Below are 59,540 nucleotides of genomic sequence, written 5' to 3' on the forward strand. Positions count from 1 at the left end.
TAACATTACTTAATAGCCAGAAATTGGAAACAACCCAATGGTCAAAAACAGTAGAATGACATCCAGTAAATGGGAATCTAAGAAAGACAAAGTGAATTTCCAGGATAACATCTATGTAGCAAGCCTAAAGATCAATCAATCCTTACAGGAGTAGAAGGGTAGATGGCAAGAAGAAATATGTCTCCAAATAAAAAACAAAATAAAAACTAAAACTAAAAGATTACCTGATTCCTTTGACCTTGTGGAGTAGGGTTTTATATCTCCGGAGGGGTCTGATGATTAATTACTAATAGGTACAAGAAAACCAATCAAACAAAATAACCAAAGTAATTATTAACTCTAGATAAAACAAAATGTCATATTTGAAAAGAAGTATAACAAGAGTATACAATTGACCCTTGAACAATGCAGGGGTTAAGGGCACCAAATCCCCCACACAGTCAACAGTCCAAGTAGAACTTTTGACCCCCCAAGACTTAACTACTAACAGTCTCCTGTTGATTGGAAGCCTTACTGATAATAGAAACAGTTTGATTAACACATATTTTGTGTATGTATTACATACTGTATTCTTACAGTAAAGTAAGCTAGAGAAAAGAAATGTTATTAAGAAAATCATAAGGAAGGGCGCCTGGGTGGCTCAGTTGGTTAAGCGACTGCCTTCGGCTGAGGTCATGATCCTGGAGTCCCCGGATCCAGTCCCGCATCGGGCTCCCTGCTCGGCAGGGAGTCTGCTTCTCCCTCTGGCCCTACCCCCTCTCATGTGCTCTCTCTCTCTCATTCTCTCTGTCTCAAATAAATAAATAAAATCTTTAAAAAAAAAAAAAGAAAAAAAAGAAAATCATAAGGAAAATACAATTACAGTACTGTATGTATATTTATCGAAAACAATCCATGCAAGAGTGGACCTGTGCAGTTCAAACCCATGTTGTTCGAGGGTCAACTGTATTATATGTCTCAGCTATGAACAACTTTAAATAATCATAATAATGTTAACACTGAATTATGATTTACCAAAAACTGTAATTAAATGGGCTAAGGGGAAGTATATGCAAGACTTTGCTCTGTGAATGAGTCCCATTAGAAATACTACTATCTTTTACTTGTGGTTTGCCAGTCTGCCATGACTTGAGTAATTAATAACAGATACAGTTTGTGAGCTGGAGCTATTTTCTACAATAGACGTGTTTGTGACATCAGGAAATTCTCCAAAACATATTTTACAAGCAATTGGAGCTAATACATGCCTTAACACAGGATGGGTAAAGGCAGATTCTTTAGTAAAAGATTATAAGAACCCTTATCTCATACTGAATGTCAGGGAGGTATAAAAAGAGGTCCCCTGGAGCTAATGATAAAGAACAAAACATAGTCAAATTTACTCTTACTTAGAAACTTGCCTTCGAGATGATCACTCAGGTAATAAGTTTTATTTAGCTCCTAGGGTCTTAAGTATTCTCCAGCTTTTTTTTATTAGTAAAATTAGAAAAGCAATCTATAGCAAAGCACATAAATTAACAGAAATTTTAGGTCAAAAAAAGGGTTTTCTGTGTGTTCAATATGCCTTGCCCACTTTTCCCTTTTAATTGGGAGTGGACAGTACGAATGGTTGTATTCTACATTTCTCCTCTCAGACACTCTCGAACTCGTGTGTGTTTGCTGGAGGTGGTAGCTATAAGAGAACTCAATGCTCACCTTCAATAAAATTCAATAGATAATCTCTCTTTTGCTTCTGTGTAAAGCTGAATAGAAAAGGAGAAGGATTTGGAGAATTAGGCAAATAATCCTTTGGTCTGAGTTTCAAATTTAGGAAAAAAACAAATAACTTTTTTAAAAAAGATTTTATCTGAGAGAGAGTGAGAGCACAAGCAGGGGGAGGGGCAGAAGGCGAGGGAGGGGATCTCAAGCCGACTCCTGGCTGAGCACAGAGCTCAACGTGGGGCTTGATCTCATAACCCTGAGATCATGACCTGAGCAGAAATCAAGAGTGGGATGCCCAACCATCTGAGCCACCCAGGCGCCCCCCCAAATAACTTTTTAAAATTGTAGGGTAGGGGCCAAGGGCAAGCCATCTCAAAGTGTGCCATCTGGCATACTGATTATTTTAATTAAAAGTTACTTAAGGGGCGCCTGGGTGGCTCAGTCGTTAAGTGTCTGCCTTCGGCTCAGGTCATGATCCCGGGGTCCTGGGATCGAGTCCCACATCGGGCTCCCTGCTCAGCGGGGAGCCTGCTTCTCCCTCTCTCTCTGTTCCTCCCCCTGCTTGAGCTCTCTCTCACGCGCTCTCTCTCAAATAAATAACATCTTAAAAAAAAAAAGTTACTTAAGAAATAGCCAGTGCAAGAATACTCTGACACTCCCCACCAACTTTGTCTCCAGAAAGCAGGAAATAAATCTTCCATGTGAAAGGTACACCCTCCCTGTACCAGGAGGTAAACAGACATCCTTATCACCAGAGAGAGAATTCAGAGCCAAGAAGGCTGTATAAACAAACCTTATACTTTTACTAATCTACTACCCCAGCCCAAATTCTGTTTGGAATTCCTTACTGATTGAAGCTCCTAAACATAAGTTTTCTTTGGCCTGTCAATTCCTCACAGATGTATTATCTCTTTGTCTAAAAAGTATAAAAACTGCCTGCCCTGGTCATTTCTTTAGGTCTCAATTTCATTATTGGGCCTCTGTGCATCCATAATTAAACTTTGGTTTTTTTTCCTCCTGTTAATCTTCCTCATGGCAATTTAATTCTTAGACCAGCTAGACAGTCTTGAGGATAGAGGAAAAATTTTCCTCTCCAACAGTAGCAGAAAGACTAACTTTTTAAAAAAGATTTTATTTATTTATTTGAGAGAGACAGCACTAGTGGGGACAGACATAGAGGGAGAGGGAGAAGCAGACTCCCCGCTGAGCAGGGAGCCCAATGCGGGGCTCCATTCCAAGACCCTGAGATCATGACCTGAGCTGAAGGCACATGCTTAACTGACTGATGGCGCGAGCCAAGCTACTCATGCTGTTTGACAAAGTCCAAGTATGGGGGACGATCCTGAAAACAGGAGACTCCACGGCTGGCTCCTGCTATTCTCTTTCATTTTGTTTATGGCAATCTTTATAATTGTGGGAATATTTCTGGGGTTTCATGATAAAGTGACTACTCATCTTAGTTACACCTATCTAAGCAATCATAATGAAACTAATTCCACGAAGAATTAGTTTCTATGGAACAAAATAACAAGACGGTCACGCTCTGTCTAGCACCTTTCTCTTTGCGTACTGTTTTTTAGTTTTAGCGAAAGCCAATAAGCGGAAATCAATAAAGGTCATGTTAATCATTACAAAGGAAAAATGAAAGAAGGCTATGGCTGTAATCCAGAAAATGATCTCAGATTTGGAAAAACAAAAATATCCTAACATATAAAGTTCCTCCGAGGCTGTCAGGAGGAGATGCTTGCAACCTGATCCTGTGTCTGTGTCTGTGTCTCCTCATTCGCCGACGCCATCCTTTCCTACGAGAGACCCACCCCGGCTGGAGCTGGACTCCGGCAGACTGAGTCACCCAGGCGCCCCAGAAAGACTTACTTTATTTCTTCTGTTTAATTTTTTTTTAAGTAATCTCTGCACCCAATGAGGGGCTTGAACTCACAATCCTAAGATCAAGAGCCACATGTTCTTGAGCTAGCCAGGCACCCCAGAAAAACTAATTTTATTTTATTTATTTATTTATTTTTAAAGATTTTATTTTATTTATTTGACAGAGACACAACGAGAGAGGGAACACAAGCAGGGGGCAGTGAGAGAGGGAGAAGCAGTCTTCCTGCCGAGCAGGGAGCCATGCGGGGCTCGATCCCAGGACCCTGGGATCATGACCTAAGCCGAAGGCAGACACTTAACGACTGAGCCACCCAGGTGCCCCAAAACTAATTTTAAAGTATTCATCTAGGGGGTGCCTGGGTGGCTCAGTCAGTTAAGCATCCTACTCTTGATTTCAGCTCAGGTCACAATCACAGGGTTACGAGATCAAGCCCTGTGTTGGGCTCTGCACTGGGCATAGAGCCTGCTTCAGCTTCTCTCTCTCCCTCTGACCCTCCTCTTTCTCCTCCTCTAAAAAAATAAAGTATTCATCCTAACATCATCAAGATAAAGCTTTTCTATTTTGAATACTCTGTTCTTTGCTGATGCCTCTAAATGATTTTACTTTTTTTTTTTTTTAAAAGATCTTATTTATTTATTTGACAGAGAGAGCGAGAGAGCACAAGCAGGGGGAGCCGTAGAAGGAGAGGGAGAAGCAGGCTTCCCGCTGAGCAAGGAGCCTGATGCAGGGCTCGATCCCAGGACCCTGGGATCATGACCTGAGCCGAAGGCAGGCGCTTAACCATCTGAGCCACCCAGGCACCCCTAAGTGATTTCACTTTTAAACTCAACATTATTCATTACATACTCATATGATTATCTGAACAACCAAAGTTTAAAGTATTTGAAGCAACCAAAAGGCAAAAGATCTCTAATGTCCATAAAGACAAAATGTGGGGGCACCTGGGTGGCTCAGTTGTTTAAGAATCCGACTCTTGATTTTGGGGCTCAGGTCATGATCTCAGGGTGGTGAGATTGAGCCCCGCATTCAGGTCCTCGTTCAGCAGGGAGTCTGTTTGGAATCCCCCCCTCCTCACTGCTCACGCACATGCTCTCTCTCTGTCTCTCAAATAAATAAATAAATAAATCTTTAAAAAAAAGACAAAATGTGAACTATGAGACCTTTTAACATTGGAAGCTCTTTTTTTTCCCCCCCTTTGGGACACTGCCCTACTAGAAATTAGGAAAGTATTAATTTTGAACCATTTTCCCCCTTAGGCTTAGTTGTGACTGCTTAGTAGTTGTTTACCATAAATAAATGAGAAACATTTCTGATCTTAATATTTTTGGGTTTTTTTGTATATTCTTTGATTTTTCTTTTTACTTTGGGTTTTTTTTATAGCTCCAAATCCTCCCAACCTGAATTTCTCTACATTCTGTTATTTATCTAATTGTCTTCCTTTACTTCTATACCTATAGAATGTGTTACAGTACTTGTTTAATATTTGACGTGAAATCTCTTCATGTTTTTGTAACATAACATAAACATCTTTTCCTTTAATTTTTAAAATATTTTAATTCCAGTATAATTAACATATAGTATTATATTGTATTATAGGTGTACAATACAGTGTCAACAATTCTATACATTACTCAGTGCTCATCATGGTAAGTGTACTTTTAATCCCCTTTACCTATTTCACCCATGCCCCCACCCACCTTCCCTCTGGTACCCAACAGTTCTCTATATTTAAGAGTCTGTCTGGGGGCACCTAGGTGGCTCAGTCATTAAGCGTCTGCCTTCGGCTCAGGTCATGATCTCAGGGTCCTGGGATCGAGCCCCACATCGGGCTCCCTGCTCCATGGGAAGCCTGCTTCTCCCTCCCCCACTGTCCCTGCTTGTGTTCCCTCTTTCGCTGTGTCTCTCTCTGTCAAATAAATAAATAAAATCTTAAAAAAAAAAAAGTCTGTTTTTTTGTCTCTTTTTTCCTTTGTTTCTTTTTTAAATTTTTTTTTAAAGATTTTATTTATTTATTTGAGAGAGAGAGAATGAGAGACAGAGAGCATGAGAGGGAGGAGGGTCAGAGGGAGAAGCAGACCCCCCGCTGAGCAGGGAGCCCGATGCGGGACTCGATCCCGGGACTCCAGGATCATGACCTGAGCCGAAGGCAGTCGCTTAACCAACTGAGCCACCCAGGCGCCCCCTTTGTTTTGTTTCTTAAATACCACATATGAGTGAAATCTTATGGTATTTGTCTTCCTCTGACTGACTTATTTTGCTTTGCATTATACCCTCTAGATCCAACCATGTTGTTGCAAATGACAAAATTCCATTCTTTTTTATGGCTGAGTAATATTCCATTAATAAACATCATCATTTATTCATTTATTTAGAGAGTGTGCAAACGGGGGGCCGGAGGGGCAGAGGGAGAGGGAGAGGGTCCCAAGCAGGCTCCATGCTCAGTGTAGAGCCCTACTCAGGGCTTGATCTCACAACCCTGAGATCATGACCTGAGCTGAAACCAAGAGTCAGACGCTTAACTAACTGAGCCACCCAGGTGCCCTGAAAGTGAATGAATTCTTTACGTCATATCCTCTATTACTTCTTGTTTTATGTCATCAGCAGACATAGTGAATGGCTGCTTAACATCTTTTGTTATAATCCTTAGCTGATGGTAAGGTACTTCAAATAATTATACTTTGTAAGCCTCCTTTTTATGTTGGAGTCCAAAGTCCCCAAAAGGGGCACCTGAGGGGCGTCTGGGTGGCTCAGTCGTTAAGCGTCTGCCTTCAGCTCAGGTCATGATCCCGGGGTCCTGGGATCGAGCCCCGCATCGGGCTCCCTAATCAGCGGGGAGCCTGCTTCTCCCTCTCCCACTCCCCCTGCTTCTGTTCCTGCTCTCGCTGTGTGTCTCTCTCTCTGTCAAATAAATAAATAAACTCTTTTTAAAAAATACCTTTAACTTGGCTAATATATAAAATAAAATATCCTTTCCTTTACAGATAACATTAAAATCAGCAAGTACTTGTGTGGAATAATTTTCTGTACTTTACAAATTATCCAACTCCTTTCCTAATTGTCTGTTTGGGATCTGGGTAATTTCAGAGCTGGTCTGGGTCAAGAATTAATTACAAACAACAGTGAACACAAGAATGTTTAAATGAAGGTCATTTTGATCTTGAAACAGTGTTAGTCTTACAGTTCCCATTATGCTGGGTGAAGTTGAACACCAAGCAGTCCCACATGATTCCCACAAGTTTTATTTGTGAAAGGAGTTAATATAAAAGGGGCAATACAACTTATAAAAAATGGCCTGCTCAATGAAGGCCAGGGAAGAATTTCAGTAGAATTTCAGAAGAAAAACAGTAAGGTTTTTCTGTGTGTATATAGACATTTTCTCTTCTGCTTTTCGGGGTGGGGGGACAACCCCAACCATGATATTGCTCAGCTTGGGAAGTGGAAAGAAGGATCTTGGACTATACAATGAAACAGTGACAGTCAATGATGTAAGGAACTTCGGGAGAGTTCTCTCCCTCTCTCTCTTTCTGTCTTTTATTCTCCCCTTTAATTGGTGAAAAGGGGCCATACCACACTCTCCCCCCTGGGTTTTGTTTGTTTTTTCTTTTGCTTTGGAATAAATAATATATTAACATGGTGCAATAACCAAAAGATTAAAAAGATACACAATGAAAAATATATGAAAAGATGGGCAACTTCATTAATCATCAGAGAAATGCCAAGTAAAACTACAGTGGGGGACTCCTGGATGGCTCAGTCTGTTAAGCGTTTGCCTTCAACTCAAGTCATGATGCCAGGGTCCTGGGATTGAGTCCCGCATCAGGCTCCTTGTTTAGCAGGGACTCTGCTTCTCTCTCTGCCTGTTGTTCGCCCTGCTTGTGAACTTGCTCTCTCTCTGGCAAATAAATAAATAAAATCTTAACAACAACAACAACAACAATGGGCTACCACTATATGCTTATCCAGTTTTGGCAAGGGTATGAAGCAACTGGGACTGACACACGGCTATTAAGAATGTAAAATGGTACAAACACATTGGAAGGCTATTTGGCAGTGTGCAAGCCAAGGGCAGGCTGAATCAGATGTGTCACTTTGACATAGTGACTATTTAGAATTAAAATTACTTAAGAAAGAGTCAGTGCGGGCGCCTGGGTGGCTCAGTTGGTTAAGCGACTGCCTTCGGCTCAGGTCATGATCCTGGAGTCCCGGGATCGAGTCCCGCATCGGGCTCCCTGCTCGGCAGGGAGTCTGCTTCTCCCTCTGACCCTCCTCCCTCTCATGCTCTCTGTCTCTCATTCTCTCTGTCTCAAATAAATAAAAAATCTTTAAAAAAAAAAAAAAAGAAAGAGTCAGTGCAAGGAACATTCTGACTTCCCTTTCTCTCCAGAAAGCAGGGAATAAATCTCCTATGTGAAAGGTACTCCCTGTACCAGAAGGCAAAGAGACATCCTTATCATCAGAAATAGAGACTTCATAGACAAGAAGGTTGTATAAACAATTCTTGTTACTTTTACAAGTTTACTGCCTCAACCCAAACTCTGTTTAGAATTCCTTACTAATCGAAGCTCCCAAACATAAGTTGTTTTTTTTTTTAAAGATTTTATTTATTCATTTGCGAGAGACACACAGAGAGAGAGACACAGAGAGAATGAGCAGGGGCGAGGAGGGAGAGGGAGAAGCAGACTCCCTGCTGAGCAGGGAGCCGATGTGGGGCTCAGTCCCAGGACTCTGGGATCATGATCTGAGCCAAAGGCTGCTTAACTGATTGAGCCACCCAGGCACCCCAAACATAAGTTTTTGCTGTCCTGTCAACACCTCACAGATTTGTTTGCCAAAAAAGTAAAAAAACTGTCTGTCTTGGTCATTTCTTTGGGTCTCAATTTTATTATTAGGCTTCTGTGCACATGTAAAAAACTCTGCCTTTTTTCTCCTATTACTCTGTCTTATGTCAATTTAATTCTTAGGCCAGCTAGAAGAATCTTAACAGGTCAAGTAAAAGTTTTCCTCTATTAAAATGGAACATATGCTTACTCTATGATCCAGCAATTCCAATGCTAGGTATGTATCCGATATAAATGCATACATATGATCACCAAATGATATGTACTGGAATATTCAGAGCAGCACCCCAAATAGTGAAATGGATACACTGTGGTAGATTCATGCAATTGAATATTATACAGCAACGAAAATGAACAATTCAAAGCTATACATGAGAATATAAATGAATCCCTTAGTCATAAATATTAAGAGAAAGAAGCCAGACATAAAGAATACACAGCATATAGTTTGGTTTACATAAACTTTTAAGCAGGGAAAATTAACCAATGGTGTTAGAAGTCAGGATGGTGGTATTCTTGGTAGAGGAAGTGACCTGGAAGGGAAACAAAGGGGGCATCTAGATGGCTGGCAATACTTTTTCTTGCTCTCAGTGCTAGTTACATGAGTGTGTTCACTCTGTGAAAATTTATCAAGTTGTACGTTTATTATTTGTGCACTTGTCTGTACATTATACCTTAATCAAAAGTTTAATTAAAAAGAAACTTTACATGGGGCGCCTGGGTGGCTCAGTTGGTTAAGCGTCTGCCTTCGGCTCAGGTCATGATCCCGGGGTCCTGGGATTGAGCCCCGCATCAGGCTCCTTGCTCAGTGGGGAGCCTGCTTCTCCCTCTCCCTCTGCCTGCCACTCCCCTTGCTTGTGCTCTCTCTCTCTGTCAAATAAATAAATAAAATCTTTTTTTAAAAAAATAAACTTTACAGTGTGTGGTAGACAATATAATGCCCCCCCAAAGTTGTCTACACCCTAATCCCTAGAAGATATGACTATGTTAAGTGTTTAAAAAAAAAACAACAAACCCTGATATGGAGTCACTTGCCCCCCCCCAACAAGAGCAAACCAAGATTTAATTCCAGTTTCAACATATCCCAGGAATGTGACCTTTTAACAGTCAAGGTGAAATTTCTTGATCAGCACTAGTGAGGTTATCTGCATGATAAACACCCTATCTTTCTTTTCCTCTCAGAAAGATGTCTTGGCCTCAAACAATCATTTCTTTCCTTTTGCTAATAACTTCCTTGCCCCACCCTCCTATCTATAAAAACCTTCCATTTTGTACAGCTCTTCTGAGCATTTCTCTATTTGCTAGAAGGGATACTGCCCAATTCAAGAATCCCTTAATAAAGCCAATTAGATCTTCAAATTTATTCGGCTGAATTTTGTTGTTTAACATAAATTATATGGCAAAGGGAATTAAGGTGGCTAATCACCTGACATTAACATAGGAAGGGTATTTTGTATTATCCAGAACAATATAGTCACAGGGGTCTTAAAAGTGGAAGGGGAGAGGCATCTGGGTGGCTCAGTCAGTTAAGCCTCTGATTCTTGACTCTTGGTTTCTGCTCAGGTCATGATCTCAGGGTCATGAGATCAAGCCCTGCGTGTGGGACTCTGCACTGGGCATGGATCCTGCTTAAGATTTTTTCTCTCCCTCTGTCCTTCCCTGCTCCCTCTCTACAAAAAAGTGGAAGGAGGAGGTAGAAGAGAGAATGAAAAAGAGGTAGATGAAGCAGGGTCAGAGAGAGATGCTATGTTGCTGGCTTTGAAGATGGAGGAAGGGGCCATGAGTGGAGGAATATGAGTAGCCTCAAAACTCTGAAAAGGACAAAAAACTACATTCTCTCCTGGAGCCTCCAGCAAGGAACTCAGTCTGCAGGTGCACCTGCCTGCACCTCAGTTTTAGTCCGGTGAGATCCGTGTTGGACTTTTAACCTACACAACTGTAAGATAATAAAGGTGTGTTATTTTAACCCACTAAATTTGTGGTAATTTATTACAGCAGCAAGAGGAAACTATTATAGATGGTGTGGAGAAAGATCAAGTGTTCAGTTTCGGATGTGTTCAGAGAATCTGAACGTGTTAGACATCTATGCAGAGCTATCAAATAGGCAGCTGCTTCGGAGTCTGGAATTCAGGGGAGAGGTATGGGCTGGCGGTACAAATCTTGGAGTTGTCAGTGAAGAGAGAAAAGTATGAGATTAACAAAGGAGTGAGTGTAGATAGAAAAGAGGTCTAAGGACTGAGCCCTGGAACACCCCACTGGGACAGCTGACATATAGCTGGTGGCTTAAAGCTAGCGAGCACTCTGGGGCACCTGGGGGCTCAGCCAGTTAGGCATCTGACTCTTGGTTTCGGCTCAGGTCGTGATCTCGGGGTTGTGAGATGGAGCCCTGCGTCAAGCTCCTTGCTCAGGGCAGAGTCTGCTTAAGACTCTCTCTCCCTCGCTCTCTGCCCCTCTCCCCCCTCAAATATATAAATAAATCTTAAAAAAAAAAAAAAAAGCTAGTGAGCACTCCAAAACAGAGGCAGACACCAAGATGTAAATGCAGAGGCAGATACTTAAGCTAGGCTTGTAAGAACAGCCAGGTACTGGAGACAGGAGTGAGTAACAGATCTCAAATACAAAGAACAGTTTTGGCAAGAGGAATCAGGCATATGCTTGGCAATAGAGGTTGAGAAAAATTTAAGGATAGAGTCTGGGTAATATATTCTAGATGTCAGCAAAGATGGGACCTTGGCTCTGAGCCAGCTTTCTGCCTTGGGCTTCTATTGCATCCTTAACTTGATTCCTGCCCCTTGTGGTGTCTGTGTATCTTTCCAACTTACCATTTGCCCTTCTTTCCCATTTCTCTTCCTTTTTCCTTAACTGCACATAATACAGAAATAATATATTCAATTGATTCTGACCTTTGCCCCCCACATTTTAACACCTCTGAAATCAGGATGAATCTTAAAATTGATGGTGTGTCATAGTTCAATGGGCAGCATTCTTTTCTTTCTTGGTATGTAAAATAATGGTGGTATTTTTTTTTTAAGATTTTTTTTTAAGGTTTTATTTATTTGTCAGGGAGAGGGAGAGAGGGAGCACACACAAGCAGGGGGAGTGGCAGGCAGAGGGAGAAGCAGGCTCCCCGCTGAGCAGGGAGCCTGATGAGGGACTCGATCCCAGGACCCTGGGATCATGACCTGAGCTGAAGGCAGATGTTTAACTGACTGAGGAGTCCCTGGTGGTCTTAGATTCAAATGGTACCTTTGACTCCATGAAATACAAATGCTCTATCATTTAGGGAAACACTTTTCAAATTTTGCATTTTTTTAAACTTGAGGGGTGAACTTGAAGGTTTAATTTACTTAAAATAAGTCACCCACTTTAAGTGTACAATTCAACGAGTTTACACAAATGTGTGCTGTTGTGCAACCACCACCACAACCATGATAAAGAGCATTTTCATCATTCCAAAATGTTTCCTGGAATCTCTCTGCAGTCAATCCCTTCCCCTACCCCTGTACCCTGGCAATCATTGATCTGCCTTCTATCACTAGTTTTACCTTTTCTAGAATTTATTTTTTTTTTTAGAATTTAATATAAATGAGATTGTACAGCATGTACTCTCTGTGTCTGGATTTTTTCACTCAGCATAATCATTCTGAAATTCATTCATGTTGATAGATGTATCAGTTCATTTTTATTGCTGAGTATTATTTCATTCTATGGATGTATCACATTTTGTTTATCCATTCGCCAGCTGAGACATCTGAATTGTTTCCAGTTTGGGGCTATTCTAAAAAATGAATAATTAGGGGCCCCTGGGTGGCTCAGTTGGTTAAGAGACTGCCTTCGGCTCAGGTCATGATCCTGGAGTCCAGGGATGGAGCCCCGCATTGGGCTCCCTGTTCAGCGGGGAGTCTGCTTCTCCCTCTGACCCTCCCCCTTCTCATGTTATCTCTCTATCTCATTCTCTCTCTCAAATAAATAAAATCTTAAAAAAAAAAAAAAGAATGATTAGCCTTTTTCAAAGCGGGAAAAAGGGTAAACCCATCTAAAGCAAGTTGGGTTATATTTTATTTTCTCCTCCCCGTGAGGCGTGAGTACGATAGAATCCTTTTACTTAAAAAAGGATAAGGAAAACAAATCTCATACATTTTGGTCATATTACTCCTTTAAATATCAGTGAATGGTGAGTGTTAATTAAGTATCTGTGAATCCTAATCAATGGAAGGAAAAGAAATTCCAAATTTTCTGAAAGTACATTTAGAGTCGATAATAGAAAATACAAATCTAAAAAGAATGAAAAAAAAAAAAACAGGTCTTTCCTCCAGCGAGGTAAACTTTGGATAACATCGGGTTACCTGAGGAAAACGAAGCCTGCAGAACCTAGCTTTTTTTTTTTTTTGCAAAACCTATCTTTTGATCTGAAAATCACCAAACTTTCTTTTTTTTTTTTTTTCATTTTACTTATTTATTTTTCAGAGAGAGAGAAAGCAAGTGAGCACAAGCAGGGGGAGCAGCAGGCTTCCCGTCGAGCAAGGAGCCCGATGGGGGACTAGGATCATGACCAGAGCTGAAGGCAGACGCTTAACTGAGCCACCCAAGCGTCCCAAACACTAAACTTCCAATGGTAAAGATTCCATTTACTTACAAATAGAGACACTGAGCTAAGGCTCCAAAAAGCCCGGCCAAAAGCGGCTAAATACTTTGTATGCCGGGATTTGTAGTCCGCGAAAGAGTCGTTCTAGCCAAGATGGCGGAGTTGTTAATGACGCGAGAAGAGCGGCCCCGAGGGAGTATGGGCCGCGAGGGGATTGGGCGGTGCGGGGATTCGATAGGCGGGAAGTTAAGACCAGGTGCTAAAATCTTTCCATCAAAGGAAGCCTGGCGCCCTGAAGTCTCGCGAGATCCTGGAGGGGCCCAATGGAACGTGGGGCCTGGCTTATCACTAGGGGCGTTTGTTGGGGGCGGAGCTCGACGGGAGTGGGCCGGGCGTCGTAGGTGCCCGGCGTAGCGGCGTTTAGGCCCGGCAGCCGCTGTGAGGAGCGAAGCGGTGGCCATGAAGGAGGAGAAGGAGCATAGGCCTAAAGAGAAGCGAGTAACCCTGTTGACTCCCCCGGGGGCCACAGGCAGCGGCGGTGGGGCTTCGGGGGACAGCACCAAAGGGGAAGATAAGCAGGATCGAAATAAGGAGAAGAAAGAGGCGCTGAGCAAGGTGCCTGGCCGGCTGTTGGCCCGGGAGAGGGCGGGACGGGTCCGCCACTCGCGAGGATGGTTGGGAATGGGGCTGCCCTCTTCCTCTCCCAGTCTGCGCTTCTGTTTCTTCACCTGAGTGAAAATCGCGTCACCTTCTCTTCGTCCATTCGTCCGAGATGGGGGGGGTGGGGAGAGCCCCTTTCGGCCAAGCCCCGGGGTGCGAGTGAGGGAAAAGGAGGGGATTCCCAGACGAGAAGGTTTAGGTCAGAGCTGTGAGATGATAGTGGGAGGGGGAGCGATAGTAAAGAGAATGAGGAATTAAAAGGTTAATTGGGGGGAATTACTAAATAGTGAAGGGGCCAGCAGGGGTGGGAGTAGTTTCTGATAAAGAGTATTAATGGAGGCGAGTTGAGCGAGAGTGGGGGGATTAATGGTCGGGGGGCCAGGTCAGTTTCATCCTATTTGGGGAGCAACGAGGGAACTTTTAGTATTCCGTGGAGTTTTGAATTCTTTACGCTGAATGAGGAAGGATTTTGTTTTAGGATGTGTCGTATGTGGTAGGGCGATAATAAGTCAAATGTTCGTGGCACCTAGAAAGACCAGGGTTAAACCCAGTCTACTAATTTCTTGCTAATATATCTATTGAAAAATGGGTACTAGAAAATGATGCGAAAACCAAGTGAACTGCGGGGCTTCCGTTTAACAGAACCTAAGATTTTCCTTGCTCCATGCAGTTCTCATTTCTAAGAGTTTATTAAAAAAATTATTATTTTGTTTGACTAATTCTGAGCATTAGAATAATATTCTCCTGGGTTTATATAAGTGAGCTCATCTTTTAAACACCATCTATTTTCAGAGACAGTGATTCTTTCCGGTATGACAGAAAATTGATTTGTTCTAATTTTATTTTCCTTATTCATTTCTTAAGGTGGTAATTCGGAGATTACCTCCCACTTTGACCAAGGAGCAGCTTCAGGAACATCTTCAGCCTATGCCGGAGCATGATTATTTTGAGTTTTTTTCTAATGATACTAGGTAAAATGAATAAATAAAAGAGGGCGGGGGTAAATGAAAAATTTTCTTCCATTCTTTTTATCCTACTGTTTTCCATTTGATTTTTGAACCTGTCTCTTTAATATATGCATACTTGTCATTCAGCCAGACACCTGCAAGCACATTTACATAATTGCTTTCCTCTCTGCAGTCTGTATCCTCATATGTATGCCAGAGCATACATCAACTTTAAAAACCAAGAGGACATTATTTTGTTCAGGGATCGCTTTGATGGTTATGTATTCCTTGACAATAAAGGTGAGTCCTTATAACTGAAGGGGAGTTTCTTTGTCATTTGTATGTTTAAGACAATGTGTGTATCACAGTGTTTTCTCAATGCCTTCGTAGCTTTTCTAAAATTCTGGGTGATAAAGAGTTTTACACATTTGCTGAGCTTACTGTAGTCTTATAAACAGGTGTGTGACTTTTCACAGCCCTTGGGTATTTTTATTAACCTGTTACTTCTGTAGTTTGATCAGCTGAATGAAATTGCCACTGTTTTCTCTTCCTGTGGCAAATTTTTTTGCCCTGGATTAGATGATCTGTTGTTTTGACTATTTACTAGTTGTAGCAGTAATACTGATAAATGACTCTTTGAACATGTATGACACATTTTAAATATTTACTTGTCATCTTGCTTCAAGGACCAACATTGATTTATTTATTTTAATGTAAATCCTTTAAGCCGGTAATTCCCAGTTGGAATACTGTTCAGCTTTCTAATTTGTATTTGTACTTAAAACATCGAACTTGATGATCCCCCATTTTGTATCCAGGAGTCTATAGAGAAGAAAAACTTCAGCATTAACTCTCTTTTTATTTATTATCTGCCCCTTGCAACATTTAGCCAGAGAATGTCCAAGCTGCCATTTACCACTTTTCTTTTGGCTTTGTGATCATAGGTAAATGACGTGTCTTTTTGTTGGGCTGTTTCTCAGTATTACTTCAAATTTGGTAAAAATGAAATCTTTGTCAGGGAATATGCCAGTAAAAGTTAAAGAATTGCCACCGGGTTTGACCAGCTTTTCTTAGTCTCCACCCCCCTCCCCCCACCAAAAGCAGTTACTTCTCCACTCCAACTTTATTCCAGTAGATAGCAATGTGTTCCTGGAAATCTGAGCTGTGTTTTAACTTTTTCTCATCTTTCTTATCCCTTATATTTAAACACGTGATGAATCTTGTCAATTTATTGTTTTTAAATATCTCGCTCATCTATTTATACTTTCACACTGTGTCCTTCCCTCCTAATGCTTAGACAACCATTGTCTCTAAACTTACAGAATTTTCCTTTTCTTTTTTCATTTTTGTATAACTCGCATATTGCCATGAAATTAATGTTTTTGAAAATAGTGATTTAAGATAGCAGTGGCAGGGGGAAAAAGTCCAAATTCCTTAGCCTGGTAGTCAGAGTCCTTCAGAGCCTCGCCTCACTTCTGGTTTTTTTGTTTTTGTTTTTTTCAGCCTCTCTTCCACAGTTCCTTCTGCTTCAGTCTGGTTTATCTATTCCTTCTCAAATAGATCAGTTAATAAGCTAATCTGATTCTGTATTCACTAGGATTTCCAAAATCATGTTTCCTCCCGGACCGCTTTGCGATGCCTTCTGGTCATTTCTGCTTATTCTATTCTGGCTTACGTCTACATGCCAATGATAGTATTTTATACCCTTTATGACATTATTCTATAGCAGGGATCTGGTGTATTTTCTTTTTCCAGCAGTCACTTGGTTTTTTGTATTGAGATATAACTCACATACCATAAAATTCAGTGGTTTTTAGTATATTCACAAAGTTGTACAACCATCACCACTATGTGATTCCAGAATGTTTTCATTATTCCAAAAAGACTCCTATAACCGTTAGCAATCATCTCCCCTTCTCCCTCTTCTGGACGAGTCATATAATATGCTTTTACTTAGCATGTTTTCAAGATTCATCTGTGTTATTGCATATATTATTACCTGATTCCTTTTTTCTGTTTACATTTTTAAATGTGGTAAAATACACATAAATAAAATTTACCATCTTAACCATTTTAAGTGTATAGTTCAGTAGTGTTGAGTACATTCACACTGTTGTGCAACCAATCTCTAGAACTTGTTTATCTTGCAAGACTGAAACTCTATACCCATTAAATTAAATTTACCCAGTAAATCCCCATATCCCCATTTCTCCCTCCTCCCAGCCCCTGGCAACTACCATTCTGTCTCTATGAACCATCATTCTGTATAAAGTTGACCATTCTAGGTACCTCATATGTATTTGACTTTCTGAGATTGGCTTATTTATTTAGCATGATGTCCTCAAGGTTGATCCATGTTGTAGGTGTGTCAGAAATTCCTTTTTAAGCCAGAGTAATACTCCATTGTATGTATATACACACACTCCATTTTGTTTATCCATTTATCTGTTGAGGGACATCTGAATTGCTTCCACCTTTTGGCTATTGTAAATAATGCTCCTATGAATGTGGGTGTACAAATATCTGTTCTTCAAGTCTCTGCTTTCACTTCTTTTGAATATATACCCAAAGATGGAATTGCTGGGTCATATGGTAATTCTATTTTTAATTTCTTGAGGAACCACCATATTGTTTTCCAAGCAGCTGCACTATTTTACATTCCTACCAGTAATGCACAAGGGTTCTGATTTCTCCATGTCCTTGCCAACACTTGTTATTCTCTGTTTTTTTTCCTTTAATAGCTACCATTCTAATGGGTGTGAGGTGATACCTCATTGTGGTTTTGATTTGCATTTCCCTAATGATTAGTGAGGTAATATTTTAATCTTTTCATATGCGTGTTGGCCATTTGTATATCATCTTTGTAGAAATGTCTATTCAAGTCCTTTGAACATTTTTTAATTGGGTTTTTTTGTTACTGAGTTGTAGGAGTTCTTTATATATTCTGTATATTGACCCTTAATCAGATAAATGATTTGAAAATATTTTCTTCCATTCTGTAGGTTGCCTTTTTACTCAGTTTTGTCCTTAGATGCACAGAAGTTCTTAATTTTGATGTAGTTCAGTTTATCTATTTTTCACCTTTAATGCCTGTGCTTTTGGTGTCTCCTGGTGTAAAAACAGCTTTATTGAGATATTCACATGCCATAAAATTCACCCTTTTAAAGTGGTTTTTAGTATATTCATAGAGTTGTGCAGCTATCACCACAATCTAATTTTAGAATACATTTAGCACTCCAAAGAAACCCCATATTCATTAGCTGTCATTCCCCACTCTCCCCCAACTGTGCCCCAGCTCTAGGCAATCACTGATCTTTGTATCTCTATAGATTTGCCTAGTCTAGAGATTTATGATGTATTTTTTAAATGAAAATGGATTTGTAGGTTTTTTCCCCCACAAATCAAAATATCACACTTTACAAGTTGAATTTAAATGAATATTTTACTTCCCTGCCATATCTTTTCATTATGTGAATTTGGGGCTCCTTTGGTAACACATTGATTTTAGTTGTGCCCATGTGATTTGTGCCCATGTGATTTATGCCCATTGAGAGGCCCTGTTCACATGACTCCCATCAAAGGAGGCTTAGAGAGTGGTGGGTTGACTCTGGTATCCACTTTTTGGCTTTTTTATGTTATAGCAAGTGTGGTATTTTTTCTAAACAGGTCAGGAATATCCTGCTATAGTAGAATTTGCACCTTTTCAAAAAGCTGCAAAAAAGAAGACTAAGAAAAGAGATACCAAAGTTGGGACTATCGATGATGGTACAGTATAGCTCTAGTTATGTAATGCTATTGCCATGGGTTTTTAAAAAATATTATCTTTGTGGGATTTAATTGGATTCCAATCTTCTAATAGGAAAACATACAGAATAAGGTTCACGAGAAATGTAATTCACTGATGAAAGCTTTGTTTAATTGTTAGAATGGAAGTGGGTTTCCTGTAGAATTCCCACTCTTCTGGCTACTGCCATTTCATTCCTCCAGCATCAAGCAATGTATTGTTGACTGTTGAGCAGTAAATTACCTTTGGTTTGTTGATTAGAAGACAATGGGGAAAAATGAGATGTATCAAAGTACAACTCCTTAAGGTCTCATACTATTTTATGATGATTTTTTTGGTTTCCATTTTTATAAAGAGGGGAGGTTTATCATTGAGAGCTGGGATGGAAAAATTTCTGTACTCAAGTAACTCAAGTAACAATATAAAGTAGCTGAAGTGGCCTATTTTTTTTTTAGGCTTTGAATATGCGGCTAACTGCACACATAGTAATTACATTGAACTGGAATAGAGGAACTGAAAAACTAGACTAATTGCCATGTAGGGTAAACTGGATCCAGATTTTGAGCTCTGTAATGTTATGTTGGATAAGACTTATCTAATATTTTATATGTGTTTGACATTTTGGAATCATCTAGTTTGATTTCCATTATTTATTATAGTGGGTATTTTGTAAAGAAAACATGGAAAAGATTCACCACACAGGTACTTACTGATTATATCAAAATTCAGATCTGGGAGACTAGATCAGTGACATGCTCCACAGTGCGTAGAAACTCCACAAGTACAAGCAATGGAATGACTCAGATGTGTTACCCTTTCTGATGTCAGATGCATCTAAAAAACAACTCCAGGAATTACCATAAGCTCCAGTGCAACATCTAGGACCTCAATTTATCTTTCTGGAACTCCTGATTTTCAGACGTTGGGTTTACTTAAAGCGAGGTATACCCATACAGGAATTGCTTACATGCTATCTATAATACTGTGAAGGTCCCATAACTATAACTTTCAGTTCTCACATAAGTGTGACTTTGGTTTAGTTAGAGCAGTGACTTTTAAGGCAAACTACTGAACATTCCTGTGGTGTCTGATTATCCCTGAGTCCGTGTTTTACCAGACTCCCTTAGTGCGTATAGGGAATAGGAGTTCTGAGAGTAAGGGACTGATAAAGCCCTAAATAGTCTAGTGGGTGTGTTTAGGTTTATTTTTAATCTTCCATGATGTAGAAAGTTTTTTTAAAGTCTATATTTTCTGTTTACTTAAACAATGATTTAGATCCAGAATATAGAAAATTTTTGGAAAGTTATGCTGCAGATAATGAGAAAATGACATCTACTCCAGAGACACTGCTAGAGGAAATAGAAGCAAAAAATAGAGAATTAATAGGTAAGTGGGCAACAGGAATTAAGGACAATGGCTTTTTCCTCAGAAGACTTGTCTGACTCCCACTTCTGGCACTTGCTAGCTGTGTGACCATGGGGAAGGCATTTACTTCTCTGAGACTCTGTTTCTTTTGCTGTAAAATGCATATAGTACCGCCCTCACAGGGTTATGTAAATGCATTGATAAGATGGGAAAAATTCTCTGTGACCTGTTTTAATGTCACATAAATATAAGTAGAAAAAGTCTAGTAAATGCATTGATAAGATGGGAAAAATTCTCTGTGACCTGTTTTAATGCCACATAAATATAAGTAGAAAAAGTCTAAAGACTCATGGGACCTTTAGATGTTGGTAAGCCTTTGAAGATCAACTGGTATTTTCTAGTAACAAGCAGCTCACATTCCTGAAAAAAATTTGAAAATATCAAAAGGTGAAATTAGTTACTGCAAAATTGAAAACTTCTTGAGAAAGTCTAGTTTGGATGTTCTAGTAGTAAATTGTCACTCTTCTAGTAATAAATGGTCACTCCTCTATCAGCTCTAAACATAAGCAAAGCCCCTGACCCAAGATTTCCACTCCTAGGAATTTATCCAAAGGAAGTATGCTTTCAAAAAGCTAACTATAAGGCGGGGTGCCTGGGTGGCTCAGTCAGTTAAGCATCCCGACTCTTGTTTTAGGCTCAGGTCATGATCCTCAGGGTCATGAGATCAAGCCCTGTGCCGGGCTCCACACTGAACATGGAGCCTGCTTAAGATTCTCTCCCCTCCCCCTACCCCTCCCCACTCTCGCTCTCTCTAAAAACAAAAAAAACCCACCCAAAACATTAAAAAAAAAACTAATTACAAGACTAGATAGCATTATTCAGGATATTGAGAATTACATATTCTAAAACTTTTTTAATATTTGTTCATTTATTTGAGAGTGTGAAAGAGAGCACGAGCGGGGGGCGGGGCGCGGAGGGAGGGAGGGAGAAGCAGACTCCTCAATGAGCAGGGGGCCCATGGGGTCCAATCTGAGGACCCTGAGATCATGACCTGAGCCAAAGGCAGACGCTTAACCAACTGAGCCACCCAGGTGCCCCTAAAATGGTTTTTATTAATAGATGCAGAGTATAAGCCCATCTCTGATGATTTCCTTAGAATAAATTCCCAGAAGTGGAATTGTAGGGTCAGAAAGATTAGATATTTTTAGCTCCTTCCTCCAATTTCTTCCCAGTTGAACAAATTTATATTCCCATCTATAAAACAAGAGAATGTCCTTTGCACTCAATTCTCACCAACACTGGGAATTACTCTTTTAAGAAATTGTTTTAATTTGAATTCACTTTTTAAAAAGTATTTTAAACCTTCAGAATTGAAGTAGAATATTGTGAAACTTCTTTCTGATAACGTACTTGTGAACTGTTTTAAGGGGTATACTTTTCCCACCTTGGGTGGTTGGCAGGGAATGTCAGAAAATGGAATCCTTTCTAGGGGTTGATAAGTATTATTAATAATCTGTTTACATTTATGTAGCTAAAAAGACAACCCCACTTTTGAGCTTCCTGAAAAACAAGCAGGTAAACCTTTTGTTTTTATAGTTCTCTCAGTACTTTTATTTCATTGGTTCATAGTCTCTAAACATACGAGCATTGGGATCCTAGAGGAGAAATAGCTGCTTTTTCCACCATTATTCTTTAAAGATTTACCTCACTCTCTGGCCCTCTCCTTCAGTCTGGGTGTTGGACCAAGGATTCACTCTGCAAACCCAGAGAGTCTTTAGCTTGTTCCAGAGACACTCCCTTGATTTTCTGAAAGCCTCTGGAAATATAGCAAGGCAACAGTGGGAGACTCTGATACTAGCAGGCCCTGGTCTTTATTCTCATATTCATAATGGGATGGGGAGGGGGTTAAAGAGATAGGATGCCACTTTTGTAGAAAGTAGGAAGGAAAGCCGATCCAATTTAGTGGGTTCCCACCATACCTTTGGGATTAAGTTTTTGGTGATGATTATCTTGTTTGAAGGCTTATGTTGATGTTTCTTTCCAGAGAATGAGAGAAGAAAAAAGAGAAGAAAGAAGGAGGCGAGAAATAGAAAGGAAAAGACAAAGAGAAGAAGAGAGGAGGAAATGGAAAGAAGAAGAAAAACGAAAAAGGAAAGATATAGAAAAGCTAAAGAAGATAGACAGAGTTCCAGAAAGGGACAAATTAAAGGATGAACCAAAGATTAAGGTATGAAAATCCCTTAAATAGGCTGCATGTTGCTAAAAATTGCATGTATCTACTTCTTTAAATATGCATGCATCTTGTGTTGGTGTAAATATAGTTTTTTGGTTTTGTTGTCTTTTTTGGGGGGGGGGTGAACCAATAGGAATCTTTACTATAATGCTAATAGTATTATTTTTTAAAATTCGAGATAATTTAAACAGGTTACATAACTTACATGATATTTCTTCAGTGAATATCTGTGTTATTTTTATCATTGGGATGTTCAATGTTTGGATTATTATTCTCTCAGTTCTTCATAAGTAAGGGCTTAGGGCTGGCTGGCATGAATTATGGGTTTTATGCAGCTTTTCCTTCATATTTGATACATGAAGTTGCCTCATCTGTTTGTTTTCCACTGTCTTCAGGTACACAGGTTTCTGTTACAAGCTGTGAATCAGAAAAATGTAAGGACCAAGTACATGATACAGAGCATCTAGTATCATGTCACACACACAGGTCTTAGTTAATAAGTCCTTTTGGTGGTGGTGGTAGTGATACCTGTAGAAAACTCCTTCAGACTGACTTGAGTCTCCTTAAAATCTGAGCCATTTTAAATTCCTACTTTAGAAGGAAGCCCAGATGACTTCCTGATGCTCTGCTGGGTGCCCAGAAGCTTCAACAATATACAGCTAGAGGATAACCGTGCCTAATAGCTCTTTCTCTTCCTGTGCCTCTCCTAATGGGCTGCCTTGTGGGAGTATTAGGGATAGATATCCTGTATCCCACGCTTCCCCTCTCACACGATTCTCCCCATTACCTTCTCTCATCTACCTGGGAATCTGTGAGTGGCAGATTCTGATTAACACACTGCAGGTAGGAAGAGGAAAACTTGTAGAAAAATCCCAGCCTTACTGCTTCCCTTCTGAGGGCATGGCTTAGGCAGCTTCTGCTCCCACAAACCTCCTGGGCAAGTACTAGCATGTAGTACTTCAGAGAAGGTCAGAAAAAATCTCACAGAAATGGTGGCAGGGTCTCCTTTTACCTCCTCAAAATTAAGCACTTTACGTGGCCAGGGTCTGTTCCCCCAAGGCTCTCCCGGGCTCATTATTGGCGATAAGGAGCTTGGTAGTGGGGTGGAGAGGTTCCCATCTTAATTCCTTCTAGTGATCTCTCTCTCTGCCATGCCACAAGTGACCTGACTGGCTATTCCTGTCAGCAAGGCAGAAGGTAGAGCCGGCCGTACTAGAAACATTCATTAATGTTCTTAATAGAGTAATGAACATCCTGGGTTCTAACAAAGATGTTCATTAGAAAAATAAGAACACTTCCAGTGAAACCTGCCTCACTTTACATTGGTGTCTCCTCAGTGTCCAGTTCGGACTTGCCATTTGCAGTGGCTATGTGCTGAAATACTTCATGCTTAAGTCTGGTGGTGCTTTGCCTTTTGCTTGGTGACTTGTGTGATGCCTTCACCCTGAGATGAAACTTTGTATGATGCCTTCACTCTGAGACTTGAAATTCTTCTATTTTGCCTAAGAATCTCTCTGAATATCCAACGCTTGGGGGTATTCTAGAGAGGTTTGTGGCAGTGGTGTGACAAACTATTTTGTTAGCAATTTGGACTTTATAAAGCACGTTTATTTTAGAATTCCATTCTGTCATATATATGTATCTCATATATATATGTATATATATTTATGTATGTGTATGTATATATATATACATATATATATGTATGTATGTATATATATAGTGACATTGAGCAGAGTTCCTACTCAGTAGAGATGGAACTTCACTGTTCTCTGAGGTATTTGGATTTTTAAATCAAATAATGAAAACTGTCATTGTACCATCATAAGTGTGTTATTCTCAGGCTCAAGGCAAAATTATTCTTGCAATGGATCTCTCTTTTGGTGACAAAGGTATTTGTCATTCCAAGTACTACAAGAAAATGGTCCAACAGTAATCTGCCTAGAATTTTAAATTTGTGGCCAATTTTCTCATCAAGTTATATCGATATGCTAGTTTGCTACAGAAGGCGTACTTGGAAGTGGGCACTGGTTCACTGAAAGGTTGACCCATCTAAAGCCAAAGGAGTCTTGATCCTCTTGCCACAAGTGATTAAACCACTTTGAGTGGATAACACTTTCACATTAATAGCATCCTTTTAGTCAATCACTGCTCTTGTGCACTAGTTATTCACCTGTAAGTTGAAGAGTACCTGCAGAGAGGCCTTCTATAGCAGTATATTGTTTTCGTTATAGAATCAGAAGAGAATGTCCCACCCTTCAAAATAATAAATTTGTTCTCTTTAAAGCTACTCAAGAAGCCAGAAAAAGGAGATGAAAAAGAATTAGATAAAAGAGAAAAAGCCAAAAAACTGGACAAAGAGAATCTGAATGATGAAAGAGCCAGTGGGCAGAGTTGTACACTGCCCAAGCGCTCTGATGGCGAACCTAAAGATGAAAAGCCTAAGAGGTCAGTAGTCCAGGGCTCTTTGGTACACTTGTTTTCAACATGTTTCTACATGCTAGTTTTACTGCCATGTCCTGGACTTGTGCCTGAATTATGAGGGGTAGGGGGATGAGGAGGAAAGGTTTCAAATACTCTAGCATCTTAATCTGGGTGAATGACTTCTGGTGTGCACTTTTTTTTTTTTTTTTAACTGGTTTTCAAAACACTAGTATTTTTTTACTCGGCTCCAAAAGTGCCACCTCACTGTAGTGGCCAAGTCCTAATCAGAGCACTCGTGCATGTGTGACTAGATGGGCTTTGAGGGTGCCAGCTCAGATCTGTTTCCCATGCAGGCCTGAAGAGGAGAGTGGCAGAGACTACAGGGAGCGGGAGCGGGACTATGAGCGAGACCAAGAGCGCATCCTGCGGGAGAGGGAGAGGCTGAAGCGGCAGGAAGAGGAGCGCCGCAGGCAGAAGGAGCGCTACGAGAAGGAGAAGGCTTTTAAAAGAAAGGAAGAAGAATTGAAAAAAGAGAAAGAAGCGGTTCGGGATAAAGGAAAGAAGACTGAAAGTACAGAATCAGTAGGCAGCTCAGAAAAAACTGAAAAGAAAGAGGAAGTGGTTAAGAGAGATCGCATAAGAAACAAGGTGCTGCTTTTCGTTATATCTATTTTCATGAGGATTTTTTTTTTCCTGAAAGTGTAAAGGAAAGGGCTAGCTCACTGTTTATGACAGACTTTGTAAAGGGGAAGTTGAACTGTCTGCAACTTTTTTTCAGTCTCAGTTGGGTCCTTTTATTAACATTGTAGAAATTTCAAACGGACACAAAAGTAGAACAGAGTTTTTAAAGATTTATTTATTTAAGAGAGAAAGTGAGCATGAGCAGGAGGGGCAAAGGGAGAGGGAGAGAGAATCTCAAGTAGACTCCACACTGAGTGCAGAACCTGATGCGGGGCTCGATCTCACAACCTGTAGATCAGGACCTGGGCCGAAATCAAGAGTCAGATGCTTAACCGACTGCGCCACCCAGGTGCCCCTGGATTATTTTTAAGCAAATCCTAGACATACCATCTTCTTTAAATACATCAATATTAGAGACATTCTTTTTTTTTTTTTTTTTAAAGATTTTATTTATTCATTTGAGGGCGCCTGGGTGGCTCAGTTGGTTAAGCGACTGCCTTTGGCTCAGGTCATGATCCTGGAGTCCTGGGATCGAGTCCCACATCGGGCTCCCTGCTTGGCGGGGGGTCTGCTTCTCCTTCTGACCCTCTTCCCTCTGGTGCTCTCTGTCTCTCATTCTCTCTCTCTCAAATAAATAAATAAAATCTTTTAAAAAAAAAAAAAAAGATTTATTCATTTGAGAGAGAGCACAAGCAGGGGGAGAGGCAGAGGGAGAGGGAGAAGCAGGCTCCCCGCAGAGCAGGGACCCTGATGTGGGACTCAATCCCAGGACCCTGAGACCATGACCTGAGGCAGAGGCAGATGCTTAACCATCTGAGCCACCCAGGCGCCCCAGATTCTTTTTCTTAATACAACCCCAATAGCATTTTCATACCCCCCCAAAAAACCCTAATAATAATTCCTTAATGTCCTACCTACTGTGTTGTTTTTCCCAATTGTCTCACTATTAACTTCTTTATAGGCTCTAAACATGGTCCACAAATTGTATTGTATCCTTAAGTCTCTTTTAATCTAAACAATCCCCCCTCCTTTTGTTATCCTGCCATTTATTTGCTACAGAAACCTGTAGTTTGTCCTGAGGAGCTATCGGCTCTAAATTGGTTGGGCTAATTATATCCCTGTGGTACCATTTAACATGTTTCTCTATCTTCTCTGTTTCCTTGAAAACTAGTAGTTATACCTAGGGCAGGGGTCAGATTTTTTCTGTAAAGGGCCAGATGGTAAATATTTTAGGCCTTGTGGGCCATATGGTCTCTATTAGAACCACTAAGCTCTCTAGGAAAGCAGGCATAAATATGTAAAAGAATGAGTATGGCTGTGGGCCAATCAGACGTTATTCATAAAAACAGGTGGCTCCTCACCTACAGGCCTGAATATATACAGGCTCAATTTTTGGCAAAAATACTTCATAGATTGGGGCACCTGGGTGGCTCAGTCAGTTGAGCGTCTGACTCTTGATTTCAGCTTGGGTCATGATCTCAGGGTCGTGGGTTTAGGCCCCACATCAGGCTCTGCGCTTAGTGGAGTCTGCTTCTCTCCCTGACCCTCTCCCTCTGCCCCTCCCCATGCACTGTCTCTCTCTCAAATAAATAAATAAATCTTAAAAAACAAAAAAAGAATACTTCATAGATAGAGGGGTGCCTGACTGGCTTAGTCAGTAGAGCATGTGACTCTTAATCTCAGGGTTGTGAGTTCAAGCCCCACGTTGGGTGTAGAGATTACTTAAAAATAAAATCTTAAGAAGAGAATACTTCAAAGATTGTGTTGTGTACTTCCTATTGCATTATATGAGGAAGCATGGGACATACGGGTGTCTTTCTAGTGTAATGTTCTGATCAATCAATAGCAATTGTATTGTGGTTATGGAACAGGATGTCCTTGTTTTTCGGATATACAAGCTGAAATATTTAGGGATGAAGGGTCATGATGTCTGCAACTTACATTTCTATAGATTTAAAATTTCTCAAGGTGATAAAGTTGAAAAAACCATTGATCAGTAGGTTCAGGTATTGTAAGCCTGATCCATCTACTATAAAAAATTTTTAGCCTGAAATTCAGTTTATATAGGAAAGGCAGGATAAACACTTGATCCTTTCCCTTTATGTACCAGCATTCAGAGTAATGAGTTGGTATCCCAGCCACTTCTAGGTAATCAGTGTTTTGTTTTGTCTGTAATAATTTGTGGATTTAGAAATATTTGGTGTATTCCAACTTGTTATTATCAGTTATTGTCCTTGTTGAGGTTTACATTGTCCCATCTTTGCACAGTGGAAGCCCCATCATCCATTTCTTTAAATACTATAATACTATGCAGGAATCTTCCCTGTTTCAACATTTTATCTTATAAAAATAGTGAAACATTTTGTTGGAATTATTCAGTTGAGAATAATGCTTTAAGGCTAACTTTCATACACCAGGGAGAAAGAGTAAGGAAGGCTCATGTAATTTTTTGTTGAATTCTAAAAAGGGCCTATATATCTAAGTTTTCCAGGATCATACTGTCATAAACCACATACGTTACTTGAACTGAGAGGTACGTGATGACTTTAATTTGAAGCTTATTTAGGAATCTGAGATCTAAAATGCCACCTAGAGAGTCTCAGGCTGGGGTGTTAAGTTGCCATACATGAATTAAGAAATAGTCATGTTTGTGGCAAGTTGCATGGGGTCTGAGCTCATAATTTCAGGGAGGTCGCCACTTAAGACTGCATTCTTTATTTACTTTTTTTTTTTTTTAAAGATTTTATTTATTCATTTGACAGAGAGAGAGAGAGCACAAGTAGGCAGAGTGGCAGGCAGAGGGAGAGGGAGAAGCAGGCTCTCCGCTGAGCGGGGAGCCGGATGCGGGGCTCATTCCCAGGACCCCAGGATCATGACCTGAGCCGAAGGCAGCCGCTTAACTGACTGAGCCACCCAGGCGCCCCTCTTTATTTACTATTTTACTCCTAAAATTTTCTTATGTGGCAGTGAATGTTAAAGTCAATTTAGTGATGGGGAAGAGAGGCAATGGCTGAGGTTTTGAAGTAAAGGAAATTCAAGCTAATTCAGTTCATCTTGAAATGGTTAAGAAAATTATTGAAAACGTACCGTAGGCTTAGAAAATAATACTTACAAAATGGTTGCTTTTATTTGGAGATAGGGGAAAGGAAGTGGGCAGTTAAGAGGCAAATTAACCATCAGCACTGTCAGGGACTGTGCCCTCACATTTTTGATCTCGTAGGAGTTGTTTTTGGTATATATCAATACACAACTTATGACTCTGAAGATCCCCTGTAAATGTTTAGTAGCAGTGTTGTAACATTAACATTTAATTTTATTTTAGGATCGCCCAGCAATGCAGCTTTACCAACCAGGAGCTCGAAGCCGAAATCGACTCTGTCCGCCTGATGACAGCACCAAGTCTGGAGATTCAGCAATAGAAAAAAAGCAGGAAAGTGGTATTAGCCATAGAAAAGAAGGAGGAGAGGAGTGATAAGTCCAAAAGGCCTTAGGTGTCCTGACTGTCTAGGCAGCCAAAGAGCATGTATTAAGCAATCCAGAAGTGCCTTCAGGGCAAAGGAGTAGAGAGAGAGAAAGGGGATCGCTGTGCTGGTGGGGTACACTGCAGAGGAGTATGTTTTTTTTCTTTGCGTCAAAGCAGGAACCTGATCGCAGGTTCAGGTTGGAAGTTCAATTTCATTTTTTATGCAGTTCCTACAAATTAATTTTAAAGTGTCAGACAAAGATGAGGGAGAGGACATGCATTGCAGTTTGCAGGCAGGAAAGGTCAGGTGAGGACTTAATTAGGTATGACACGAGGAGGGGAAAAAAAAAGACAGCTGGTTCTAAAAGCAAGGTTTTGTTAAATCCTGGATTGAATTTTCTTAATTTGAGTGGAACAGAGTCACTGTGAAGTCTTGTTCAGATCTAGTTACATTCATTGTTGATGATAACTGTTGACTTTGTGTAGTGTAGATGCAACAAGCATGTAATTGTAGTACAAGGACAGTGGAGGATATAACAAATTTTTGTCTGTACAAAAATTTAAATAGTCATGTCATGTCTATATCCTGTGTCCTAAAATTTTAGGATTTAGTTTTTTGTTGGCTTATGTGAGCTTAGCATAAAGAGTATTTTTAAACATCTCCTTTTGCCTTTAGCAGTTTTTTTATTAATAAGTAAAATTTAACCCTTGTTTGTTTCTTGACAATCCAGTCTTTGTTTTAATCTTAGGTCTCATGATCTGAGTGCATACCCTCTCCAGGAAGGAAACCGTATCAATATTTGTTCCTGTCAAATAGCAACTTTTAGTCCTGGCTTGTTTTGCATTGATGTCAATAAATATCAACATCACTCAAGTATGAAGCCAAGTGTATTTATTAACTTTACTAAATTAGCTATTCATTTTGAGACATTAAACTTTCGATACTGAATTAACCCCTTGGGTATTTTGAAAGGGGATGAAGGATACTTATTTCTGCGTTCACTAGCATTATTTTATTTTGCCCACCAAGAAGATCAAATCATGGTTCACTACTCTTGTTCCACAAGAACCAAAATGTTTGGACAACATCCTTGAGCCGCTGCTTAATATTCATCCCGACAGCTTCTCCTAATGTGGCGTCAGTCTGCCTTTACTTAATAAGTCACTGCTTTAGTTTTACTCAGCTTTTAGAAACCAGTATCCCAAGAGGCAGGTAAAGAGGACTGAAGATGACTAAAAGAGAATAGTTCTCAACTGGGAGAGAGGACTAAAATACAGGAAGGGAAAATTTCAAAGAGAATGGCTGGCAGTGGTCCCTGCCACGGAGCGGTCAGGGAAGCTGAGATGTGTTCACCGGGCTTGGCAGCATTGAGGTCAGTAGTGAATTGCTGAGGCAGAAACCATGTTACGGTGAGGGGTGAGTGGCAGGTAGGAAATGCGGATGGGGCAGCTGGATAAATGGGCCTTGGAGCTCAGAGAAGAGATCCGGGCTGGAGATACAGATTTGGAATTCATCTAGTTCTAGGTGATCATTGAAGCCATGGGTCTAGATTTAGTCACTTAGGAAAAGAGAGTGAAGAAAGAACAAGCAGACCTAGGGCCCAGCCTTGAAGAACCCCAAGGTTACAGGTGAGAAGTATCTACAAAGACAGAAAAGGAGGAGCCAGAGAGTAGGTGGCAAACCAGAAGACTCCGACATTCCCTAACCCAGGAGAAAAGACTGAAGAAGGCGAAGGAAATGGCTGTTAGGGTTGGACGCTGCTGGAAGGTCAGGTGTGATGCTCAAAAAAAGGCCATGGGTTGCAGTGACTTACAAATCTTTGATGGCCTGGAATTACAGGGAATGGAAGCCAGACAAGGTTGAGAATGGAAACAGCAGAGAGAGAAGTTGGCAGTGAGAAAACGAAGACAGGTAAATGGTGGTGATATGAAGGATTATTTTAAGTAGGAGAACTACTAAAGCATGCTTGGAAGCCGAAAGGAAAGCTTTGAGAAGGACCCAGGGGAAGTGATCATCAGTAGCGTAGGTCTCCTGGGAAGGCAGGTGAAAGCGGGGCAACACAGGGGACAGTAGGCCTGCGGAGAAGCGGAGAGGCGATGCTCCACAGCCCTGAGCTGGTACCGCCTGCCTCCCTCCCCAGCCTGGGACCCACAGCCAGGCCTCTCTGGGCTGTTTTCCCATCGGCACCTCCCTCGTTCGTTCTACTTGCCTTGCCTTGCCAGTCCGACTCGGTAACCACACCTCCCTGCGCCCCTTATATTTTTTCCATTTACGTTCATTTTAGCCAACATTTACTAATCACTGACGGTGTGCCAGGCCCCGGGGCGGGTGTCAAGGACTCAAGTCCTTGTCTTTTTTTTTTTTTTTAAAGATTTTATTTATTTATTTAATTGACAGGGAGAGAGAGGAGAGAGACAGCATGAGAGGGAACACAAGCAGGGGGAGCGGGAGAGGAAGAAGCAGGCCTCCGGCTGAGCAGGGAGCCCGAGGCGGGGCTTGATCCCAGGACCCCGGGACCATGACCCGAGCCGAAGGCAGTCGCCCAACCAACTGAGCCACCCAGGCGCCCCTCAAGTCCTTGTCTTTGAGAAACCATGGTCCAGTGGTGGCAAGAAACAACTAGAAATAACCAGAGCACGGTGCACCGTTGTGAGGAGGGCTATGATGGCCTGGCCTGCCCCTAAGCTGCCAAGTGTTGCTGGAGAAAACCCCGAAACCAGATCAGCTGGTGAGACTACAGGAGGGCCCTCCGTCCTGCTGAGCAATTTAAAACATCCATCCTGACTTCCTTTTCCACAGGGCCGCCTTGCTCTCCCTAGTTGGCTCCCCTTCCTCCTAACTCATCCTTTCATGGTCTTAGTGAAAACCAACTGCTGTGAACAACGCAAAAGTAAGCATTCATTCCATTTTTGCCTACTTCAGACAAAGGTTTGGTTTGTTTGGGAACAACGACAGGATGGAGACAGCGGAGACTCGGGGTATGGGAACATTCGCTGAGCATCTCGCATGTGCTGGCACTAACACTGTGAGTGAACAAGGTCCCCACCCTCACGATACTTAGAGCCGTGCGGAGCTTGCTGCTCTGGTGGGCAGTGATACTAAGGGAAGCAGGCAGGGAAAATTCAAGGGGCAAGGGCAGTGGGATTCGGTCCCTTCAGGGCAGTGACAAACGGATGGCTTTGGGCATTCAGGCCTTCAAAAACAGGAACCGCACCCCCTTTCCCCAGCAGGCCTACGTAGGGTGGTCCTGAGGCAGTAACTGAACTCGGGTAGTAAATGAAGATCTGACTCTCCGGGGTATTCACAGATGCCATCTTTAATTCCCTAGGAGAAAGGTTAATAAGAGTTTTGGAGCCTTTTGTCGGTATACAGAAACTCCGTGTATGTCTTATGTTTTTATGGGGCCTGCCCAGAATTTTCTTTACAATCTCTGGGGCCGTATTCTATGCCACAAAAATCTATTATGACCACTTATGTCATTATTAAGGAAGGCAAGGTAGCAAAGATAGGTTCACGTGTGGTGAGTTCTTGGAAAGTATACATTGACAGCTAACGTGCATAGGATTAGCCATCCTTAGAAAACTCACATTTATTCATTCACCAAATAATTATCAGTAATTATCAAGCTCCTACCATGGAGACATGGGTAAATACGTAATTGTTCATTACTACTGTAATATAGGGTAGATTATCTATATTTCCAGACTTTAAGGTTCTCTTCCATATCTCCGGCCCTGCCACCTCCCTAATCTCAGATGCAGCTGCCTGCTAGACATCTGTACCCAAATGACCCACAAGTATTTCTGGTCCCAAACTGAACTCAGGTTCCTCCCCCTCCTGTCGAGGATGCCAACCACCTATCCACTCAGCATTGAGAGTCATACTTGACTCCATCCTCACTCCCTACAGCCAATCACTGTATCGTTTGTCCAATTCTTCTCCCTCCTCTCCATCCCTTCACTGCCCTTGTTCAGGTTACCATTATTTATTCACTCATTCACTATTTTTTGAGCATACACCATGTGCCATTTATGTTCTAGACTCTGGAGTTATATCAGTGACTAAAACACAAAATTCCTGCCTTCATGGAGCTTACGTTCAAGTGGAGAAAGTCAATAAAGCAAGCAAAATAAGCGTTGTTAGAAAGTGACAGGTGCAGGGCGCCTGGCTGGCTCAGTCAGAACATGCGACTATTGATCTCGGGGTTGTGAGTTCGAGCCCCATGTTGGATGTAGAGATTACTTAAAAAGAAAGTGACAGGTGCTTGAGAGAAATAATAAATGAGGGAAAGGGAATATGATGTTCATGGTTGGGGGGTTGAAAGGCCTACATGAGAAGGTGATTTCAGAGTAAAGACTTGAGAAGGAAATGAGGGAGCTAGCTCCATGGGTATCTGGGGGTACAAGCCTCCAAAGGAAAAAGTATGTGAAAAGGCCCTGGGGTTGGAGCGTGCCTGGTCTGCTCAGGAATGGCAAAGAGGCCATAACGGCTGGAGTAGAGTGAGCAGTAGAGTGAGCAAGGAGGAGGGCAGCCAAAAGGGATGGAGTAGTCAGAGAGCTAACAGGGGCAAGATCCTATAGGTCAGAGTTAGGACTTGGGCTTTTCTTCCCTATGATATAGGAACCACCACAAAATTTTGAGCAGAGGTGTGATATAATCTGACTTAATACTTTAAAACAAAAGGGTCCCTCTGGCTGCTGTGTTGAAAACAGACCAAGGCAGGGGAAAGAAGGACAAAGATAAGCTATTGCAGTAGTCTAGTGGAGAAATGATGGTCGCCTGGACCGGATGGCGGCAGTGGAAGTAGTCAGAAGTGATCACATTCTGAACATACTTTGTAGGGAGAGCCCACGGAATTTGCTGACTGACCAGATGTGGGGGATGAGAGAGTCAAAGATTTTTTAAGCAACCAGAAGGATGGAGAAAGGATTCAGATGGGGAAAACTGCAAGAAAAATGGTGTGTGTGTGTGTGTGTTTGGTGGTGCAGGGGTTATCGGGGGCTTAGTTGTGGACATGTGAAGCCATGAGATGGAGATCATCATGGGAGTAAGTATACATTGAAGGGAAGAGATTTGGGGCTGAGGTCTGGAGCGCTCAAGCATTTAGACATAAGATAAAGAACCAGAGAAAGAGATTTTTTTTTTAAAGATTTTATTTATTTATTTGACAGAGAGAGACAACGCAAGAGAGGGAACACAAGCAGGGGGAGTAGGAGAGGGAGAAGCAGGCTTTCCGCTAAGCGGGGAGCCCGATGCGGGGCTCGATCCCAAGACCCTGGGATCATGACCTGAGCCGAAGGCAGATGCTTAACAACTGAGCCACCCAGGCGCCCCCCCCTTTTTTTTTTTTTAAGATTTTATTTATTTGACAGAGCACAAGCAGAGGGAGAGGGAGAAGCAGGCTCCCCGCTGAGCAGGGAGCCCGATGTGGGACTCGATCCCAGGATACCGGGATCATGACCTGAGCCAAAGGCAGACGCCCAACCGCCTGAGCCACCCAGGCATCCCCCAGAGAAAGAGATTCTGAAGGAGCAGTCAGCAAGAGAGGAAGCAAACCAAGCAAGTGTACTGTCCTGGAAGCCAAGTGAAGAAAGTTGATTTCAAGGAGAAGTCAACTAAGACAAATGTTGCTGACAGGTCAAATTAGATCCTATCAGAGAAATTAACTTGGGATTTAGCAACAGAGAGGTCACTGGTGATCTTCAGAACAGTTTCGGTTTGAGTGCTAGGTGAAAACCGGATTGGAGTGGGTTCCTGAGAGGATGGGCACCCACTAGGATGGCTATCAATTTTTTTTTTTAATGGAAAATAACAAGCATTCACAAGGATGTGGGAAATCGGAACTCTCCTACATTACTGGAGGGAATGTAAAAATGATGCAGCCACTGTGGGAAAAAAAACAGTCTGGGAGTTATTCAAAAGGTTAAACATTAAATTGATAAGTTATCATGGGACCCAACAATTCCACCGCTAAGCATATACCTCCAATCACTGAAGACAGGTACTCAAACAGATAACTGCATGCCAGTGTTATTTTATTCACTATAGCCAAAAAATGGAAGCCACCCTCGTGTCCATCGACTGATAGACAAAATATGTCCATACAGTAGAATATTATTTAGCTGTAAAAAAGGAATGAAGTACTAACATGCTACAACGTGAAGGCCCCCTGAAAACATGATGCTAAGTGAAAGAAGCCAGACACAAACGGCCACATAACGTACGGCTCCATGTATATGAAATGTCCCGAATCTACAAATCCATAGAGAGAAAGTATCTTAGTGGTTGCCTAAGGCTGCGTAAGAAAAAAAAAAATGGGAAGAGAGCGATTGGGAACGGCAGCTATAGACAAATCTTTCCCAGTGTTATTGTAAAGGGAGGAGGGGAAAGAGCTGTAGTTGGAAAGGGAGCTGGGGTAAAGGGCAGGTTTTTAAGATGGGAGAAGTGACCCTGTGTATTCAGATGTGGATGGGAACGATGCCATGAGAAGTGGGGACAGAAAGCGAGGAACCGCCAGAGCAAGGTTCTCGAATAGGTGATGGGTTAAAATAGAGGCTGGCTGTGGCAAGAACACTTCAGCTGTAGGAAGGGGGACGAAGGCAGGGGAGGTGGGCGCAGGTGCCCATGGCTGGGACGTGGTGGGTGAGTTAGGCAAGTTCTCCCGTGACGGCTTACGGTGCCTCTCAGACTAGGAAGCAAGGCCATCAACTGCGAGAACAGAGGAAGGACTGCAGGTCTGAGGACAGAGGAGAGGCTTGAAACTGTCATCCAGGCCACAGGCTGGCTGTGGACCACACTTGGCCACTGCACATTTGTGCACAGCCTGCAAGCTAAGAAGGGTTTTTGTATTTTTATATGGTTGAAAAAAAAAATCAGAAGAACTGCTTGCGACAATCACAAACTCTGAAATTCACATTTTAGCCTAACGAAAATTTTATCGGGACGCGGCCACACCCCTCGGTTTATGTATTGTCTAGCTGCAACAGCGGAGTTGAATGGTTGCAGTAGACGTGGGTCGCCTGCAAAGCCTAAAATATTTACCATCAGAAGAAGTTTGCCAGCCTCTGGTCTGGGCCCTTGCTACTCAAAGTGTGGGTCCCCGGCCCAGGGGTACACGTATCACCCAGGAAGTTGTCACAAATGCAGACTCCGAATCTGTAGTCTGCCAAGACCCCCAGCTGACTCGCTTGTGCATGAAACCTCGAGAACTGCTCTAGGAGAATGGAAGCGAGGCTAGATGAAAGGGACGTAGGGCTAGTGCTGAGGGGGCCGAGGAGATGAGCGGCACAGACAGCGAGAATGGGCTAACGCCAAGGTCAGAGGTATGGCAAGGGATTGAGTGGCTGCGGTGTGGGGAGGACAAGATCACCGGAGGACAGGAGCCCAAGGAGCTGGAAGCATCTGCAGGGATATTGCACTCATCAGGAGTTAGGACAAGCTGGCTCAGTCGGTGAAGCATCTGCCTTCGGCTCAGGTCATGATCCCAGGGTGCTGGGATCGAGCCCCGCGTCGGGCTCCCTGCTCAGCGGGGAGTCCGCTTCTCCCCCCCTCTCTCTGTCTCAAGTAAATAAATAAAATCTTAAAAAAAAAAAAAAAAGAATTAGGACAGCAGTGGTGTTCGAGAGTGCCAGTGAGCCAGGAGCTAAGTTGCCAAGGAGTGGGAGCGAGAGACCCAGGGACCACCAGGCAACTGCAACAAAAGAGAACACGGTGTCATGGGGGCTGTGGCGCCAGCCCCCCATGGGTCTCTTTGTTTCCACTCCTGCCTCCGCCCCCATCTGCTCTCCACACGGCTGCCCATAGGGTCTCTCTAAAATACTTCCATAATTGCCGCTTACCCTTCCAAAGCTTTCAATGGCTCCCATTTGCCTTCAGTAGTTATTTTCAAACTACACTGAGGAACCTTTTTAGCTGGGCCGAAGTGCTTCAGGGGTTCCTCAAAACAAGAAGTGCCCAGGCCAAACAATGAAGATGTAAACTGCCCCGAGGAGCCCGTTCTTGTATTTTAGCTGGTGGATGCATTAGACTCCATTCATCCATTCTTCAGATGTTTACTGAGTGCCTTCTGTGAGGCACTAGTCTAGGCTCAGGGAAGATGGCAGTGAACAAAACGTAAGACCTCACAGGGTTTACATTGGAGCCCCATGCTGGGTGTAGAGATTACTAAAAAAAAAAAAGCCCCCATTGGGGCACCTGGGTGGCTCAGTCGGTTAAGCGACTGCCTTCGGCTCAGGTCATGATCCCAGGGTCCTGGGATCAAGTCCCACATCAGACTCTGCTCAGGGGGGAGCCTGCTTCTCCCTCTCCCTCTGCCCCCCCCCCGCTTGTGTTCTCTCTCTCTCTCTCTCTGTGTCAAATAAATGAATAAAAAATCTTTGAAAGAAAGAAAAAAAGAAGTTGCAGATTGTTGGCCTCCAGGATAAAGCTCAGACTCCTGGGCCTGCCCTGGGAGGCCCAGGATACCTGCTCCGGGTCTCTACACCTTTGCAAATATAGAGTTCCCTCTTCCTGGAAAGCCAGAAAGCCGTCCCTCACTCCCCTTGTCTGCCGCTTCCCATTCCTTCATCAGGATTTCCCTCAAGCAGCCACTTCTCTGAAGACCTTTGCCCCGACCTTCTCCTGCCCGGGCTGGGGGAAGGGGGTGCTCTGCGCTCTCCCAGCATCCCACGTGTCCCTCTCAGCACGTGGGCCACACTGGGCTGCAGATGACGGTACCGTCCATCCCACTATTGCACACAGTGAGGGCATTCGACTTCCCCAGTAAACGCACGCATCCATTCCACATCCTTTCCCCTTCCTCCAGATGCCTTTCCTCCCTGCAGAAGGCTGGTGAGCCTCGTTTCCTGCACTCCACCTGCCGTGCGCCACCCCGGGCTCCTTCCATCCACCTCACAAGGCTCTCTTGTATGTGCCGGGCTGCTTGTCATAGGAAGGCAGGGGCGGGGGTTATTCAAACAAATATATGAATATCTGAAATGACATGAAAATGAAAATATTCAGGGGGCGCCTGGGTGGCTTAGTCGGTCGGGCAGCCGACTCTTGGTTTCGGGCTCAGGTCATGATCTCGGGGTCACGGGATTGAGCTCCAGGTCAGGCTTCATGCTCACTGGGGAGTCTGCTTGAGATTCTCTTTCCCTCTCCTTCTGCCTGCCCCTCTCCCTGCTCATGCTCGCTCTCAAATTAACAAATCTTAAGAAAAAAAAGAAAATATCCAGGTATTTTCCAAAAGAAACAATGGAAGGAGAAATCGGCAACCAAGAAAAATTACCTATGGGGACAAACTAGCCTATGGGGTGGCTGGGGCAGACTCGGATGGCAGAGAGTCTTCTGTAAATTGTTTCATCTACAGTTTTGTCTGTAGACCCAGGGAGATGTGTTTTGAACTTTACGCTGAAACAGAACCCCCATACAGAAAAGGGTGCAAACCCAGAGCGTACAGCTAGATGAACTGTCACAAAAGTGAACACAGCCACGGAAACAGCACCCAGAGCGAGGAACAGAGTATGACCAGCGCCCCCTCCCCGCAAGGATCACCACTATCCTGACTTCGCATGGCACAGAGTCCGTTCTCCTGGCTTGGGCCTTTCCGTAAATGGAATCATACGGTATGTGTGCTTTTGTCTGGCTTCCTTTGCACCACGTTCTTTTTTTTTTTTTTTAAGATTTTATTTATTTGACAGAGAGCAAGACACAGCAAGAGAGGGAACACAAGCAGGGGGAGTGGGAGAGGGAGAAGCAGGCTTCCCATTGAACAGGGAGCCCAATGCGGGGCTCGATCCCTGGACCCTGAGATCATGACCTTAGCCGAAGGCAGACACTTAACGACTGAGCCACCTAGGCGCCCCCTTTGCACCACGTTCTTGCGGATGTTTATGAGATCAGCCACGCTGCCGTGGGTATTTGGAATTCATTTTCATTGCTGGAGAGGAACGGTCGGCAAATGTTTTTGTCTTTTTTTTTTTTTTTTTAAGATTTTATTTATTTATTTGACAGACTGAGAGAGAGAGCACAAGTAGGCAGAGCGGCAGGCAGAGGGAGAGGGAGAAGAAGGCTCCTCGCCGAGCAGGGAGCCCGATGCGGGGCTCGATCCCAGGACCCTGGGATCATGACCTGAGCCGAAGGCAGACGCTTAACCCACTGAGCCACCCAGGCGCCCCCAAATGTTTTAGTCTTAAGACTCCTTTACACTTAAAAATCACTGAGGACCCCGGAGGACCTTTGCGTGGATTACATCTACAGATACATACTGTAGGACACATACTGTATTAGAAATTGAAACAGTAATATTTAAAACACACGAGCAAGCATTCTATTGTCGGTCAGAGCAAGGAAGTCATTCTGAGGCGTGTAGCCTCTTGAAAACTCCACAGTACACTTAGGAGACCAGGAGAGTAGAAGAAGCAAGTAGCTTCTTTGTATTATTATAAAAATAGTTTTGACCTCCTGGACCCTCTGAAAGGGTCTTAAGGACCGCCCCCTAGCCTTCTGTGGATCACACTTTGAGAACTGCTACTGTCTAGCAGCTCTTGGTAAATGTGCAATGTATCTGTTTACCTGGTGATAGATTTGGACCGTTTCCAGTTTGGAGCTGTTACAAAGAATTCTGCTACAAGCAATTTAGTATATACCTTTGGATGCACATGTGTTCACCTTCCTGTCGGAGAAACACCTTGGAGAGGAAAGGTAGGGTTATATAGGATGGAACCATGTAAAATATTTACAGAATTTAAAAACTAAATTTACAAAAAACATTCTCTCTTCTTGTCTTTCTTCTTCCTTCCCACTGCAGGAAACGACTGTTCTCCTCTCCAAGGGAAGCTCCTCTCCGGATGCCCTTCAGCCTGCCCGCACGTGTCCTCTGAGCTCCCCCCCCCGGACCCACTATACCTGCATTTCCTTGCATCTTAAATCTCTTTGCTTCCCATCTTCTCCAAGATCTACCAAAACGACCAACTCTTGAGCTCACCACCCTCTTTTATGGCCCTTCTTAAGCTCCTTCCCTTCACACTCAGACGTCCTAAAAGCATCTCTTCCCCTCAAGCCCTGCCCCACCTCACCACCCACTCTTTCCCCTTCTTGCCACCTTCCTCACCTCCCATCTATATGGCCCACCTTTCACAGGCACCAAGGAACACCTGACGGCAAATCCTGGAGCCTCTTCCCAGCCCTGTCCCTTCTGACACCTGTGGGACCCAGCTCTGCTGGATTCTGGTCCCTGAAATTTGCCTCTCCCGGCTCCAGCCAATCACAGTGTACTGCACATCCATTCTTGTGGCGTGCTGCGCCTTTTGGCTGGCACGCCCTGCTCCCCAACTCCCCACGTCCTGTTCCCACCTGTATTCGTCTGCTAGGGCTGCCATAACAGAACGCCAGACTGGGTGCCTCAAACGACCGAAATTTCTCACAGTTCTGGAGGCTAGAAGTCCAAGGTCAAGGCATCAGCAGGTTTGGTTTCTCCTGAGGCCTCTCTGATTGGCTTGCAGATGGCCGGCCACCTTCCACCGTGTTCTCACGTGGTCTCTGAGCATCCCTGCGGTCTCCCTGTGCATCCTAATCGCTTCTGATAGGGACACCAGTCGGATCGGACTAGGGCCCACACTAGCAAGCCTCATCTTCACTTAATCACCTCTGTTAAGGCCCTAACTCCAAACCTCATCTTCACTTAATCACCTCTGTTAAGGCCCTAACTCCAAACAGTCACATTCTGAGGTCCTGGGGGCTAGGGCTTCCACGTATGAATTATAGGGGAACTCAGGTCAGCCCGTAAAACCACCACTCCCCTTCTAAGGCTGGGTTCAAATGCCACCCCCTCCCCTCGCTGGCAATCAGCACCCCTTCCACATTCTCGTAGTAGTTTATTTGGCTCTGAGCACTGTCTGCCCTGTTACAATACAAGGGAATGAAAGTAATCATGACTGGGCACCTGGGTGGCTCAGATGGTTAAGCGTCTGCCTTCGGCTCAGGTCATGATCCCGGGGTCCTGGGATCGAGTCCCACATCGGGCTCCCGGCTCGGCGGGGAGCCTGCTTCTCCCTCTGACCCTCTCCCCTCTCAGGCTGTTTCTCTCTCGCTTGCTCTCTAAAAAATAAATAAATAAAATCTTAAAAAAAAAAAAAAGTAAGTAATCATGACTGCTGTGTACGGAGCTCGGTGGCTCCGATGGGCCAGGCGTATCCGGACGCAGGGCTTACTAGGTGCTTAACATGTCTTTTTTTTTTTTTTTTTTTTTTTTTTTTAAGATTTTATTTATTTATTTAACAGAGAGAGAGAGACAGCGAGAGAGGGAACACAAGCAGGGGGAGTGGGAGAGGGAGAAGCAGGCTTCCCGCCAAGCAGGGAGCCGGATGCTGGGCTCGATCCCAGGACCCTGGGATCATGACCTGAGCCGAAGGCAGATGCCCAATGACTGAACCACCCAGGCGCTGCTTAGGTGCTTAACATGTCTTACCAGTGACCCTGAACCCTCGCCACAGCACTAGGAGGTAGGTAATAGGATTTCTCCCCATTTTCCAGAGGAGAGAACTGAGGCACAGACAGGCTCAGTGATGGATCCAAGGACATGCGGCTGGTGTTTTGCACTGCTGGTATTCAGACTCAGGTTGTCCTGGCTTCACAGTCTACCAGCCTTCATTTAGTGCCCTTTTCAGTTCAACGGACTCCCAGGCCTACCATGTGTCAGGCTCGGGTCTTGGTGCTGGGGGTACAGGAGCAAACAAATCCAACAAACGAAAACAAAACCAAAACCAAAACCTGCCCTCGTGGAGGCTTGTGGTAATGGTACAGTTCTGTATTTTAGCGTGGTGGTAGTTCATGAAGTTACACATGGGATAGAACTATATAGACCCATCCATACACACACACAGACAAGGTGAAATCTGAGTAAGCTCTTTGGATTGTTCCAGCATCAATTTCCTGGTTTTGACATTGTATGTTAGTGACACAAGACACTGACGCTAGAGAAGGATGAGCGAAAGGTGCACGGGACTTCTCTGTAGATTTGGGGGAGTTCTTACGGATCCCCAATTATTTCAAAATAGAGGGTTAAAAAAAAAATCTCTCCGCCCTCACTGAGCTTCATTCCAATGTGGAATTAGATGATAAATAAGTGATATGACAGGATGGGAGGTGGTAAGTATTACCGAGAAAAGCAGGGAATGGGGCTACAGACTGTTGGGGGGATGGTCTCTCTTAAACGGAGACCTCTGAGCCTTGACTTGTAGGAGGCGAGGAGACCAGCCACGGGCTACCTGGGGAAATGGGAGTCCCCGGCAGAGAGAACACCTAGTACTAAGGCTGTGAAGAGAACTGTGTCTGGTGTATGTAAGGAAGGGCAAGGAGGTCGGTGAGGCTTTAGCAAACTAAATGAGAGGGAGTAGCAGGAGGTTGGGTCAGAGGAGTAAGGTAGTCCAACCTCACTTATTTGCCACAGCAAATTCCTGTACTTCCTTTTATCAGGAGAGGGATAGGGAGCCACTGAAGAGTGTTGAGCAGAGGAGTGAGGTGATCTGCCTTAGGTCTTGAAAGGGTCACTCCGGCTGTTGTAGAGAAGCTGGAACAGAAGCAGAGAGACCAGTGAGGAGCCTTAAAATCATCTAGGTGAGAGCAGGTGGCTTGGACCCGTGGAGAGGTGATGAGAAGTCCTCAGATTCTGGATAAAATTTCAAAGTCAAGCTGACCAGATTTGCTGACAAACCAGATGCGGGATGTGAGAGAGAAGAGTGGAAGATAAATTTTGGCCTAAGCCACGGGAAGAACGGAGGTGCCATCTGTTGTAATGGGGAGACTGAGTGACCCAGTTGGAGGGGGGGGAGATCAGGAGCTCTGTTGGGGACATATTAAGTTTAAGGTATCTATTAGACATCCAAGTGGATGTTGGGAAGGCAGGAGGAGTTCAAGGAAGGTCCAGATATATGTTTGGGTATCATCAACCAAGAGTATTTAGAGCTGATACTGGATGAAATCGCCAAAGGAGGGAGTGTATATAGAAAAGAGAAGAAGTCCAAAACTAAACCTTGGGGCTCTCCAATGTTAAAAAGGAATTGAGATAGGGAAGAATAAGCAAAAGAAACTCAGAATGGGTAGCGTGCAAGGTAGAAGGAAAACCAGGTAGAACGAAGAGCGCCCTACAAAGCTGTAAGAATTAAAAAGATGATTTCCCCTCCCCGGTACCTGCTCCCAGTGGCCCTGAGGGTGCGCAGGCCAAAGAGTAGGAGGCGGGGGGAGCTGGTGTGCGGATCTAAGTTTCGTAGAGGTGCACTCCTGGCAAGAACTGGGAGCAGGAGGAGGAGACGGCAAGAGTAGGCTCAGGACCAATGGCATCCAAAGAGTAACAAACAGTAAAAAAATCTCAACGTGGAAAATGCCAACCAAGAAAACAAAATAAAACAAAAGGACGAAAAGGAGCAAGCTGCCAATAAAGGAGAGCCCTTGGCCCTCCCTTTGGAAGCTAGGTGAATACTGTGTGCCTAGAGTCAGTGCTCGGCGGTTCCCTGTTAGGCAGCCCAGCCTGCAGTATGGGTGGGCCCTGATTCAGAGGCTTGGAGAGTCACAGGTAAGGATGAGAGAAGAGAATATAGAAAGGACTGGGGAGAACGGGAGACAGCTGAGGGAAAAGCTGAAGGGGGGGTGGGGAGCAATTCAGTCACAGACTGCGGGTGGGCGGTCAGCGCTGACCCTCCTTACCATGACCATCATGATGAGGTTCGCCTTATGTCTTGAATCTTGATGTGTTCCCCGAAGTGAACAGAAAGACACACTTGCTTCCTAAACTTACATGTTCTCAATGTATCCTTGTTGTAATCCTTTTGTTACATGTCTCCTGTGGGTCTCCTATTACTTCTTCCTCTGCCCCTCCCCCCCACTTGCGCATGTTCTCTCTCTCAAATGAATAAAATCTTTAAAAAAATAAAAAGGCAAAAAAAAAAAAATAGATGATTTAAGGGCGCCTGGGTGGCTCAGACAGTTAAGCGTCTGCCTTCGGCTCAGGTCATGATCTCAGGGTCCTGGGATGGAGCCCCGCGTCGGGCTCCCTGCTCTGCAGGAAGCCTGCTTCTCCCTCTCCCTCTGCCTCTTCCCCAGCTTGTGCTCTCTCTCTCTCTCAAATAAATAAAATCTTTTTTTTTTTTTTAAAGGATGATTTAGGGGCGCCTGGGTGGCTCAGTCGTTAAGTGTCTGCCTTCGGCTCAGGTCATGATCCCAGGGTCCTGGGATCAAGCCCTGCATCGGGCTCCCTGCTCAGCGGTGAGTCGTCTTCTCTCTCTCTCCCTCTGCCTGCCTCTCTGCCTACTTGTGCTCTCTATCAAAAAAATAAATAAAATCTTTAAAAAAAATAAAAAGGATGATTTATATAAGCTCTTAGCAGTGTCAATCACACCCTAAACCTGAGGTAAATAGTAGCTATAATGATGATGATGATGATAATAGTAATTTAGCAACTAAAGGTTTATCTGCTGCTCTTTGGGCCACCAAAAAGAAAATACTGGCTCTCAAATAAACAGTAAAAATCTAGGTTAAGAAGCCTGAAGTCTCACTTCAATTAAACGTAAAATTATCTGGATGATGAAAAAAATGTATCCGGATGACAGTCTGAATTTAAAAACTGGATGGGATTAAAGTAACTAAACTTTTGCTGTTAAAAAATGCTTATTAAATTGGGCTCAAGCTTCCTATTGTTTGTGTATTTCCTCTCTAGACCTAAGGCACCAGCATCCAGTTGCTCAAGACAGAAACTTGGAGACCAAGTCCTGTTAATGTCACAATCATCTCTTGATTTTATTTCTTCTTATTCAACATCCTGGGGCCACCCAATGTGGGGCTTGAACTCACAACACCAAGATCAAGAGTCGCATGCTCTACCAATTGAGCCAGCCAGGTGCCCCATGGGCCATCATTTCTTGCCCAGACTTTTTCCAAAGTCTCCTACTAGTTTGTTTGTTCTACCATCTGTCACGATACACCAATACAGGGATTCCTAACCATTTTTGTGCCATGGAATCCTTTGGCAGTCTAATGAAGTTTATCTTCAGAATGTTTTTAAATGCATAAAACAAAGTACATAGGATTACAAAGAAAACCAGTTACACTGCAATATAGTTATCAAAATATTTTCTAAAAGAAATGTGTGCTGTAGTAACATACGAGCTTCTTAACACAGTTCTCCTTAGGGGTCTAATAACCACAGTTGACCCTTGAACAGCACAGGGGTTAGGGGTGTCAACCTAGCACAGTGGGAAATCTGCATGTAACTTTTGACTCCCCCAAAACTTAATAGCCTACCGCTGACCAGAAGCCTGACAGATAACATAAACAGTTGGTTAATACATATTCTATACAGTATACATATTATATACTGTATCCTTACGACTAAGTAAGCTAGAGAAAAGGTTATTAAGAAAATCATGAGGGGGCACCTGGGTGGCTCAGTCAGTTTCATTTCTGCTCAGGTCATGATCTCAGGTTCGTGAGATCAAGCCCTCTGATGGGCTCCGTGCTGAGCCTGGAGCCTGGTTAAGATTCTCTCTCTCTTTCCTTCTCTCTCTGCACATCTGCCCCCCCTCCTGCTCTCTCTCTCTCAAAAAAAAAAGCGGGGGGGGGGTGCCTGGGTGGCTCAGTCGGTTAAGCATCTGCCTTCTGCTCAGGTCATGATCCCATGGTCCTGGGATCGAGCCCCACGTCGGGCTCTCTGTTCAATGAGGAGCCTGCTTCTCCCTCTCCCATTCCCCCTGCTTGTGTTCCCTCTCTCGCTGTGTCTCTCTCTGTCAAATAAATAAATAAAATCTTAAAAAAAAAAAGAAAATCATAAGGAAAACACATTTATAGTCCTGTACTGTATTAATCGAAAAAAATCCACCTATAAGTGGACCCATGCAGTTCAAACCCATGTTGTTCCAGGGTCAACTGTACTGTAATTTCAAAGAAGTGATGAATGTATAAATGATATTTCAAGACGTCTGCATCAACTGCAGTGTGATATGAAACCATCTTTGATTTCTATTGGTGACAAAGTCATAGGAACTGTTAACGCCGCTACAGTTTGCTGCTTACGTTTGTAAAGAAAGAAAGAACTAAATTTCAGACAGTTTGATAAAAACGAAGTTGTGATTTTTTCCCCCCCATCCAAGTTCATGTATTCTGTGAGTTCTATACATGGACCATTTGGACCATTAAAAACCCTTACCTTAATCTACTGGTGCAAAAACTGCTTGAGGTGACTGCAAAGAGAGAGGTTTTTGTTTTTAAATGTGGAGAAGACCAACATGAAAACGGGTATCATTAACATCCAAAACGCATGCCATCAATTCCTATACATTTTTGCAAAGTGGGCTAAAAGCCTGGGATTCCTAGCAGCCAAGGAAAAGGTTGTCCCGAACTTTCTCAGCTTAGACCTCCATTAGCCACCTCTTGCCTAGGCTTACCGGACCCTCCTAGCGCAGCCCCCGCCGCCCTCTCCTGCTTCCTCCAGCATCACCATCCCTTCCCGTCCAGCACGGCCCAGCCAGGTCGAGACGACTTCTCGAGGTCGAGACAGGACCGAGATGGGCGCCGCCGGCCCACCCCGGCGGAGGGTAGCCCTCGGGCCACTCCCTCCGGCGCCCAGGACCGAAGTCCCTTGCACTCGGACGTGACGTCTCCGCTGCCCGCCCTGGGAGTCAGCCCCGCCCGCTCGGCTCCCTCTGCCTTCGGGAAGGGTTAGCACTTGGGGCTCTACCGCGGGCCGTGTGCCTCAGCCACGAAGCACGGAGCCCGCAGCACACTGACCGGCTCCTGAGGGACGCACTTACGGAAGCGCGGCAAAGCGAAGTCCAGTTCGCCCGGACCGCCCGGTGTGCCCAGTTCCCACGGGAGCGCGGGCGCGCGCGGGGGCGGGGTGGGGGCCGCGGCCGGCGGCCTTGGGGCTCTGGCATAATCTTCTAAGCTCCGCCCTCGGCTGCGTCGTCTAAATACGTCCTTCCGCCCTGTTCCTCCTTTCTCTTTTTCGCCGCCATCCTGCTCTGCGTGGCTGGCTGCTTCTCACCATGGTAAGTTCATCCGTTACCATCGGCTCCGGGCTGGTTTCCCGAGGCCTGAGGCCCCTGCGAGCTCGCTGGCGCCGCACACTGCGTCGAGGTGCGGGGACCTTCTAGAAGCCTTTTTCCAGGGAAGGTCGAGTTCGGCCACCGCTCCAGTCCGCGGGCCTAGCGGGAAGCTAGCAGGCGTTCGAGGAGGGGCCGCCTGCCCTGGCCATGCGAGGTCGGAGGGGTGGTGCTTTGTGCGCGGCCCAGGCTAGCAGGGGTTCCCACTGCCCTTCGCCCTTCTGGAGCGAACTGTGATGCTGGGGCAGGGAGAGAAGTCGGGGTGGCGGGGTGTCCACTACAGAAATCGTGGCCGCCACGCGCGCCGGGCATCGAAAAGCGAATGGGGTCTGCTGGTTTTCGGAAGATTTTTTTAAGTTGGCGGCCAGGATCATACCACGTTATGAGCTTACAGGACTTGTTAGTCCTTTGTTAGGGACTTGCGCATCTCCCCGTGGAAGCACCTGGAAGGAGAGGTGCTGCGGTGTGGATCAATATGCCATTCGGGCGTTCTTCGTAAAATGCAAGCTGCGGACAGTTATGGTCGTGGGTTTTACCTGTGATCGTTTTCTGAGAAATTAAAATTGCTATATGCTTCTAGGTGTGGAGAGGATCGGTATCTGGTTTTTTTAGTTGGCAGGAAATTTACAGCTGCTACAGTGAGCTGGGAGAGAGGAGTGTAGTCTTCGCCTTCTTTGTAATAGGCCCCTATTATGCAAGGTGCAAGGGTGTGTCGGACCACGTTGGCCAGGCTTGAGACTACCTGCCATTTCTGGATTGTCCCGCAAACTTGAGCGGGAGTGGTTAGGGTTGGACTTAGATGATCCAAGTTCTTAAAACCAAAAAATGAAATGAGAAATTGGGAAAGTCGTCCTTGAAAAGGATATTTTAAGTACAGGAGAATTCATACCAAAATGGTAAGTGATGGGGGCGCCTGGGTGGCTCAGTTGTTTAAGCGGCCCACTCTTGATTGCGGCTCGGGTCATGATCTCAGGGTCCTGGGATCCAGGCCTGCATCTGGCCCCGCCCTCAGCGAGGAATCGGCTCGGCTGGGGAACTGACTCCTGCCCTTCCCCCTCGCTCTGGCGCACGCGCTCTCCGCTTCGTTAGCCACCCCTGTTTTACATAATGCACGGAAACTCATTGACTTGCAAGTGCTGGATTGTTCTGGTTGACAAAAAGCTGTGTTCTTTTGTGAAAACCAAGTTCCCCAGCCATCCCCAGTGGTCCGCTGGATCCTGGGGTGACAGCAGGGAAGATGGGAAGGTACCCTAGCTTTGGAAGCATAGATGACCTGGGTTTGAATCCCAGCTCTGCGCATTAGTAGTAGGTTACTTACTTTCACTGCTGATTTTTATTCGAATAATGGGGATTATGGTATCTGCCTCCAGAAGTTGCGAGGAACAGCAAAGGGCATGGTGGGTTCAGCATTGAGAAGGTTGTTTTTGGTATAGATGAAGCATTCAAATGTTTGTGGATTGAGGGCGTTCCTGACTTTGGATCAGTGGAGCAAGCTCTGGTGTTGCTGTCTAAATTGATTACGTTTCCTTCCCAGTCTTCTCACAAGACTTTCAGAATCAAGCGATTCCTGGCCAAGAAACAAAAGCAGAATCGTCCCATTCCCCAGTGGATTCGGATGAAAACTGGTAATAAGATCAGGTAAGGCCCCCCCCACAACCACCTGCTTGTTTTTTGTGGTTGCTATTTTATTTTGTTTTTAATTAATTATTTTTTGGTGGGCAGCAAAGCAAGGTTTATTGGGCGATAGCGAAGTGATAGTACAAAGCTCCCAAGGAGGGAGGGGGCCCGAGAGGGTTGCCCTGTGGTGGTTCTTTTAACGCGCTTCCTCAGTGTTTCTGGACAGCAACCCAGCCCATGGCTGGGATTAGAGGCAGACATTCCATATTTGTTAATTTCCTGTTGTCTTCAGTCTGCGCCAGAACATAAGGTGGGAAGGCTGTCTTCATTACTCATCGCAGTGCGGAAGGCCATGTTGCGCACCCAGTCCATCTTGAGGTGTTTATCTTTTCTAAAGATCAGAAGATTGCTCTCTACTGCAGAAGTAGTTGAATTGATGGTTTTGGAAAAAAGACAGGACTCAGATGGCTGCAGAGGGCCTCCAGGGTCACCTAAGCGAACAGGCAGAGCTAAACCTAAAACTCAGGTCTCCTGCATGCCTTTCAGTCTCACTGTTCTATGGGGGACCAGCTGGACCTTGAGACAGGTCTCAAAAGGAAGAAAAATAAGCCTCAAAAGGGCTCACAACCAGCGACAAGCCCCTGTGGGTTAAACAGCTTCCAGAACTTGGGTTTGTTTAAAATGAAGTATTAGATTCTCTGGCTTTCCTGAATAAGGGAGCCCAACAAAAGACCACAAAGGAGGAGGAAGCAAATACTATGACCAAAATTTTTATTTGAGAAGCCTCTTGAACCTGAGACTCTAGAGCAGGCCTAGCCTTGGGTCCCTTTTGCAAGATAGAGACTTTGAAGTCATGATACCAGTATAGAACTCTGATTTGACTGAATCACAGAAGACCAAGATGTGAATTGGGGGGCCTGTTTCCTTAATTCTTTTAGCCAGTTACAAAGACAGGTGAAAATCACCACACTCTGTCGCCTTATAGGCCAGGTAGTTGCTGCCTTTAGTTTATCCTGTACTGAACACTGGCCTTTGTTATTTATATTAATATGTATAAGAGATGTCTCACTGTGAGAAGTGCAACGAGATCTTAAAACCCCTGGTGTTGGCCTCGTAACAATACTGAGAAAAAGAGCATTGAGTCACTTGGCGAAATGGTTACTTTGGAGCCCAGCCCTTGTACGAGCTTGATGAGTTTCTCTTGAGAACCTCAGACATCCATAGTAATGCCCCTTTTTAATGTGTTGACATGAACATAGGCTTCGGTGTCATATCCCCATCTGGTGGTGGGACTTGCGGTTCCCGGGTTATTGTGCAGAATGAAAGTGTATACACTCAGCCCGGAGAACTGGCAACAATTGATTTTTCTGTTACCTCAGCGGTCTTGCAACTTTTTGAAGTGTATTGAAAGCAGGTTGCAATTACAGTGTTTCCTTTTGTGGAAGTACTGACATTATCCTGCTGAAAGAAAATCTGTCAGTCGTGTTTGATTTTGCCTTAATGAGGGTAAAGTCGTGACCGATTGACATGGACACTTCTGAGGTGGCCTTAGCTCTGCAAAGCTCTTGCTTTGATTTTGAAATGATTGGGTGTGTTAACCTCTTGTAAAAATTAGTGTGGGGGCTTTTATATGTGTGTGACCCATGATGTAGAAATGTTGCTTCTGATGAAGTTTGGAAGGGGGGGGTTCAATAGAAATGTGTCTGGGTCTACCCCCCAGGTGTGTTGAATCAAAAGTAGGTGGGTGTACCCTTGGGAGGGGAGGGAGCTTCGTCTAGTCTCGAGTGAGAACCAGTGTGTTTTCGTAGCCTGGAGTCATTCTCAGGTAAAAATTTGATTTGACGAGTTCTTAAACACATCTAGCAAATCACTTTCTACTCTCCAAAGAGAGCTCCAAACCCGTTAAAGAAAGGAAAAATGGGACCCTTTGCCTTCCAAGGATTTTACGGTACTGACAAGGCAGCGTTTGTGGTGAATGAGGGCAGCGAAACTGTGGTCAGACGGCCTTGGTAAGCTGCGGTTTGTTTCTGTGCAGGTACAACTCCAAGAGGAGGCACTGGAGGAGAACCAAGCTGGGTCTGTAAGGCGTCACCCATCATGAGATGACACACTTAATTGGCACACGTATTTAATTAAGCTGCGTGAAGATCATGTGTTCTATCATTCTGTAAACATGCTTCCTACCTGGCCGTAGACTTGTCTTATCATGGAAATGATTTTCTCTGTGACTACACCTCCATACCAGTAGGTTGGTTCGGTAATAAATGCGAGACCTTTCACCTCCACTACTGTTGTGTTTCTGATTTGCAAAGGACTGAATCCCCCACCTGTCAGATCATGCATAGCACTGTCAGAACTCTCTGCAGTGATGGAAGTGGCCCTTGACAACCAGTATGTAAAGTGTGGCTAGGGGGAGCCTGGGTGGCTCAGTGCCTTAGGCCCAGGTCATGATCTCAGGGTCCTGGGATCGGGCTCCCCACTGAGCATGGTATCTCTTGCCCCTCCCCTGGCTTGTGTTCTCTCTCCTCAAATAAATAAAAGCTTAAAAAAAAAAAAAAAGTGTGCCTAGTTTGAGTAAAGAACTGACTTGAATTTTTATTTAATTTTAATTAAGAAGCTCCATGTGGCTAATGGCTCTTAACACCTTACGGGTAGTGAGTATGTGTGTCGTCCTCATACCTCTGGGTAGCACATTCTTAAATAGCATCTTTTTCTGCTATTCTATGATGCCAGTCTTTTTTTACAAGTCTATATTTGTAAAAAATAATCTACAACTAAAGCTAAATTGAATTTTTAAAATCAAAAGTTCATTTAGTGATAATGTACAGTTTATAGTAAAATTGTAAAATACTTTGGTAGTTTAAACAAAGTATCATTCATGTAAAAACATGGCATGTAAAATTAGAAAGTTTATAGTTCACAAAATTACATTTTTTTGCTGGTAGCTCATGAGAACGTTACAGTAAGTTTACTCAGGATACAGAACAAAATTCACAGGCTTGACATTAGTACTATAAAATTTTACACTGAATCCATTGACATTCCTGTTAAGGTACACTTGAAATAATTGATTCAGACTACCAATGAACTGACATTGTATACCAAGATCTATTGGTTTTACAATATGGCTGGTAATCAGTTATTTCACCAACAATTTAAATGAGAGATCTAGTTTTAACACCACCGACATATATCCTTAGGATAACTAAAATAAAAAGCATTAGCAGCTTTGATTTTCATTTTCATGAATACATACAAATCTGTACTTTATAGTTAAAATTTGTACGAAAAGTCAAGCCCTGAAGTATTTTACCCCCAAGAGAAAAGTTCAGATGTTAAAACATTGTTAAAAAAACAAAAAGTAGGGCGCCTGGGTGGCTCAGTCGGTTAAGCGACTGCCTTCGGCTCAGGTCATGATCCCAGGGTCCTGGGGTCGAGTCCCACATCAGGCTCCCTGCTCTGCGGGGAGCCTGCTTCTCCCTCTTCCACTCCCCCTGCTTGTGTTCCCTCATCTCGCTGTGTCTCTCTCTGTCAAATAAATAAAATCTTAAAAAAAAAACCCACAAAAAGTAGTATGTGAAAGGATTTTTACTTACTGTCGAACCCCTGCACCACTTAAAATGAAATTTAAACTACATGTTAACATTTTGCCATTCTAGAGTCAAATTTCTATACCTCGTAAGGTTAAAGCTGGAATGCCATTAATGAATAGCGGTATAGAAGTGGAAGAACTTGGGTGAATTCAACAAAAAAGAACATTGCATTACATAATGTGCAGTTAATAGTTCAGTGATAATCTGTTTGGTGGTAACGTGAACAAAGTATTCTAAGTGACCTTCCTTCAGTCCAAGACTTCCTCATATATCTTTACCATAGAGAGAAAATAGCACTTAATTGTTTCCATAGCATGCAACTGTTACAAAGGTACCCATTCTAGCCCTACCATGAAATTAATAACAGAAGTAGCCATAAGCCACAGGGAACTTGGGCCTACTGCAGTGCTCATGCATGTTGTACAGGGAAATCAGGCGAGGAATAGAAGTCAGCAGCCTTACCCTTAATTCTAAGTGGGTGCGTTGGAAAGTAATAAATAGCCTCATAAAATAAATAGCAATAAACTACCTGTCCAAGGTGAATATATTTTTTTCATAAAGTGTAGGCAGTGTTCCTAGAAATCCCATTAGGGAAAAACCAAATGCTCCTATAAAAAAGTGCCCAAGTTTGTCCTGTGTAAAAATCTCTTTGGGGGGGCGCCTGGGTGGCTCGGTTGGGCGACTGCCTTCGGCTCAGGTCATGATCTTGGAGTCCTGGAATTGAGCCCCGCATCGGGCTCCCTGCTCAGCGGGGAGTCTGCTTCTCCCTCTGACCCTCCTCCCTCTCATGCTCTCTGTTTCTCATTCTCTCTCTGAAATAAATAAAATCTTTAAAAAAAAAAATCTCTTTGGGTGCATTTTATAATCCAAAATGATTCATACTACTCAAATACATTAGCGGAGTATAAAAGCACACCAACAAAACACACACCAACAACAAAAGGAATGATTTCCAATGAGATGGGAATGAGGGTGAGAGGAGATTAAGGGAGTCTCACGTATTACCAGTTGATGGAACTGCCTTTTGTGTCATTAAGTTATACGCATATGGAATGAGTCTGTAAATGTGATACAGGAAGAACAAGCTTTGAACTTGAACAACTGTTACAGGTTCCTAATTCAGGAACATGGCTTCAATGCTTTATGACATAGGAAGCAACTCCCCAAAACAGGCAATTGGTTTGATCTCTTAGATATTAGGGGGGAAAAAAGCATTTAAAAAAATTACTTGTGGGACGCCTGGATGGCTTGGTTAAGTGTCTGCCTTCGGCTCAGTTCATGATCCTGGGGTCCTGGGATCGAGTCCCACGTCAGGCTCCTTAGGGAGTCTGCTTCTCCCTCTGCCTGCTGCTCCCCCTGCTTGTGTGCTCTCTCTCTCTCTGACAAATAAATAAAATCTTGAAAAGAAAATATTACTTGTAACAATTAGCAACAGAGGAACAACATTAAGAAATCAAAATAAATAAAATACAGGGAACATAGGAGCTGAGGTCCCCAAGGTACCAAAGGACCGAATCAGACTTTTTCACATTAGAATTTTTTAAAAATGCCGTTGAAGGAAAAGCTGACTGGGCTCCGCACAGCAGGTTAAATATGCAACAACTTCGAACGGAAGTGATCTGGTCCTCTCATGGTTCTGAGAATGTGCGCTAACATCCAGTGCCCTAGAGACAAAATAGCAAAAGCCCAGGATGCCTGGGTGGCTCAGTTGTTAAGCATCTGCCTTCGGCTCAGGTCATGATCTCAGGGTCCTGGGATCGAGCCCCGCATCGGGCTCCCTGCTCTGCGGGAAGCCTGCTTCTCCCTCTCCCGCTCCCCCTGCTTGTGTTCCCTCTCTCGCTGTGTCTCTCTCTGTCAAATAAATAAATAAAAATCTTAAAAAAAAAAAAAGACTCTTCCCTGACACTTCTATGCTGTTAACTTCTAAAACTTCATCATTACAGCTAATAGTCCTGTGCTTTGAGCCAGATTTGGTCTGGATATAAAGATCCCTGGGACCTTCTCTAGGCCATGCGGTTTGACCCTGACACAAGCCATCCCAGATGTAGAACCCTAAGGGTTTCTCAGTGCCGTATTTGTAAAGACGAGCCCTACGATGTGTTTCTGGGAGAATATCCACATCTATAATAGAAGACACAGGTCTGAAGTCTTGGGGCATACTAATGACTATGCGTGGCTTTTTTCTATGGTTGTCAGGACACAATAGATTGGTTAAAAACATTCTTCTTTATTAGTGTGTCTGTACCAAAGGCACTGTAGTCTGCTTCTCCCTTTTTTTGTATAAAAATCCTAAGCAGTGGATTGGCCATTGAAACAGCTCTGGATAATTATCATCATTATTTATAGGTAGTAAGTCTCCATGGATGTCTGTGTAGCCTACTAAAACGCCAACATTGGGTATCTTCTGAACATGTCGCAGTAATCCATAAAACCCAAATTTTCCAGGTTTTGATCTGTCCAGTGAAAACCGACAAAATTCAGCTCCAGACTTGCTCTTCCCCTGCATGGTGCCCAGGCAGCTGCTGGCCGGCCCGAGCCGGTGGCTGTGGTTCATGCTGAGGCCCGGCCGCCCCTCGGGAGCGCAGGGAGCAGGGAGCGAGTGCGCGGCCCGCAGGCTGGGGACGCGGCACCTGCCGAGGGGCGGCCTCGGCTCCGGTCACCGTGCAGAGCCGGGCACGGCGGGACCGAGGGTCAGACTAATGCCCGTCTTCAGTACAAGTAGGAATCCTCTGATCCAGGGGTTATCAAACTGGTCTGCCTGGGCTTATAGAGCCTGTGAACTAAATGTCTGCATCTTTAAATTGTTGAGAGAAATCGAAAGACCATTTTGGCATTTACTAAATTTAGATTTACTGGGCATTTATGTGTCAGGCACCGTTCCAGGTACCTGGGATTAGTTGGTGGATAGACACCTGTATGTTAGGCTAGCGACAGGCCACTGTGGAAGCCGGAGCAAATGTCTGGAAAAGGTGGGAAGGGAAAAAGTTCCCTAATTACCTGTGGAATGAAGGTGAAACCATAGCAAGAGAAAAGGGGGGGAATCAAGTTTGGTGGCAACCCCGTATCTAGTTTGTAGGGACCCCGTGCTGGGCGTAGCAGAAGCAGCAAGGGGTAGGGGTGGCATGGACAGGGGTCCCTAACCCAGGACCCCGTTTACAGGCTCCGATGAGCATAATCCTTAAGGACCAGGGTTAGCCAGAAATTGGAAGAGTGGGCTACAGAATACCAACTAGCCAGCCTGGGAAGCTGGGACCTGCGGCTGTGTGGCTAGCTGTAAGCGTTGGCCTGCTATAGATGCTCTCCCGGGCCAAAGCGGAGGGACTTGCTCTAATTGGCAGTCACGTGATGTGATGTTTTGGAGCACTAAAAATACCTTAGCCTCACTCTTCAGGGGAGGTTGGCACAGGGCGAAGGTGGCACTGATGCAGAGGGAGCTTCCCTACAGACCTTACATAGGTAGTATTAGAAATGAGAGGGGAGGGGTGCCTGGGGGGCTCAGTCGTTAAGAGTCTGCCTTCGGCTCAGGTCAGGATCCCAGGGTCCTGGGATCGAGTCCCGCATCGGGCTCCCTGCGCCGCGGGAAGCCTGCTTCTCCCTCTCCACCGCTTGTGCTCTCTCTGTCTCAAATGAATAAATAAAATCTTTAAACAAAAAGAAGAGAGAGACTTAGCCAAAATCATACCTATCTTGGGTTTGTAAGGACTGAAAATGTCTGTAAAAGATCAGTTGTACCAGGTGTTGTCCCATTGTACAGATTCAAGAAGGTTCTGCAGCTCTCATTCCTGCTAATATAGCAACCAGCATTTTGAGTGCTTAAGCTGCCAGGTAGCTGCTGTTAGCAGGAGTGGCGATGAGAACCAGATGGAACAGAGTGAAATATTAACCATTTACCCTTCACTGAACCTGTTCTATTCCAGAGAAGAGAATATCAAACCCCTGCCCACGCAAAACCCTGGTGGGTGTTTGGGTGTTTGGGCAGCCAGAGACGAGTATGACCTGCAAGAGTACTGTGGTCAAGGCCACGTGCACATGTGTATGTGCCTGTGTCCCTCGTATGTGCGTGTCTGGGAACGGAGGGAGGGACGGTGGCAGACCCTCATCAGAGAAAACTGATTGGCCTGACCGAGATAAATGGTTTGACAGTCTTCATTGGGAGCGATTTTGCTGCTGGACCTCTCCCTGCCCCGCCGAGGGGACATTTGACAATGTCAGACCCCTTTGCTTAGACAAAGGGAAAGAAGGTGCCACTGACAGCTAGTGGATAGAGGCCAGGGATGCTGCTAAACATTCTCCAATATGGGGCGCCTGGGTGGCTCAGTCGTTTAAGCATCTGCCTTCGGCTCGGGTCATGGTCTCGGGGTCCTGGGATCGAGCCCTGCATCGGGCTCCCTGCTTGGCGGAGAGTCTGCTTCTCCCTCTGCCTCTCCCCCTGCTCATGTGCTCTCTCTCTCTCAAATAAATAGATAAAATCTTAAACACAAAAAAACCATCCTTCAATGCACCGGGCATTCCCCCACAGCAAAGAATTGTCCGACCCCAAACGTCAAGAGCGACGAGTTGGAGAAATCCTGGCTTCCTAGCACGGCGGCCAGCCAGAGTGAGCTTTTTGAGACACCGATCTGCTCAGCACACCGCTCCCCTTTCGCGCCACTTCACACTACTCATGGCGCAAGTCTTAAAACGGCCCCAAAGAAGCATGGCATGGCTCCTAGCCCCTTTTCACTCTAAGCTGGATCCAGCCACGCTGGCCTCTTCGTCTCCCAGAGCACGGAGCTCCACCCTGCCTCAGAGCCTTCCCGTGTGCTGTTCCCTGTAAGGAATGTTCTTCCTCTTCACCTGGTGAAACTCCCATTCATCCTGCAAGGTCTCAGCCTACTTCTCACTCCACGGAGAGACCTTCCCTGACTCCCCCCCCCTCCCCTCCTGGGTCCTTCTGCTTAGTACCTCGGAAAAGGGCCCGTGGGTGTCCTACAAACTGTCACTGTGAAGAAAATGTGTGTGTGGTCCATTATCCGCCTCCCTCACTAGACTGGGCTCTGCAAGGATAGGGATGGGTCTGTCCTGCTCCCTGCTCATCGTCTCACCTAACCCAGCATCTGACACAAAGCAGGTGCTCCAGCAATGTAGGGACCGAGCAAGTGAATGGATGAAGGGGGGAGCAGGCATGCAAGTGAGACAGACCAGTACGAACGGCGGGCCTTATAACACGGAGACCAGGAGTGAGGGGGTGGTACTTGCCTGGGGACTTGGGGAAGGCCTCAGCCAGCTCGTGTGCCGCAGCCCCCACATGCCCAGGGGGTAGGTAGCTGGAGTGTGAGGGGCTAGGGAAAGGATCTGGAGAAGCGGGCATATCGGGCCTGGCACGGTTCCCACCACTCACCCTCTTGTAGGAGCATGTCCTTCGCCACACCGGCAGGCACCTGAAGTACGGTCCCTGATGAGGCCCCTTGGGGCTGCTGACGGAGACGGGCTGGGGCAGCCAGACCGGCGCTTGGCTTGGCTCTCAGCCGGCCCTTAAATGCAACTGTTCTCTTGATCAGTTTGAATAATTTAGATTCCGGCGGAGCTGATAATACAGATCGTTTAGAGAGGCTCCAGAAAGACAGAGATGCACATAACAAGTAGCAGGGAGGGAAATGTTAGAAAAGCAAAGATGGGCAGCGTAGGCCAGACCCAAAGTCATTTCCTTGGAGAAGCAAAGAAAACGAGAAAGTTTAAAAAAAAAAATTTTTTTTTAAAGATTTTATTGATTTATTTGACAGAGAGCTAGAGAGGGAACACAAGCAGGGGGAGCAGGAGAGGGAGAAGCAGGCTTCCTGCCGAGCAGGGAGCCCGATGTGGGGCTCGATCCCAGGACCCTGGGATCACGACGCTTAACGACTGAGCCACCCAGGCGCCCCGAGAAAGTTTAAAATTTAACGCCTTCCTCCCCCCCAAAAAAATCTGGAGTTAGAGGCTATTTTAAAAATTCTTTAAAAATATACAGGGGTGTCTGGGTGGCTCAGTCGGTGAAACGTGTGCCTTCGGCTCAGGTCATGATCTCAGGGTCCTGGGATCGAGCCCCGCATCGGGTTCCCTGTGCTCAGCAGGGAGTCTGCTTCTCCCTCTCTCTCTCTGCCGCTCCCCCTGCTCATGCTCTCTCTCACTCTCAATCTGAAATAAATAAATAATCTTTAAAAAAATAAATAAAATATAAAGAAAGGTGCACGTATCTACTCTTAAGAGTATAGCTCGATGAATTTTCACAGGATGAATCCAGTTGGGTCACCACCATCCAGGTCAGGAAACAGAACGTGATCAGCATCCCAGAAGCCCCTCCTTGGGCCCCCTTCCAGTCACTATCACCCTCGAATGTAACCACTGTCCCAACATCTAACAGCAGAGAGTAGTCTTGCCTATTCTTGCCTTTTATATGAATGGGATAATTAACTTTGCCCTTACTGTGTCTAATTTCTTTTGCTCATTCACCATCATACGAGATTTTGGTACTGCGTGCAGTTGTAGATGTTCATTCTCATTGCTGTATAATATATTAACCTTAAAAATAAAACTCAGTTAGGGATGCCTGGGTGGCTCAGTCTGGTAAGCGTCTGCCTTCGGCTCAGGTCATGATCCCAGGGTCCTGGGATGGAGCCCCGCATGGGGCTCCCCGCTCAGGGCGAGCCTGCTTCTCCCTCTCCCTCTGCCATTCCCCCTGCTTGTGCTCTTTCTCTCAAGTAAATAAATAAAATCTTCAAAAAAAATAAAATAAAACTTATTTTACCAGCAAAATTGAGTTTATTCAGAAATAGCAGAGAATTGCATTTCAGGACATGCAAACTAAGGCAAAAGCAGCAAACAAAGAAGAGGAAGGCTCTTCTGGAGAGGAAAGGAGAGAGTTGGAAGGGGCTGTTATAAACAAAAAGTCCTTTGGTGTAAACTGGGAATTCAAAGTGTGGTGGCTTTTCATTGGCTGAGTTGTGACAGTTGCTAATTGGCAAGGAGAAAATCATTCTTCCTCCTCCTAGGGTAGTAAGCTACCCTAGAAGTATAGCTTCTTCCTGTGGGCAACGCAAGGTACATCTCTTCCTGTCGGGGTCTGCAATTGACCCGAATGGTAGGGCATGGGAGCTCGCCTTTCTGGCCTCCTGACTCCATTTTATTTTTATTATTTTTTAAAGATTTTGTTTATTTATTTTGAGAGCGAGTGAGAGCGGGGGCGGGGCAGAGGGGAGAGGAGAGGGAGAGGGCGAAGGAATCTGAAGCGGACTCCACCCTGAGCGAAGAGCCTGTGGTGTGACTCAACCTGGGGCTCAGTCCCACCACGGGGAGATCATGACCTGAGCCGAAACCAAGAGTCAGACACTCAACAGGCTGAGCCACCCAGGCGTCCCCCCGACTCCATTTTAGATAAGGTTTCCTTTAATCAATTTTCACAAGTGTTCCAGAATGTGAATATAACACAATTTATTTCCCCATTTTCCTCTGGATAGGCATTTGGACAGTTTCCAGCTTGGGGCCTTTATGGAGCTGCTATGAACATCTCGGTACATGTTGAACATGTGTATGCATCTCATTACAAGTGATTTAGTTTTCATTTTATATTTCTCAGGATGTATAGACCTAACAAAAATGTTTTTATAATGAGAAGAAAGCTAATTAAAATTTCTACAAGGAACATGTGTTTATAATCAGAAAAAAATTCCTTTG

General features: G+C 44.2%; 2 protein-coding genes, 1 non-coding gene and 1 pseudogene across 4 annotated transcripts; 3 read left to right on the forward strand and 1 right to left on the reverse strand.

The window, feature by feature from the left end:
- Window positions 1–13,412: 13,412 nt before the first annotated feature.
- On the forward strand, window positions 13,413–29,443 carry UPF3B (UPF3B regulator of nonsense mediated mRNA decay). Of its 2 annotated transcripts, XM_021686187.1 has the most exons (11): window positions 13,413–13,627; window positions 14,537–14,643; window positions 14,813–14,919; window positions 18,286–18,384; window positions 19,679–19,789; window positions 21,300–21,343; window positions 21,813–21,995; window positions 22,397–22,435; window positions 24,289–24,449; window positions 24,779–25,073; window positions 28,429–29,443. In XM_021686187.1, the coding sequence occupies exons 1-11, from the start codon at window positions 13,472–13,474 to the stop codon at window positions 28,576–28,578; spliced, it is 1,452 nt and encodes a 483-aa protein (XP_021541862.1). In that variant the 5' UTR covers window positions 13,413–13,471; the 3' UTR covers window positions 28,579–29,443. The 2 variants fall into 2 exon arrangements, with proteins under 2 accessions (XP_021541862.1, XP_021541866.1); XM_021686191.1 differs by lacking the exon at window positions 22,397–22,435.
- A 16,770-nt stretch (window positions 29,444–46,213) lies between these two features.
- RPL39 (ribosomal protein L39) lies at window positions 46,214–50,543 on the forward strand. Its single transcript, XM_021686196.1, has 3 exons — window positions 46,214–46,587; window positions 48,176–48,279; window positions 50,294–50,543. The coding sequence occupies exons 1-3, from the start codon at window positions 46,585–46,587 to the stop codon at window positions 50,340–50,342; spliced, it is 156 nt and encodes a 51-aa protein (XP_021541871.1). The 5' UTR covers window positions 46,214–46,584; the 3' UTR covers window positions 50,343–50,543.
- On the forward strand, window positions 49,666–49,795 carry LOC123323532. Its single transcript, XR_006539465.1, has one exon. It is a non-coding gene; the product is annotated as a small nucleolar RNA SNORA69 (small nucleolar RNA).
- Window positions 50,544–51,226: 683 nt separating the features above from the next.
- LOC110576268 lies at window positions 51,227–54,405 on the reverse strand (annotated as a pseudogene).
- Window positions 54,406–59,540: the final 5,135 nt, after the last annotated feature.

The sequence above is a fragment of the Neomonachus schauinslandi genome, chromosome X (genome assembly GCF_002201575.2).
Source record: "Neomonachus schauinslandi chromosome X, ASM220157v2, whole genome shotgun sequence".
Taxonomy (NCBI): Eukaryota; Metazoa; Chordata; class Mammalia; order Carnivora; family Phocidae; genus Neomonachus; species Neomonachus schauinslandi.

Excerpts from the sequence above, each read along its gene's own strand:
- UPF3B (XM_021686187.1), top strand. The coding sequence starts at position 13,472 with ATGAAGGAGGAGAAGGAGCATAGGCCTAAAGAGAAGCGAGTAACCCTG. Across the intron at positions 21,344-21,812 it reads GCTTCCTGAAAAACAAGCAG|AGAATGAGAGAAGAAAAAAG; the intron begins GTAAACCTTTTG and ends GTTTCTTTCCAG. Across the intron at positions 22,436-24,288 it reads AAGCTGTGAATCAGAAAAAT|CTACTCAAGAAGCCAGAAAA; the intron begins GTAAGGACCAAG and ends TTCTCTTTAAAG.
- RPL39 (XM_021686196.1), top strand. Across the intron at positions 48,280-50,293 it reads AAAACTGGTAATAAGATCAG|GTACAACTCCAAGAGGAGGC; the intron begins GTAAGGCCCCCC and ends GTTTCTGTGCAG.